Here is a 71757-nt window from a genome sequence, read left to right as displayed (position 1 = left end):
TGCTCTACGATCTCAGGCAGGGAAAATCACCAGTCCTTCCTGGGGATTGAACCTGGAAACTTCTCCATGCAAGGCAAAGGCTCTACCTCTGAGCTACAGCTCTCCTGCAAGGGGATCTTCCCTGTCAAAGTGCCCCCTCCAAAGTGCTAATGGCATCGTTGGTGGCAGTGGCAGGGGACATGAGACAGGCAGTTGTGAGTCATTATAATTTCTCACCCACAGCTTCTCTTTCTTCTTCTTTGGGGATCCCTTGTAGCCAAGTAAGATTGTCTTCCATAAACATGGTTTTAACAGTGAGTCCGTAAGTGACTGTGGAGGCCAATTCTGGATCCACACGTCCTTCCACAGTGGGGACATTGGTTTCCGGGTGGGAGTTGATCATGGTGTGGATTTGCTTCCTCTTAGCACCTTTCTCCCTTGCGCCCTGAGTTCAAGTGTCTTGAAAGCCCATGAAACCTTTGGTAAAGGCTCTTCTCCAATTGGAGCGCTCGCAGGCAGGCCAGTGTTTCCCAATTGTTGGTGTTTATACTACATATTTTTAGATTTGCCTTGAGAGAGTCTTTAAACCTCTTTTGTTGACCACCAGCATTACGCTTTCCATTTTTAAGTTCGGAATAGAGTAGTTGCTTTGGAAAATGATCATCAGGCATCTGCACAACATGACCAGTCCAACGAAGTTGATGTTGAAGAATCATTCCTTCAACACTGGTGATCTTTGCTTCATCCAGTACACTGGTATTAGTTCACCTGTCTTCCCAAGTGTAAAAAAATTCAGAGACACTGTTGATGGAATCTTTCAAGGTGTTGACTACTCACTCACAGCAGTGTTATGTTGGAGGAATTTCAGGTACAGCCATACCTTGAAAGTTGAATGGAATCTGTTCTGGAAGTCCGTTCGACTTCCAAAACCTTCAGAAACCAAAGCGCGGCTTCTGATTGGCTGCAGGAAGCTCCTTCAGCCAATTAGAAGCCGCACCGGACATTCGGCTTCAGGAAATAGTTCGAAAACCGGAACACTCACTTCCGGTTTTCAATTGTTTAGGAGCCGAAGCGTACAGATTCCAAGGCATTCGGCAACCAAGGTACGACTGTAATTAAACTGGTGGATGGCTTGCAAACAGTGCAAAGTACACTCTAACATTTCTCCAATGAAAATAGGGACATCCTGTTCTTCCATCGGGAAGCTTCTCCCGTGTTTGATCTCACATGGACGTCATATACACATTGACATCGGTCCCCTTGAGCCAACTGCAACCTCTCCACCGAACCTACCTCACAGGGTTGTTGTAAAGAAAAAATGTGTGAGGGAGGGGATCATGTACAATACCTTCAACAGTTATATGGAAGGGGGGGAATTGAGCAGTAAGATGCCTTGAGTCCCTATCAGGGGAAAAGTGGGATACAACAACAACAACAGAAACTGTGAGATCAGGAACATACCAGAGCAGGCATCCCCAAACTCAGCCCTCCAGCTGTTTTGGGACTACAACTCCCATCATCCCTAGCTAACAGGACCAGTGGTCAGGGATGATGGGAATTGTAGTCTCAAAACATCTGGAGGGCCAAGTTTGGGGGTGGCTGTACCAGAGAGTAAATCCTATTGAACTCAGTGGGACTCAGTTCCGAGTAAAGATGTTTAGGATTGCGGTGTAAGGCTGCTCATTCTTTACCCAGTTACCTGGGAGTAAGCTCCATTGAACTTCTCAGTAGTCAGTGTAAGGCTCCATTTACAAGAAAGGAATAGACACTCCACGCGTTTCCTAAAAACGACTGGCTGTTGAAGCATTGCAATTAAAGAATACAAAGTGGATTAGTGACAATGTCCTTCAAAATTATAGGAAGGGATTCATATTCCAGTTTCACTGTTTCCTTCATTTGGTGCAGGAATGTTATTTTTCAGGAGAAACAGGACTCTGTTTTTGCACCTACACCCACTCACCACTTTGAATTGTGCTCCAAGACGTGGAAGGGAGGAAAAAGGAAAACCGGGACATTCCAGGATCAAATCTGAAACCGGGACGGCTTCTATAATTCTGGGACTATCCCTGGAAAATAGTGACACTTGAAGGGTATGAATAGAGGGGAATCCAGGGCTGGCACCAGTCCTCTAAGAATTATAATATATAAAACTGGCTTTTATTTACTCCACAACCTTGTCTTGAGTACTTGCTCCAGATTTGAGGGGGGAAATAGGCAGTGTCTCTTGACATGGGGCTTTTCAGTCCCCAACCAGAAATGCCTGGACCTTTGATATTGTTGTTCATCTCCCAAGCTGAAAACAAGATCTGTACATTTCCGCTAAGCGCCAAGTCATCACTCCCAAGTATCATTAGGAATAACGAAATGATTCAAGCCATATTAGGATTTCCTGGAGCTAGCGTTAGCCTTTTGTTTTTCTCCTTCCTCTCTCCCCCATTTTTCTTTTCTTTTGAAAAACAGAAATGGAACTCGATGGTCAGCTGGAGATTTCATGCACCGAGTTTCCAACGTAGTTCGAGTCTGGTTAATTAAGGCTTAATGAAATAAATTGCCTGGCCACAGGCTTCTATTTTCTAGGAAGAGCAATATTCATGCTTCTCTAGTTAGGGACAAATTAGCCGGAACACCAAGCTGTACTTTCATAGCACAAACCAACAAGTAGGATATGAATGGAGTCAGCATTCCAGAAGCTTTCAAAAGCTTGTCTTGCAGAGTTCATAAAGGTAAAGGTAATAGGACCCCTGACCATCAGGTCCAGTCGTGACCGACTCTGGTGTTGTGGCGCTCATCTCGCTTTATTGGCCGAGGGAGCCGGCGTACAACTTCCGGGTCATGTGGCCAGCATGACTAAGCCGCTTTTGGCAAACCAGACCAGCACACGGAAACACCGTTTACCTTCCCACCAGAGTGGTACCTATTTATCTACTTGCACTGAAGAAGAAGAAGAAGAAGAAGAAGAAGAAGAAGAAGAAGAAGAAGAAGAAGAAGAAGAAGAAGAAGAAGAAGAAGAAGAGTAGTAGTGGTAGTAGTTTGGATTTGATATCCCGCCTTTCACTCCCTTTTAAGGAGTCTCAAAGCGGCTAACATTCTCCTTTCCCTTCCTCCCCCACAACAAACACTCTGTGAGGTGAGTGGGACTGAGAGACTTCAAAGAAGTGTGACTGGCCCAAGGTCACCCAGCAGCTGCATGTGGAGGAGCGGAGACACGAACCCGGTTCCCCAGATTACGAGACTACCGCTCTTAACCACTACACCACACTGGCTCTCGTGCTTTCGAACTGCTAGGTTGGCAGGAGCTGGGACCGAGCAACAAGAGCTCACCCCGTCGTGGGGATTTAAACCGCCAACCTTCTGATTGGCAAGTCCTAGGCTCTGTGGTTTAACCCAAAGCGCCACCCACATTCCACGCAGAGTTCATATTGAATGCAAAAGCAGGCTTCTCTCAGTGGTACAGGTCTGTGGCACGCCTCTCTGACAACTTATTTACACTTGTAATTTATTGAGCAATTCTTTAAATGTACACTTAGAAGGCAATACTGTCAGGAGCTCAGCCTACACTTGAGTAGGACCCTGGCAGAGACACATGCCCGACTGGCATGTTCTCTCCCTCCTGGTCGATCGTTCGGGAGCTTCAAAAGCTTTCTTCAGCCCGAACATCACAGCGATCAATGCCAACTGACAGCGGCACACTTAGGGATCCACAGAGTCTTTGCAGCTTGCGTAACAGACCTCAGCAACTCAGCATTTTGGCTAATCTACTTTATTTACATATAAACACACGCAGAGCACTGCAACATGGCTCCCTCTCTCTCTGGGATCAGACAGCAAAGAGAGAGAAAACAAAGGACAATAGTCCCACTTCATGGAACACAGTAACACAAACATCCTGTCTCCGTCACTTCCCACTCTCTGGAGTCAAAACATATAACATCATGTGAAAGACAACAATCCCATGACTGCAATCACAGAGCGGAAATTCTAACAAATACATGTGTTCGCATTTATGTGTACAGTGGTACCTTGTAAGTCGAACGGAATCCGTTCCAGAAGTCGGAGTCCGTTCCAGAATGTTCGAAAACCAAGGTGCAGCTTCCGATTGGCTGCAGGAAACTCCTGCAGCCAATCAGAAGCCACAGAAGCCACATCAGGATGTTTGGGTTCCAAAGAACATTCGCGAACTGGAACACTCACCTCTGGGTTTGCGGCGTTCGGGAGCCAAAATGTTTGACTCGCAAGGTGTTCGGGATCCAAGGTATGACTGTATTTGTATATATATTTTATTTACTGCATCTACATCACACCTTTTTTCCCCAAGGAGCTTTTTCTCTGTGAGCAGAAGGTCACAGGCTCCATCTTTGGCATCTCCTAAGCATAGCTGTCAACCTTCCCCTTTTTTGTGGGAAATTCCCTTATTCCAGCGCCATTTCCCGCTGCTTCCTGCTGCTATCCTGGATTGTTAGATATCCCGTAGACTGTCCCCGGGACAGGTGAGGCTGCAGATCCCTTATTTTCGAGGCTGCTGATCCCTTATTTTCAAATCTGAAAGTTGACAGCTGTGCTTCTAAGTAGGACTGAGAATCATCCCCTTCCTGATACTCTATCAGTCAGTGCCAGCAGTACTGAGCTAGCTAGATTAATGGCCTAATTCAGTGTAAGAAGACAGCAGCCTTTGGCCCATGAGCTAGCAGATGTTGACCCCCACTGAAAAGCACAAAAGATGAGACTCCTGAAAGTTACTTCTAGTAGACGACATGAGCTAAACTCTGGGGATGTGTGCTTTTGACAGAAGAAGAACCCTCTAATCATGTCAGCCAGACGAACAAATATCTGGATGAATTTGTGCCCTGCAAGCTCACGCTCCATCCATCCCCAGAATTGATCTACTGATTCCAGCTTTGCGCACCTGACAAAGTAAGTTGTGACCTACAAAAGTCTCTGTGCTAAGGGTATCAGACCTTAGTCTCTCAAATGAGCAGCCAGAAACATCATAACCAGACACTGGAGAAACCTGTCAGGAGTAAGCATGGGCCAATGGTACCAAATAGTATGGGAAACAGCCTTATTAGAAAAAATTAGCAATAAACTGAAACTGACATGGGGACAAATAGAAGACGCCTTCACCCTGGTATGGCTCCCTTTCACAGCCCAACAAGACAACAACAAGAATCCGCTAACAGCATATGAATCAATATGGTTAACCTTTCCGAGCACAATTCAAAGTGTTGGTGCTGACCTTTAAAGCCCTGAATGGCCTCAGTCCAGTATACCTGAAGGAGCATCTCCACATTTATACCCCGCCCATCTGGCTGAGTTTCCCCAGCCACTCTGGGCAGCTTCTAATCAAGCGTTAAAAACAATACAGCATCAAATATTTAAAACTTCCCTAAACAGGGCTGCCTTCAGATGTCTTTTAAAGAGAAGATAGCTGCTTATTTCCTTCACATCTGAAGGGAGAGCGTTCCACAGGGCAGGCGCCACTACCAAGAAGGCCATCTGTCTGGTTCCCTGTAACCTCACTTCTCGCAGAGAGGAAACCGCCAGAAGGCCCTCAGAGCGGGACCTGAATGTCTGAGCTGAACGATAGGCGTGGAGTTACAGATAGGTAGCCGTGTTGGTCTGCCATAGTCAAAACAAAAAAAATTCCTTCCAGTAGCACCTTAAAGACCAACTAAGTTAGTTCTTGGTATGAGCTTTCGTGTGCATGCACACTTCTTCAGATACACTGAAACAGAAGTTGCCAGATCCTTCTATATAGTGAGAAGGTGGGGAGGGGTATTACTCAGAAGGGTGGTGGGAATGGGTGATTGGCAGATAGCTGTGATGAGCCTGTTGATGACTCTTAACGACTGCAATAGGTCTTACAGGAAAAAGCAAGGGGTGAGAAGGTGAAAAATGGCTTTGTCATGTATAATGAGATAAGAATCCAATGTCTTTGTTCAGACCAGGTCTCTCCATGGTTTTAAGTTTGGTAATGAGTTGCAATTCAGCAGCTTCTCTTTCCAGTCTATTTCTTCCCCACCTTCTCACTATATAGAAGGATCTGGCAACTTCTGTTTCAGTGTATCTGGATAGGTGTGGAGATGCTCCTTTGGATATACAGGACCGAGGCCATTTAGGGCTTTCAAGGCCAGTACCAACACTTTGAATTGTGCTCGGAAACATACTGGGAGCCAGTGTAGGTCTTTGAGGAGCGGTGTTATATGGTCTCGGAGGCTGCTCCCAGTCACCAGTCTGGCTGCTGGTGTCCAGTCATGGTGTTTCTGCCACTCGAGGAGGCTGCCTAGAGTGTCTGTGCAGGGAACCAAGGCTGAAGAACACAGGCCTGTTGAGTTAAGCTGGTCTTATGAATCATAGAATTGTGGACTTTGAAGGGAACAATTACACAAATACCTGGAAAGAAATCAAAAAGGACTTGGATACCTGGAACAGGGTAAAATTATCATGGTCAGGAAGAATGGCGGCAATTAAGATGAATATACTTCCAAAATTGCTGTTTTTATTTCAAAATATTCCGGTGATTAGGGGAACCATAGTATTTAAGGATTGGCAAAAAAAAAAAATTATCAAAATTTATTTGGCAGGGGAAAAGACCAAGAATTAAATTTAAATTACTTACGGACCGAAGAGATAGAGGAGGATTTGCGGTACCAAATTTAAAATTATATTTTGAAGCCTTGTGCCTTTGTTGGATTAAAGAGTGGATTGTCATAAAGAATGCAGATTTATTGGATTTAGAGGGTTTTAACATCAGATTCGGATGGCACGCATATTTGTGGCACAATAAGGGGAAAGTGCACAAAGGATTCTCCAACCATATCATTAGAGGACCACTGCTTGAGGTATGGGAAAGACGTAAAAAACTGCTTGAAAGAAACACTCCCTGGTGGTTATCACCAATTGATATCTTAACAATATAAAAAAAAATATGGAAGGTGAAAGATGGACGTACGAAGATCTACTGGTCAGAATGGAAAAAGGATGGAAAATCAAAACATATGAAGAGTTAAGAAATAAATTAACGGGCTGGCTACAGTTTCATCAAGTCAGTGCTCTGTGGACTGAAGACAAAAAGATAGGGATGAATGAAAAAAATAATCTAGATTTCAGGTGGAAATATTAGAAGGAAAATCCAAACTCTTATCAAAAATGTATAACCAATTGTTAGAATGGGACACTAAAGATGAGGAGATAAAAAAAGTTATTGTAAAATAGGCCATAGATTTGGGATATAATTTGGAATATGACAGTTGGGTAAAGCTCTGGAATAAAGAAATGAAATTTACAGCTCGTGTTGCACTTAGAGAAAATATGGGAAAAATGATGTACCGATGGTACATCACACCTGTAAAATTAGAAAAAAATTACAAGACTGGAGATAAAGGGTGTTGGAAATGCAAAAATAAGGAAGGAAATTTCTACCATATGTGGTGGACTTGTGAAAAAACTAAAAAGTTTTGGAAACTTATTTACAACGAACTAAAAAAATATATTTAAATACACATTTGTTTAAAAACCTGAAGCTTTTCTTTTGGGGATGATTGGAGGTGAAATTAAGAAAGAGGATCAGATATTATTTCAATATGCAACAACAGCTGCCAGAATACTGATAGCACAAAACTGGAAGACAACAAACATACCAACTGTTAAAGAGTGGCAAAGTAAATTATTTGAATGCATAGAATTGGCAAAAATGACACAAAAAATTAGAGACCAGAAAGATACAGAGTTTATTAAGGAATGGAATAAATTTCTAACATATATTGAAGTAGAAGTAAGAAATTTAAATATCACAGTAGGTTCAATATAACCCTTCGACGCGCAGATGTTATAAATCGAAACTGCGGGGGAAAATTATTTGTTATATAATCCAAAACCGAGGTGGAGGGAAGTCAATTATTTGTTTGATGCTCTTTGTTGTTCGTTTTCTTTTTTGTGGTGATTTCGTTTTGTTTTGTTGTTGTTTGTGTTTGACTGGTTAACGGAAATTAATAAAAAGAATTTTTATTTTTTTTAAAAAAGAAGGGAACCCAAGGATCATCCAGCCCCCTGCGATGCCCATCTATCTGTCCAAGGTTTCTTGCAAATATGTCTTGGTACACACACATCCACGTGCCCAGGCACACAGATGGGCAGCGACTGCACACAAGCAGCTCTTCCCCACCCAAAACTCAGGAGCCTTGGTTTAATTGGATGGCAGATGAGAAAGCCCAGGCTTCGCTTTCAGAAAGATGTCGGAGCTTTTGATTGAAGTTTGCTCGTTGCAATGAATCTTAAGGAACTGTTTTGTATGCAGCAACAGAACTTGGGACAGATTTCGTCCCTGGCAGCCATGGAAATGTTTCAAATTACCTGGTTAGCTGCTATTTGCTTTTTTGCTTTTCTTTTTTTTAAGTCCCTTCATTCACAAACAGATTAATCTATGTACTTGGCTGGCTACACTGAGGTGCGTTGATTATGCTTGTTTTGGATACGTCCGAAGGCCAGAGGCTAAGTTGCTACAATGGGAGTGAGTCCTTCTGGTTACTTGTTTCTATGCAAAAATGTTCCTCCTGCGTGGAAGATATAAATAGGCCAGTTTAGTGTCAGTGCTGTTAATTTCCATATTGATGGGATCCATGAGCTACAGCTCCTGTAAACAATCCCATTTTCAGAGTCCATGTTCTATGCAAGCTATGCAGCTTAGTGTCAAAATCAGTTTCTTAAAAGTTTTCTTCCTCCAGGAGAGAGGCTTCAATTTTTCTGCCTAATTCTCGGGGCACTTGCAGAAATCATTTGGAACTTCAGCCAGTGAAGCGTTTCCAGCTTACCTTGTCATGGTGAAATAAGTGTTCATATTTTATTTTTTGTATTTATTGAAATTATATCTCACCTTTTCCTCCAAGGAGCTCAAGATGGCGGTTCACTCCCTCCTCGTTTAATCCCCACAACAACCCCTGTGAGGTAGACAGTGAGGCAGTGACTGTTAGAATTCCTTCTCCATGATTGCAGTCATGGGATTGTTGTCTTTCACAAGATGGTATATGTTTTGACTCCACAGAGTGGGAAGTGACGGAGACAGGATGCTTGTCTTACTGTGTTCCGTGAAGTGGGACTATTGTCCTTTGTTCTTTTTCTCTTTGCTGTCTGATGCTAGAGAGAGAGGGAGCCATGTTGCAGTGCTCCGTTTGTGTTTATATGTAAATAAAGTAAAGGTAAAGGGACCCCTGACCATTAGGATCAGTTGCAGACGACTCTGGGGTTGCGGCGCTCATCTCACTTTATTGGCCGAGAGAGCTGGCGTACAGCTTCTGGGTCATGTGGCCAGCATGACTAAGCCGCTTCTGGTGAACCAGAGCAGCGCACGGAAATGCCGTTTACCTTCCTGCTGGAGCGGTACCTATTTATCTACTTGCACTTTGATGTGCTTTCGAACTACTTGGGTTGGCAGGAGCAGGACCGAGCAATGGGAGCTCACCCCGTCGTGGGGTTTCAAACCACTGACTTTCTGATCGTCAAGTCCTAGGCTCTGTGGTTTAACCCACCGCGCCACCTGCATCCCATTCATAAATAAAGTAGATTAGCCAAAATGCTGAGTTGCTGAGGTCTGTCACGCGAACTGCAGGGACTCTGCGGATCCCTAAGTGTGCCGATGTCTGTTGGCATCGGTCGCTGTGATGTTTGGGCTGAAGAAAGTTTTTGAAGCTCCCAAACGATCGACCAGGAGGGAGAGAACATGCCAGTCGGGCATGTGTCTCTACCAGGGTCCTACTCGAGTATAGGATGAACTCCTAACCGTGACTGGCCCAAGGTCACCCCGCAAGCTTCATGGCCGAGTGGGGGATTCGAACCCGGGTCTTCAAGATCCTGCTTTGACACCCCAACCATCACACCACCACAGGCTCTCAAAAATAGGTTCTTGACCAGAAATGGAGTAGTGTGCAAAAGAAGACCCTCTGTTTTATATTGTTGTGGTTTATTTGGAAGGAAATTCCCCACTTGGCTGTTAAGTTCAAGAAGTGTTTCCTAGACTATGGAAAGCCAGTGCTGGCAACTGAGAATTCAGTTGGGACAAAGTCTTTCAGGGGAAGGGGGCAGAGTCCAGAGATGTGAGAGAAAGGAAGCAGGAAGCAGGCTCGCAGCTGGAGGCATTGAGACACGCTTGCTCTGGGCTGAATGAATGAAGAAGGAAGATCATTTGGGTGTGTTGAACTGCGACCTCCTCCATCTTATGCTCAGGTTGTTGTTGTTGTTGTTTAATCATTTAGTCATGTCCGACTTTTCATGACCCCATGGACCAGAGCACGCCAGGCACTCCTGTCTTCCACTGCCTCCCGCAGTTTGGTCAAACTCATTCTGGTAGCTTCGAGAACACTGTCCAGCCATCTTGTCCTCTGTCATCTCCTTCTCCTTGTGCCCTCCATCTTTCCCAACATCAGGGTCTTTTCCAGGGAGTCTTCTCTTCTCATGAGGTGGCCAAAGTCTTGGAGCCTCAGCTTCAGGATCTGTCCTCCCAGTGAGCACTCAGGGCTGATTTCCTTCAGAAAGGATAGCTTTGATCTTTTTGCAGTCCATGGGACTCTCAAGAGTCTCCTCCAGCACCATAATTCAAAAGCATCCATTCTTTGGCGATCAGCCTTCTTTATGGTCCAGCTCTCACTTCCATACATCACTACTGGGAAAACCATGGCTTTAACTATACGGACCTTTCTTGGCAAGGTGAGGTTGTATCTATGTGTAAATAACACCATACCGTATTGGCCTGAATATAAGTCACACTTCCACCACCACCCGAAATTCCAACCGTGAAAAGTTAAAGTGCGGCTTAAATTCGCAACCTTACAAAAATTGGCTATTTGTAATATCGCTGCTGAAACAGACATTATTGATCTCCCTCTTCATTCAATTCAGATGCATGGATTGGGGTGCGGGAAGAGGGGAAAGGATGCAATTAGGGAAATCCCCAAGGATGGAGCCCAGTTCTTCCCGTAAAATAACATGGGGGGTGGGAGGAGAGAAAACATTTCTAACTACGGCAGAAAAACAGCTCCTGTTAGCTCTATATCTCACTTACTCACCTGAACGTAGCTACCTCCTACTTAGCGCGATTTGAAGCTTCCTGTTCAACATTTCCTCGAATCAACTCCACTCCTCATCAAAACCCACCTGCCCATTTTATGTGTAATTAAAATTAATTCATTGCCTCCAATTACTCTTCCTGCACGCTCAGAGGTGGGAGGGCACTCCCCTCTCCCCATTGCAATCTGACTGTGCTTTGTGACCCAGAGAATCCATCATTGTAGGGTGTTGTCATTGCACTAAGGGCTATTGCACTTCCTAGTGTGCAGCTGCAGGCAGTGAATTGATCTTTATCTGGCTATTTCAGCCACAGTAAGCCAGGTCTTTCAGCTGACAGGTGAGTGATGAACTATGACTTCTCCCTGCCATAAAGATTCAGATGACTATATGAAACTGCCTTCATCCCCAGGCAGCATGGCCAAAAATTAGGACTGAAGGGATCTGCAGTCCAGCAACAGAACCTGTTGAATTACAGAAGTTGTTGGACTCCAACTTCCATCAGCCCCAGCCAGCATGGCCAATGGTCAAGGATAATAATAATAATAATAATAATAATAATATCCTGCCCATCCTGCTGGGTTTCTCCAGCTGCTCAGAGTAGCTTCCAGCACATATAAAAACATAATAAAACACCAGACATGAATAACTTCCTGATACAGAGGTGCTTTCAGATGTCTTCTTAAAGTTGCATTGTTATTTTGACATCATCTGATAGGAAGTGCCTACAAAGGGTGGTGAATACAGCACAAGGTATTATGGGCTGTCCCGTGAATCCGCTGGATGAAACAGTGGAAGAAAGTTGCCTCAGGAGAGTGAGAAAACAATAATTTGGAAAGTTGGTTTTTATGTATCTCTTTTTCTCTTTATCTTTATTCTTTATTCTTCATTCTGTAAATTTCTAACTGTTGGAAAGAAAACTTAATAAAATATTAAAAAAAAAAAGGAGAGTGAGAAAACTCTCAGGGATCATTCACACCCTGGCCGGCACTTTCTTGATCTCCTGCCCTCGGGCAGGAGATATAGAAGCATGATTAGGCTCACCAACAGGGTAAAGAACAGCTTCTATCCGTGGGCTGTTAGGCTGCTGAATGAAAAGATAACAACAGGGCAACTGGGTTTCAGGTTTGGTGGGTGTGCGTCAGTATACGTGGGGAATTAAGACTAAGAGAGCTGAGTGGGGGGTGCTCGTGTAATCTCACTGTATACAAGTTGTACAAGTGACAATAAAGTATTTCAATTTATTTATCTCCTTGACACCTGATGGGAGGGTGTTCCCCAGGGAAGGTGGCACCACCGAGAAGGCCCTCTGCCTGGTTCCTTGTAACCTCACTTCTCACAATGAGGGACCCACCTGAAGGCCCTCAGAGCTGGACCTCAGTGTCCAGGCTGAATGATGAGTGCAGAGATGCTCCTTAGGATGACAGGAGTTGTAGTCCTCAATGATGACAGGAGGGCGCCCAGGTTGGAAAGAGCCATGGCTCAATGACAGAGCACCAGCTTCGCCTGCAGAAGGTCCCAGGTTCAAACCACAGCATCTTCAGGTAGCCCTGGGAATATCCAATATCTGAAACCCTGGAGTGCTGCTGTTAGTCAGTGCAGACACTACTGGACTAGATGGGCCACTGTTGGCTTCCTATGTTCCAATGCTCAGGGATGGGAGACTGAGTCCAGAGACGCAACCTGATTGAGGTTGAATCCTGACAAGACAGAGGTACTGTTTTTGGGGGACAGGAGGCGGACAGGTGTGGAGGATTTCCTGGTCCTGAATGGGGTAACTGTGCCCCTGAAGGACCAGGTGTGCAGCCTGGGAGTCATTTTGGACTCAAGCTGTCCATGGAGGCGCAGGTCAATTCTGTGTCCAGGGCAGCTGTTTATCAGCTCCATCTGGTACACAGGCTGAGACCCTACATGCCTGCGGACTGCCTCACCAGAGTAGTGCATGCTCTGGTTATGTCCCGCTTGAACTACTGCAATGCGCTCTACGAGGGGCTACCTTTGAAGGTTACCTGGAAACCACAACTAATCCAGAACACGGCAGCCAGACTGGTGACTGGGAGTGGCCGCCGAGACCATATAGCACCAGTCCTGAAAGATCTTCATTGGCTCCCAGTACATTTCTGAGCACAAAGTGTTGGTGCTGACCTTTAAAGCCCTAAACGGCCTCAGTCCAGTATATCTGAAGGAGCATCTCCACCCCCATCGTTCTACCCGGACACTGAGGTCCAGCACCGAGGGCCTTCTGGCAGTTCCCTCACTGCGAGAAGCCAAGTTACAGGGAACCAGGCAGAGGGCCTTCTCGGTGGTGGCACCCACCCTGTGGAACGCCCTCCCACAAAATGTCAAAGAGAACAACAACTACCAGACTTTTGGAAGACATCTGAAGGCAGCCCTGTTTAGGGAAGCTTTTAATGTTCGATGTATTACAGTATTTTTATATTTTTTGGGGAAACCGCCCAGAGTGGCTGGGGAAGCCCAGCCAGATGGGCAGGGTATAAATAAATTATTATTATTATTATTATTATTATTATTATTATTATTATTATTATTATTATTATCTCCCAATGTTGTTGGACTCCAACTTCCATCAGGCCCATCCAACATAGCCGACGGTCATAGATGATGGGAGTTGTAGTCCACAGCATCAGCCCACAGTATCAGGGTTGGGGAAATTTGCTTTCCTTTTCCCTTCACCCATACCTCCAAACAATCCAGCTCCTTGCTTGGAACACCCACATTCCCAATTAATATGTTTCCTGCATCTGCAAGTTGCATTGATTTGCATGAAAGCAGTCAACTTGAGCAGGTCTGTGCACATCTTTTGTGTTGTCGCTCTTTGCGTTGCATTTTTGAGGGACCCGCCAGCTCCCGTTGGCAGTAATTGGCAGAGTTCTCCGAATGCACACAGGTGGAAGGCAAATCAATCGCAGCCAGGAGAGTTGCTAATAATATTGAGTCTCTCTCTCTCTCCACCACTCCCCCTCCTCACTTCCACTACACATATTCACCGGTTCTGTTGGTCATTTGTGTGCTTCAGATCAGTAACAGGCAATAGGGAGGAGAGAGGAGAGAGGGATGCTCAGAAGTGGGGGTGCCTCTCTAACTCCTGCAAGATGAACTCGGGGAATATATGGATCTTCTTCCTGTTGACTCTGCCGTCTCTTGTAAGTAAACAGTCCAAAAGTCTTGTTGTCGTTGTTCCCGTGCATCTGTCCACTTCGGCTCGGATCAGATCCCTGTTTGATATTGCATCAATCTTTCTTTCATTTGGCGTTGATTTGGCAGGAGGTGCTCAGAGAAGGGCAGAGAAAGGTGCCCTAATGGGATTTCTTTTGACTGTCAAATTGCAGCGCTTACCTGCGAATGTTTCCTGTGAACGCAAACTCTGATTTACAGAGCTCCAGTTCTGTTTCTCAGAAGCACTAAGGATAAGAGGAATAAATGAGGAAATTTAAGGGCTTGTTCTGATACAATGATGGGACAGAGCTTGGGAAACATTGCATGGGACGTAGTGGCAATTCTGTGTGATCTGTTGGTTTGTCACCTTGAGTATTGCTTAAAATGTCTTGCTGAGTGGTCCTGGCATCTACGGATAGGCATGGAGATGCCCAAAACCCAGCCAGTCAGTGTAGACAATTCAGAACTGGGTGGACTGATGGTTTGACTATATTCCAGGCTGCCCTTCCAACTACCTCACCCCTTCCGGTATTCTGCTAAAGGTCACTTGTACATGATTCGAAATATAAATCAAGTAATCGGGGAAATTGCCAATCTTGTCTACAAAATCCACCTACGCTTTCCACTTCGCCATCACCGTTTCCATCTGCGGCAATGCAAATCTGGGAGAAATAAATTCTCCAGTCAGTTAGCTTGCAAAAACTCCAGATGCAGGTTCTCCTAATTTCAGAGTGTCCCCAAGATTTGCAGCTGTGGATAAATTGAGGATTTAAGGGGAGGGTGTGTGTGATGGTTGTGGAAATATTCGCAGTGGCAAGTTGCCATTTAAAACCCACTGCCAAAGCCTGAGGTCTGACATCATTCAGAGTGAGCCTCAGAGCTTTATTTCGGAAGCAAAATCTGAAAGATGCCCAAGAGAGTCCCAAAGTTTCAGTTCAGCATCTAAACTAAATGCTTAATTCAAACAATGTTTTTCTCAAGTGCTGGGACGATCCATGTTTCCAAAAAAATTGGCTCCCAGTTTGAATCTAGTGATTTTGCCTGAAGCTAGACTGAACTGAGTCCTGATAACCCATCGCCTCCAAGCCCATCTGAAGTTGTCCCACCAACCCCACTGATGAGCAAATCCGTTAAAAGGGGTGTTAGCCATTGTTACCAAACACCTCCAAATCCAGGGAGGACTTTTTGAGGGTTCAAGCTCCCCACCCCCCCAGTTAGTCATAGTGTTGGAACCCTCTGCTCTGGCTATACAGTGCTACCTTGGTTTAAGAACAGCTTAGTTCATGAACAACTTGGATTAATAACACTGCAAACCCAGAAGTCGGTGTTTTGGTTTGTGAACTTTGACTTGGAAGCAGAACATGTTCTGCTTCCAAGGCAGAGTGTGTTCCATTTGTAAATTGAGTCCCCCGCTGCTATGGGAAAGCACGCCTTGGTTTAAGAACGCTTTGGTTTAAGAACGGACTTCCAGAACGGATTATGTTCGTAAACCAAGGTGAAGATAAAAGTACCCCTGACTGTTGGGTCCAGTCGTGGATGACTCTGGGGTTGTGGCGCTCATCTCACTCTATAGGCCAAGGGAGCTGGCGTTTGTCCACAGACAGCTTCCGGGTCATGACTAAGCCGCTTCTGGCAAACCAGAGCAGCACACAGAAACTCCGTTTACCTTCCCACTGGAGTGGTACCTATTTATCTGCTTGCACTTTGACGTGCTTTTGAACTGCTAGGTTGGCAGGAGCAGGGACAGAGCAATGGCAGCTCACCCCATCGCGGAGATTTGAACCGCCAACCTTCCGATCAGCAGGCTCTGGGCTCAGTGGTTTAGACCACAGCGCCACCCGCGTCCCTAAACCAAGGTACCACTGTATATTATTTAAACTTAACCATGCCAAGATTAAAGAAGGGAATGTTATGACATCTACTGTGTGGTTAAGTCATTCAGCGCCCCACGGCATTTCAATTAATGTGCACATTTCAATGATTGTGTACTGGCTAGAGCTTTTGGACCAGGAAGATTTAGATTCATAAATCTCACTAGCTCATCTGCACTACACTTTTAAAGCAGTATAATCCCACTTTAAATCATCACGGCTTCCCCCAAAGAATCCAGTAGTTTGTTAAAGGTGCTGGGAGTTGTTTAGAGACCCTTTCCCCTCTCACGGAACTACAGTTCCCAGAGTTCTCTGGGAAAATGGATCGGTTGTGAAATTCTCCCCATCCCTAATCTAGGGGCACCCAAAAGGTTTAGTATAGCACAGACTCCCCTCTTGGGACAGTGTGTAGAGAGGGGGAGAAACAGACTCTTTATATGTTCTTACAGAATTGAGCGGAGCGTGGCAAATAGAAGACTTGCAGTGGGTAAAGTATTTGCCATCTCCAGCCATGTATTTGGCTGGAGGCCTCTTCATTAATGAAGAAGGCTGTGAATATGAATAGCGCATGCATTAGGGAGTCATTGCCTTCTGCACTCTTTGTGACCCGAAAAAAATATATGATCCAGAGATCTGGAAACCTTGCTGAATATTTATCCCGCTGGTGTGGAAATGAGCCGAGCAGCATCAGCTAGGCCACCTGTCAAGTAGGTCGATTTCACCGTGTTTTGATTTTTCTGGGTCTCATTCTCTCCCGCCCCTTAACGAGAACAAATCAATGGGTTGTAGCATCCTGCCATGACTAGTCAAAAGAATCAGAGCAGAGGCCAAAAGGAAAGTTTGCAGCCATGTGCTGAATCCCAGAATGCAAGGGGGGAATAATAATAATAATAATAATAATAATAATAATAATAATAATAATGTATTTATACCCTACCCATCTGGCTGGGTTTCCCCAGCCACTCTGGGCGGCTTCCAACAAAATATTAAAAATACAATAAAGTATCAAACATTAACAACTTCCCTAAACAGGGCTGCCTTCAGATGTCTTCTAAAAGTCAGGTAGTTGTTTATTTCCTTGATGGGAGGGTGTTCCACAGGGCAGGCGCCACCACCGAGAAGGCCCTCTGCCTGGTTCCCTGTAACCTCATTTCTCACAGGGAGGGAACTGCCAGAAGGCCCTCGGAGCTGAACCTCAGTGTCCGGGCTGAATGATGGGGGTGGAGATGCTCCTTCAGGTATACTGGTCCAAGGCTGTTTAGGGCTTTAAGGGTCAGCACCAAAACTTTTAATTGTGATCAGAAACGTACTGGGAGCCAATGCAGATCTCTCAGGACTGGTCTTATATGGTCATCTGTAGATGGCTTGGTACATTTGGAGGAACAAATCTTTGCCCTTTTAAAAAGCAAATTAATATATAACATCCTCTGTATATGCCTGTCTAGGTTTTAAATTGGCTGTGATTCACAGAAAATCAGGTGGTCCAAAAGTGGATTAGCAGAGAGCCCCCGGTGGTGCTAATTTACTTGTTCGGTAAGGGATGGAGGGCCAGCCTTACAAAGCTTTCCCAAACTTGCAGGGGTAAAAAATGGCAAAAGCTGCATCAGGCTGACAATTGAGGAAAGATCATAGCTTAGTGGCAGAGCATCTAAGGTCCCAGGTCCAATCTCTTGCAATGCCAGGCAAAGCTGGGGAGCCTCTGCCAGGCACTGTAGATGTGCTGGGTCCGGGGGTAACCTGTGAAATGCGGTCCAGGACCAGTCCAGAATCCGAAGGTTCTGCTGCGAGTCAGTCTGACGGGGCCAAGGCAGGACACGAGGCAGGAAACCAGGCAAGGACAGGTACAGGATCTAGCATACAGCAGTGTTGCTCCTGCAACCTGGGGTGGGGTCCAACAGCCTTTTATCTTTGTCAGGGTAGCGGCCGGTCCTGATCCCCCATTGACTCACCTCCCTGTCTCACCTGAAGGCGAGCACTCCTCCTGCGAGTACCCAGGTCTCTCCTTCTCTCAGACCTGAGTCTCTGCAGCTCGGGAGATGTCAGTAGGTTACTAGACCCAGAGGCTGCCCCTCAGCCTCCCCTGACCCAACCGGTAGTGGAGCAGCTGTAAGTGATTGCCCAGCTGGAGGCAATGAGGTCATCCCCACATCTGGAGCCAGGGCAGGCTCAGGCCCCGGACTCGGCCCAGCTGGTGTTTGTTGCAGGGGAACCTGTGCAGACTGGGACTCTTCGGGATCAGGCCCCAGACTTGGTTCAGATGATGCCTGAGGCAAAGGATTCGGTGCAGACTGAGTCTCCTCTGGTTCCGAGTCTGAGCCCGAGTCCCAGGCCATCACAGTAGATAAAGCTGGACTTGATGGAGTACTGTTTTGATTCTGCATAAGGCAGCATCCTTTGTGTTCCTAAAAGGTGGTGGTCTCCAGGAAGGAGAGGTTGCATACCTCAATTCTTTAGAGCCTGGTGCTGATAACACCAAGGTTGCAGGTTCGATCCCTGTATGGGACAGCTGCATATTCCTGCACTGTAAGCAGTTGGAAGGGCTGTCTTTAGCATATGTGGTGCCGGGGTGCAAAAAACTGCCCAGAGCCCCCAACTGGGGGGGTGTGGGAATGTTTAGGGATGTGGGGAAAGATATCTTGTCTAAGATATCCTATCCCAACTTGTCTTTACAAGTTCAAAAAAATCAGCAGAGTTAACATTCCCCCTTTTTTAAACACAGGCACAGCAGATAGCTTGCTCAGACTCGCTAGAGTCTCTGTAAATATTTCCTGGTATTTTCCCCATTTGATTCCTCCTGAAATAAGACGCTACACAGTCTTCTGTAAAGTATAAAACATTTACTCGCGGGTGGCGCTGTGGGTAAAAGCCTCAGCGCCTAGGGCTTGCCGATCGAAAGGTCGGCGGTTCGAATCCCCGCGGCGGGGTGCGTTCCCGTTGCTTGGTCCCAGCGCCTGCCAACCTAGCAGTTCGAAAGCACCCCCAGGTGCAAGTAGATAAATAGGGACCGCTTACTAGCGGGAAGGTAAACGGCGTTTCCGTGTGCGGCTCTGGCTCGCCAGAGCAGCGATGTCACGCTGGCCACGTGACCCGGAAGTGTCTCCGGACAGCGCAGGGGTAAAAAATGGCAAAAGCTGCATCAGACTGACAATTGAGGAAAGGTCATAAGCAGAGTATGTAAGGTCCCAGGTCCAATCTCTTGCAATGCCAGGCAAAGCTGGGGAGCCTTTGCCAGTCACTGTAGATGTGCTGGGTCCAGGGGTAACCCGTGAAATGCGGTCCAGGACCAGTCCAGAATCCGAAGGTTCTGCTGCGAGTCAGTCTGACGGGGCCAAGGCAGGACACGAGGCAGGAAACCAGGCAAGGACAGGTACAGGATCTAGCATCTTAGTAGTGCTGTTGTTAAGATGGCATCGATAGAGACAAGAAGAGACAAGATGGTCGCCAGCCTGTGGTTCTGGTTCTTCCTACTTCAGGAGAGGCCACACCCATCTCAAGTTACATATAGGAAGTTTCGTCTCAGTCCTGGAAAGCAGGAAGTTCCGGCTGGAGGACTGAGATAACCTTCATGTCTACTCAAGCCATGTTGTGTTTGACTGCACCTGCTTCTTACATCCCACAGGGGGCAGGCCAAAGTTTCTGAGCTTTTTTAGGGGGGCAGCTTGGAGTTGTTCAGTTTTTTTGGGGGGGACTGCAACTCTCTCCCATACTGCTGTGGGTGGAGGGAGGAGAGCAATCCCCACAGAGGCTTGGGACAGAAGCTGCGCGCCTCATGTGAGCAGTGTGCGTGTGCCTCTCGACGGCCCACCAATCCCAGGCACGCAGGAGGGCAAAGCTGGCCTGCCACCTTAGTGCCCGCAGCAGAAAAACCTGTGGCGCTCCAATGAGCTCTGCTCCTCTCGGCAGTGGCTGTCGGCTGGCCTGGCTCTTCAATCCCCGGACTCCAAATCTCTGCCCCAGACTCTCGGCCTGGCGCCCGAGGGGTATTTTTCAGTAGGAGGGGTATTTGAGTAGACATGGACACTATACATGTAAAGCACTATTGTACCACTTTAAACAGCCATAGGTCCCCTCCCAAAGAATCATGGGAAGTGTAGTTTCCTAAGGATGCTGAGAGTTGTTAGGGGACTGCTATTTGCCTCACAGGGCTACAATTTCCAGAGTTACCAGGGAAGAGGGATTAACCAATAGAACACTTTGGGAATTGTAGGTTTAGGAGGCGAATAGGATCTCCTAACAACTCTCACTGTCCTCTTTAACAAACTACAGTTCCCAGGTTTCTTTGCTGGGGGCAGCCGAGATTGTTTAAAGTGGTATCATAATACTTTAGATGTATGGTGCAGATGGGACCGTGTTTAGGATTGTACTATAAGGAGGGGTTTTTTTGTGGGGGTGCAGAGAGGGAAAGAAGGTGGGGTTGTATCAATGTGCCTCTTATTTTCCCCCTATTTCCAGGGTCTTGGAATGTCTCAAGCAGAATGCGACGCTTTAACAGAATGGAAGAAAAACGAGAGTGAATGCCTCAAGGAGATTCAGCAGCACATGAATGAAACAGCAGGTACCTTAGAAGAAGAAGTGTTTGGATCTCTGGAGAGGCATTGGATATCTCAAGGTTGGGAAATTTCATGCCTTGGGACCTCCATTCTAGCTCTTGAGGCTCACCCCAAGCCATGCCCCTCACCACTTCTGCTTCACACCCTCCTTAAGTGTCCTTTGTTTGGCTGAAACAACATGTCCTCAAACTCTGATCATGCCTTTCACTTGCAGGGATGGAGGGCAGAGAGGGGTGTGCAAGTAGCCCGCATGTATCTATTTTAGAGAGACATGGGTGGTGCTGTGGGTTAAACCACAGAGCCTAGGGCTTGCCGATCAGAAGGTCAGCGGTTTGAATCCCTGCGATGGGGTGAGCTCCCGTTGCTTGGTCCCTGCAGCTGCCAACCTAGCAGTTCGAAAGCACAGAGTGCAAGTAGATGAATAGGTACCACTCCAGCAGGAAGGTAAACGGCGTTTCCGTGTGCTGCTCTGGTTCGCCAGAAGCAGCTTAGTCATGCTGGCCACATGGCCCGGAAGCTGTACGCCAGCTCCCTCGGCCAATAAAGTGAGATGAGCGCCGCAACCCCAGAGTTGTCCACAACTGGATGTAATGGTCAGGGGTCCCTTTACCTAGTCAGCATTAAGGTGTTGGGTCACAGTTGTGTAGCCTGTGTTTTGCTTAAGTCCTGGAGCCTGGTGTTACCTTCATTCACTTTGCAGTTTGATTACTAACTTTCATTCAGTGTGGGAACACCCTTTAATATAGTTTGGGTGTTTCAAAGGGTCCAGAAAGAGGGTGCCTGGTTACTGGTTGGGGTGAGCTTTACACCAGTACATTACATCGGTCACACAAAATGTAAAGGTAGAGCCAGGATTTCATAAGGGAAATCCCAATGTCCATATTAGAGCAAACCCTTGATTTTAGGCCAGCCAAAATGCCACAAAATAGTGCACAAGCTTCCTAGTTCTGCAGAGTTCTCCATCAGGCTAGGTATTTAAAAACCCAAACATAAGGGGAAAAAGGGGGGGGGAGAAGAATCTAAGGGATCAGGCCAGTATCCTGTTCTCACAGTGGCCAAATAGATGCTTGCAGGACTTGAGCACTCTCTCCTTATGAAGTTTCTAGCAGTATTCCAGTTGGTATTCAGAAGCAGAGCTGCCTCCAATCATGGAGACAAAGCAAAGCCGTCCTGGCTAGTAGACATTGATCAGCTTATCCTCTGTGAATTTGTCTAAACATCATCAAAAGCCATCCATCTTGGTAGCCATCACTGCCTCCCGAGAGAGCAAGTTCCATAGTTTAACTATTTCTATAGTTTAACTTAAACAGGGGAAATGGAAGAAAAGGCAGCTGGAGTCACTCCATCCGATGACGTCTGCATTTGACAAGTTCTAAGAAGGAATGCAGGAATGGCTAGTAGACATTCAAACAGAGCATTTCATGTGTTTACAGGTTTCACCAAACCTCCCTGGGAAGAATTTCCGTAAACCTAAAGCATCTGAAAGTGTCTCTTAGCTCCTCCCACATTCCCTCTTAAAGTCATACCTTGTGTTGCGCTTGCTTCAGGTTGAGTGTTTTCAGGTTGCATCCCGTGGTGACCTGGAAGTACCGGAAAGGGTTACTTCCGGGCTTCGTTGCTCACGCATGCACAGATGCTCAAAATGACCTCATGCGCATGCACAGAAGCAGTGAATTGCGACCTGCGCATGCGCAGATGCGGGGTGCGTTCTGCTCAGATTGCGAACGGGGCTCTGGAACAGATCCTGTTCGCAACCAGAGGTACCACTGTATATGGACGGCTTAACTAATACCAAGAGCTTTTTCTCTCCCCTCATCCCTTGTGGTCTTGTCCCCATTGCCAACATCTAGCCTGATAAAAACTTCTGGGTCCTTGAAAGCATGCTATTTTTAGACATTTTGGTTGAGATGCCCTCCAATGGATTTAGGAATATTATAGCCATGATATTGAAGGAGCTCCAGAGGTTACAAATCAGCCTCTAGGCTCAGTTCAGGGCAGTGGGAAAGTCCTGTTTGCTTTTGTATTCCCATTTCCAAGCATGGCGAAGAGATGTGAGATTTCAAAGTGCCTTTTCCCCTCCCTTTGCAAGGTTGCAAGAGAATATGGGACCAACTCCTGTGCTGGCCGGATACAAATGCTGGACAAACGCTCACCTTTACCTGCCCGGGCATCCTTCTCCACTTCACAAAGCATCCAGGTGAGGGGGCTGTAGCTTGCCATGACCCTCGTTGTGTTGATTTGTTTGTAGGCATTGTTTACAACTGCGCTTTTTTATATATATAAAATTTTTATTAAGATTTTTACATTACAAAATAGAAAAAGAAAAAAGAAAAGATAAAAAATAAAAATATTTAAAAACAATCAATCTTTTCATCACATTATTTTCCATTTACTTGTTTCTTGGACCTCCTCGGACCTCCCTTTTTTGTATTCCAGTTCAATTTATTAGCTCAGCAGTTTCTTTCCCTCTTTCTTCTACCCAAATCTTTAATCTTAAATTATTATAACCTTAAATTTTTACTTATAAAAAACCATTTTTTCATATTCTTTTATACCATTACAGCTAGAAACCACTTAATTTCAATCCAACATCATTCTAACATTCATTAATTTTACAATGTCTCAGTAGATAGTCTTTAAATTTCTTCCAGTCTTCTTCCACTGACTCTTCTCCCTGGTCTCGGATCCTACCAGTCATTTCCGCCAATTCCATGTAATCCATCACCTTCATCTGCCATTCCTCCAGAGTGGGTAAATCCTGTGTCTTCCAATACTTTGCGATAAGTATTCTTGCTGCTGTTGTAGCGTACATAAAGAAAGTTCTATCCTTCTTTAACACCGATTGGTCATGTTTACAACTGCGCTTAACCCTTTGCATATTGTTACCTGAGGTATCTTTTTCAGTAATTCCCCCCAATGTTTCGAAGAGCACAGTTTCCTGTGAAACTTCTGGTTTTTCGCAGAAGTGACATACCGTATTTTCCGCTCCATAAGACACACTTTTTTTCCTCCTAAGGGGAAATGTCTGCGCATCTTATGGGGCAAATGTGTGGTTAATCGCTGGCTCCCTTTCCGGCCCCTTGCCCCCTTGCACAGGCCTCCATTGTTGAATGTTCTGCAGATGGAGGCTGTTTGTTCCCCCAGCGACTTGTGACTGGCTGATTAGATTATCTGTCTGGAAACTGTAGAAACGGCTCCCTTTGCTTTCCTAAAGAAGCTGCGGAACTGTGAGTTGAACCCCATAAAAACAGGACTTTTCCCCTTTGCAAAGTAAGCTCAACAACTTTGAGCTGATCCTCAAAAAAGGGGCTTTCCCCCCTTTTCTCCTCTAAAAACTAGGTGTGTCTTATGGTCAGGTGCATCTTATGGAGCAAAAAATATGGTAAATGGTAGGGGTGTCTCAAGTGTTGTAATGAGCAGCAGAGACCCACAGTTTGCAAGAGAACAGGACTCAGAAGAGGCAGTTTAGAACTGAGAGAATCCCATCTTACATTTTCCCCTGTCGGGTTGGTTCCCATAACCCTACTGGATTCCTACCAATCCAAATGGAAAGCTACACTGTGCAAAAAGCTAAGAGGCTTGGGGTTTTCCCCACAGGCTCTGATAGCTGTTGGTTATGAGAAAGCTAGAGCTATAATCTTCCAACGAATTTGGGGTGTTGAACTGCAATGTCACGTGAGTGAGATGAACAAACACCCAGCAATGAAAGATAATGGGAGAGGGTTCACCTCAGCAATATATTTGTCAAAATTACAAATAGCTAAATACAGACGGTCGTTTACCCTCACTAGATTCAACGTGCTGCCATCTGCCTTATTGCAGGGCAGATTCGAGGGTAAACCATACGCGGAATGAGTCTGCCCCTGCGGCTTGATGGAGGTAGAAACTGTCTCTCATGTCTTGTTACACTGTCATTTCTATGGGCGTATACGCTTGCAGTGGCGTAGCATGGGGGTGCAGGGGGGGCCAGCCGCACCGGGCGCAACATCTGGGGGTTAGGGTTAGGGGGCGCAAATCCACGGGTTAGGGGGTGCAAATTACTTGCCTTGCCCCGGGTGCTGACAACCCACGCTACGCCACTGTACGCTTGACACTTATCATCCCTGCTATACAAAAATCCCCAAACAGGTCCGAACTTAAATGTCTAAAATCCCTGGTAGAGGACAAGGATTCAGAAATCACACTAAGGATGGTCGAATTCTGTGCGACAGCCATAAAACTTAGGGAACAAGCTGTGCTACCATAATGACCAAGGCCTTAAATGACAATTTTAGGTTATATTTTAGTGATTAAGATTTAACTTATATATTTTAGTGATTAAGATTTAACTTATATATTTTCTTCTTTTTAAAAAAAAATAATTTTTATTCATTTTCCAAACAAGTTTTATACAGTCAACAAATTATTTTACACTCATGCTTTAATTTTTGACTTCCCTCAGTTTCTCTGTCAATCTTTTGAAAAAATTCTATTTATTGACGCATTTCTAAACATGATATTGCCTTTCCCCACTCCTTTTCCTCTTACTCTCTTTTTTTGCAGTATTTCTTACTATTTCACAGAGTCTCTTCAAAACCAACAAGTGTTGTCTGTGCATCACATATATTTTTCAGATATTCTGTAAATTTCCCCCAGTCCTCGATAAACTTTTGATCTTTCTGGTATCGAATCTTCCCAGTCAATTTGTCCAATTCTGCATATTCAGTCAATTTCCTTCTCCATTCTTCGTCTTAACTTATATATTTTCAACCGCTGCTATATCTGTCTTGTCCCTGTTATACCCAATTGCAAATTCGAATGTATCCCTATCATGTTTTATGATTTCCTTGATATTGTGTGTGAGCTGGAACTGGTCTGTGTCCGAAATAATAAATTCATCTTACATTTCTGACCTCTTTCCCCCTTGTTGTTCACAGGCTCAGTGAAAAGAAGCTGCACAGCTCAGGGCTGGTCTGAACCATTTCCACCCTATTCCACAGCATGTCCAGTGGAAGATGAGGTTACACTTTATGAGGTGGGTAGATCTGAATAAGTACCTCAGAATGATACTCCCTGGTATTTTGGAGGCAGGGGGAAGGCAAGGTAGAAGGGGGCAACTTCTTCAGGAGATCAATGCTTCCTGCGATTAGGCAGAGCATGATGGATGGCAAGGAATGATGCCTCAAAAAGTTGGCATTGAATTAACTCTGCAGTTCGAGTTTCTTTGCAGATAGGGGATCTCTGTGCTGGCCCTGGGGGTAACCCATGAAACGCGGTCCAGGACCGGACCAGAATCCAGAGGTTCCGCTAGGAGTCAGTCCGACAGGGCCAAGGCAGGACACGAGGCAGGAAACCAGGCAAGGACAGGTACAGGATCTCAGGCAGGATCTGGCATACAGCAATGTTGCTCCTGCAATCTGGGGCAGGGGCAGGCAGCCTTTTATCTTTGTCGGGGTAGCGGTAGGTCCTGATCCCCTGGTGACTCACTTCCCTGTTTCGCCCGAAGACGAGCACTCCTCCTGCGAGTACTCAGGTCTCTCCTTCTCTCAGACCTTAGTCTCTGCAGCTCGGGAGACGTCCATGGGTTACTAGACCCAGAGGCCGCCTCAGCCTCCCCTGACCAAACCGGCAGTGGAGCAGCTGTAAGTGATGGCCCAGCTGAAGGCAGCGAGGTCATTCCTGCATCTGGAGCCAGGGCAGGCTCAGGCCCCTGACTCAGCCCAGCTGGTGCTTGTTGCAGGGGAACCTGTGCAGACTGGGACTCTTCAGAATCAGGCCCCAGACTTTGTTCAGGTGCCACCTGAGGTAGAGGATCCGGTGTGGACCGAGACTCCTCTGGTTCTGAGTCTGAGCCCAAGTCCCAGGCCACCACAATCTCTTGGACTGGCACACTTTTCAAGTCAGGGAAGGACTCTGCCTCCTACTATTCTGGTACCACACTTAACGTGTTTCTTTGTTGTTGTTTAGTTGTCTTAGTCGTGTTCAACTCTCTGTGACCCCATGGATCAGTGCATCCCTTGGAAACTCTCACTTTCTTCTCAAAGCTTCTCCTTATTTATGTCCATGGAGTTTTCTTGGCAAAATACTGGAGTGGTTTGCCAGTTCCTTCTCCAGGTGGATCACATTTAGTATAAACTCTCAGCTATGACCTGTCCATCTTGGGTGGCCCTGCACAGCATAGCTCATAGCGTCTTGGAGTTATCCAAGCCCTTTCGCCGTTACAAGACAGTGATCCATGAAGGGGAACGTATTTCTTACATCCCCCCATTTCGTCCAAGAAATTCAGAATAGGGGACTTCCGGGTTGACGCGATCGGTTTAATGGCGGATTCCCTCCGAGCTCCGGAGGGAATCGGCTCCATCGAGGACGGGTCTTGCCGCGCCGGCGACGCGGGGGCCCTTAGAAACCACAGGTGCGGATACCTGTGGACCTGGTGACTCGGTGGGCACCTTAAGCGCCCTCCTTGACAGTCGAAGAGCCTTTTTAAAGGCTGCGGAGAAGGTCTGAGGAGCGGAGTGGTGCTGAGAGTCGATCGCTACCTCGGTGGAGCGAAGCCGCAAGCCATTGCCGGAGAGCGTCAACTTTCTTCCTGACATTTGGACTGAAACAAACACCCTCGTGAGTAAAACGAAATTTGGTTTTTAAAAGGAATCAACTTTTTTAATTTGGCGAACGGGGGGGCTGTGTCAAAAGGAAGTCCGCACCCCCCCCCCTTGCATGCACGATCTGAAGCAAGGAGTGAAAGCCTAAGATCGGACTAAAAAGATCTTTTTTTTTTTTTGTCTTTTGGGACTGATAGAAGATTCCATCGATTTGTGAAAATAAGCTTTTTTTCTTTTTTTCTTTTTTCTTTTTTTTTTTTTTTTTTTTTGGTCTTTTCAAGTTGTGCTGGAGGAAGAGGTGTATTTGAGAAAATTTTTGGGAACCCCCACCCGGGATCCGGGAGTGTTCCGCATTAGCCTAGCCTGAAAGAAAGGGAGTTTGACAGCTGTCATCTGAGTTGTCAAACAGCGGAATCAAGACAAGAACTGTATCTTTATATCTCTCTGATCCAAAGGTGTTACATTTAACTAGAAGTGGCTGGAAAATAAGTAACAACAAGTAATAACAAAGTAATAGACTGTTGGTAAAGGGGAAAAAAAATGGCAATCCCCCTAGGGGAGACCAGAGACATTACAATGGCTGCAGAAGGAAAATTACAAGCAGAAATAGAAAGAGCTCTTTTTCTCGTGGGAATTCTACAAGAGCAAGAGATAGTTATGGATAAACAGCTCACGGCTTTGATTTCAAAAACAAGCAACTCTACTGATGGAACTGAGGATTTGACCTTGAAAGATTCTGCAGCTGAACTGGAAAAAGTTTATTTGAAGTTGGAGGACAAGGAGTCTGGAGGGCAAAAAGTACAGGAACAGGACTTTATGCAGCAAGGGGACAGAGAAGTTTATTGGATTATGGATTTTGAAAAGAGGAAAGTAAAGGAGGAAGATTTTGGACACTACAGATGGGAAGCTGAAATAATGAAGAAATATAACTGGGACTTCCTCCTCTTTTCTGGCATTGGTGAACGTGATTTAAAGGAATATCTGGCAGAACCCCTGCAGCAAGTCCTTTCAACTAGAATTGACTGGAGAGAAGGTGAAGAGACTGTATTGGACATCCCTCGAGACTGGAAGATCAATAAGAAGGATTATCAACAAAACAGGCAGAGAGAGACTCAAATGGTGTTAGAGGCCTCAGATGTGAGGAATCCGGGCTAGGAGTCTTATAAGAGGGCAGATATCTAGGAAGGGACAGATATCCGGACAAGGAGGGAGGGGGAAAATAGAAAGTTTTAAAACTTGTTTATGACTTTTGAGTTTTATAATTTTGACTTATATTTTAATATGAAAATGGGGAAATCTATGGTATAAGAACCTCGATCGATCTTAGAAAAAGAATTTAAGGTATATAAGAAAATGGGATAAATAAGTTGGGCCTAATAAAGGGAATTAAGTTTAAATATAATAAGAAGAGGTTTAAGGAATGAAACAAGAACTTGCTGAATTAAGTTTGAAAATTGGGATGCATGGGCGGGGGTGGGGGGAAGTCAATGAAAGAGGGTTATGAAAGAATCTATTTGTGATTATTTCTCTTTCTTTTTTCTCTCTTTTTCTCCTTTCTTTCTTCTTTCTTTTTTGCTTTGTATTAAAATTTGAAAATCCAATAAAAATTATATTAAAAAAAAAAAAAAGAAATTCAGAATAGGGTTCGGTGAGTGTGATAATTTCCTGTTTCTCTTCTTTCAAATCTCAGGTTCTGTTCTCTACATTTCCACACCTGTATGCAATTTATTTTCATCAAAACCCGTCAGATTTTACTGTCACTTTCTAATATACACTTCTGTTTTTCAAAACAATTTTCCATAACGTGATGTTTTTGTGTGAGTTGTATTCGTTCTTGTACACAGTACTTGGCAGGAGAATGACATTCCAAAATTCCAAGAAAAGTAAATTTTGAAGGATGGCTGGATTTTGGTCCACATATTCCTTTTGGAAAGTGTGGATTTGGTCAGTTCTGAGTTAAATGTGAACTGAATCAAATTTATCCCCCTAGTTCAGGGTGGTGTACATGGTTTGACAGAGGGAGGGAGGGAGGGAAGGGGAGAGAGAGAGAGAGATTGCCTTAGGTTCACAGTTGAGTGTGACTTTGGCTTAAATAGTATTTATTAAGGTTTAAAGTTTACAAAAAAGCAAAGAAAAAACACCAAATTAAACAATAGCAAAACAACACATCACACTAAAAACCAGAAAAATAGAGACAATTAAAAAAGGGGGGGGGGGAAACAAATCGAACCTTCCCATAACTTATCTTTCATTTGCTTGTTTCCCTGACCTCCTCGCACCTCCCTTTTTTGTATTCTAACTATCCATTTCAGCAAATCCTTTCCCTCTCTTCAAAATTTTTATCCTGAAAATTTATCTTGATCTTAATATAAGTTAACTTTCCCTCTTTTCACCAATTAACAGTCTATTTTTCTTAAATCTTTGTTACATTTTTGCTAAAATCACATAGATTCATTCCAACATCTTAACCTTATTTCCCATTAAAAGTAAATTACTTATATACACCCAACTATAGCATTTCTGCTAAATCCATAAAATATCATTCCACCATTTTTCTAACAGTCATTACTTTAACAATACTTCTAAATAAACACTTTAAATTTCCCAGTAATCTTCCACTATCTCCTCTCCCTGGCTTCGGATTCTGCCAGTCCTTTCTATCAATTCCATATAGTCCATCAACCTGGCACAGTTGAGTGTGACTTTGAAGCTCTCCCAATGCTGTTGGACTTTAACGCCCATCATCCCTGACTACTGGGCATGCCAGCTAGGCCTGTTGAGAGCCAAAGTACAAGTACATATGGAGATCCATAAGTCCCCCTCTCCTGATCTAGCCACTACACTGCTTTGGCATTAAATTGCTACCATTCAAAAAGGGGGCTCAGTTTGGTTTCTGACCCAAGAGTCTAGAAAGGCACCATTCTCCCTAACCCAGGCCTCTGGTCTAAGTCCCCAACACATTCTGAGTAGCCCTACAAGGGCTACTACTCAGCTTCAGCACCACTGGTGTCAGGGAACCAGCGGACAGCTCCCTGTTCTGCTCTGTTGTAAACATCAAAGCCTTGCTGGTGTGAACCATTCCCAGCTCTACCAGCCTCAAGTCTGTGGGAATGTTGTTTATAGTAGGAGAGGATATATTGATTAAATATTATCCTTCCTCACTCACACTAGTGAGCTAGTAGCAGAGCACATTCCCTGTACATTGCAGAAAGCTAGTTGGTAGATTCATTAACATCTCTTGAGTTAAGCAATCCAGTCTGGCTTGTCCAGATTGGATTTCTTCCTGGTAAATTCCCCTTTAAGGCTCCGGGTGACCCTGGGGTTGTGGCGCTCATCTCGCTTTATTGGCTGAGGGAGCCAGCGCACAGCTTCCAGGTCATGTGGCCAGCATTATTAAGCTGCTTCTGGCGAACCAGAGCAGCACATGGAAACGCCATTTACCTTCCCTCCGGAGCGGTATACTTGCACTTGACGTGTTTTCGAACTGCTAGGTTGGCAGGAGCAGGGACCGAGCAACGGGAGCTCACCCTGTCATGAGGATTCGAACCGCCGACCTTCTGATCGGCAAGCCCTAGGCTATGTGGTTTAACCCACAGCGCCACCCACGTCCCTTAAACTTTCCCTTTAACTTTAACTCCTTTAACTCCCTTTAACTCCTTTAACTCCCTCTTTAAAACAATAATGATACAATAGTCTTCTTTTAAAAGTAATAAGAAGTTTACTTACATTCAGTTCACAGTATGACCCCTGAAGGCAGGCTTTAGCTTGTAGTTACAGAAGAGAGTGTGGGTTCATCCCATGTGGTGAATGAGCCCATGTGCTGCTAGCTGAGAGCCAGCAGACAGCATAAGAGCAACAGGGAGAGTCAAGGGAGAGAAGGGAGAAGGGAAGATGGCTGTGTGACTGGCCCTTTTGTAGGGGCTGCCAGGGTCACGCCCACCTACCTGGTCACACACAGGGGGAGGATGCTCCAGACCAGGTGAGACAGGAAGTCCTCCTGGCTGGAGCAACACTCCCCTGTGTGTCCACTCTGGGCAAACAGGAAATGTTGTATTTGACTGCTCCAGAGATGATACATTCCACAAAGTCTGGGCCACTTCCTTGGTTTTGTACCAGGGCTGGGAAGCTGTTGCCATCCAGATATTGCAGGTTTTCTCATCCTTGCCCGTCATCCACATGAGCTGGGGTTGGTGTGACACCTGGAGGGCCACAGGTTTCGCCAGCCATGTTTTATATTTTTGTTGAACAAAGCACCATACCTTTCCTGTCCTGTGGAAGACTGGTCTTCATGCTTTTTTTATATCTTATATCTTTAATCTCCTGCTTCTCTTCAGAGGTTTGGGCCACTCCTACACATTTGCTCCAAACTAATAGTGGCAGAGCTCTGTTTGGGAAGCTTAGCAACCCTCTTGGGGACCCCCTGGCGCTTGCTGATGCTGAGACGGTTGGCTCCAAGGCTTCTAGGTTATGAGCTCAGTGGTGTTCCTGCCTCCTCTGAGGTTTCGAAGACTAAAAAACTATCTCTAATAACTGCTGTTTTTGAAGCAGGCTGCAGGGAGGAATGCTGAGGTTCAAAACCGTTTGGTTGTTCAGTGTAGAGCACACAATATTTCTGAAGATTTGTTGGAATCTATACCTGAAGAATTTCAGGAGTTTATGCTTGCTTGGCCCAGATTGTTCATCTGTTTATAGCATGAGAATTGTGGGTTCAAGCCCCACGTGGGGCAAAAGATTCCTGCATTGCAGGGAGTTTGATTTGATGACCCTCATGGTCCCTTCCCATTCTTTTTTGTTTGTTTGTTTAGTCGTTTAGTCGTGTCCGACTCTTCGTGACCCCATGGACCAGAGCACGCCAGGCACTCCTGTCCTCCACTGCCTCCCACAGTTTGGTCAGGCTCATGTTTGTAGCTTCGAGAACACTATCCAACCATCTCATCCTCTGTCGTCCCCTTCTCCTTGTGCCCTCCATCTTTCCCAACATCAGGGTCTTTTCCAAGGAGTCTTCTCTTCTCATGAGGTGGCCAAAGTATTGGAGCCTCAACTTCACGATCTGTCCTTCCAGTGAGCACTCAGGTCTGATTTCCTTAAGAATGGATGTGTTTGATCTTCTTGCAGTCCATGGGACTCTCAAGAGTCTCCTCCAGCAATTCCTTCCAATTCTACAATTCTACAATTCTGTGATTCTATGGTATTTGTTTTTACCGTTCCACTATTTCATAATTATATGCTCTGTTCATGTGGGTTGTTGTTTTTGCTTTTTTTTTTAACCTAGTAGTTTCAATATTTAATTGTTTGCTGGAAACCCTCCGGGGCCAAAGAGTGGGATGGCGGCAGTAAACAAACAAACAACCACAAAGGAAAGATTATCCACAGTGGTCTGAAAGGCACACTGTGTTCCCTGTTCAAAAGTGCACATCTTTTTCCAAGCAGTAGAATGGAAATCTGAATCATTGTTGTGGCTCACACGTGTTATTGTTGTCTGCCGTTTGCTTATAATTGACCATTAAGCCTCAAATCTGCTTTCTATTTGCAATATTTCATTGCAACGGGAAGCGGGTAGTGTTTTGGAACAGTAGCTAAAGCCCACAGAGAATCGTTAGTTATTTAAAAGCATCTATTTTCTTTCTTAAAAAGAAAATACTTACAAAGTTAGCAAAAAGAAAGAGAAGGGGAAAGAAGTGTGTGTGTGTGTGTGTGTGTGTGTGTGTGTGTGTGTTAGAGAGAGAGAGAGAGAGAGAGAGAGAGAGAGAGAGAGAGAGAGAGAGAAATAATTTACAAATAGTACTAATAATAACTGTTTAAGAATTGGTGCCTGAGTTTTCATTCTCCACCTCTCCTGTTCCCCTTTACCTTGTGTTGTTGTGTTTCTTTGGCAATTAGATTTTTATTAAAGTTTTCCATAATACATTAAAATAGCGGTTACAAAAATTCAAACAAAATAAGTGCAAGATGGAGTCCTCTCTTAAAAGTAATTCTGAGCCCTTACAACCACCTGCAGAAGATAGTCGCTCCTCCCAGCTCTCACCTGGTATTTTTCCTTTCTCCTCCCAGCCTCTTACCCGGGGAGACCAGTGTGTCGTGTTTCTTCTGATTGTAAACCTGTGAGCAGGGACAATCCTGCTTTAATTGGATGTATGTAGTCACTGTGGGAACCTTCCTGGCTTAAGAGTTGAATAGAAATGCATTAAACAAATAAGAAATAACAAAACCCCACCATCAGTGGGCACAGAAGCCAGCAATACTTGTAAGTAAAGGTAAAGGACCCCTGGACGATTAAGTCCAGTCAAAGGCAACTATGGGGTGTGGCGCTCATCTCGCTTTTCAGGCCGAGGGAGCTGGTGTTTGTCCACAGACACCTTTCCAGGTCATGTGGCCAGCATGACTAAACCGCTTCTGGCACAACGGGACACCGTGACAGAATCCAGAGCACACGGAAATGCCGTTTACCTTCCCACCACAGCGGTATCTATTTATCTACTTGCACTGCTGTGCTTTCGAACTGCTAGGTTGGCAGGAGCTGGGACAGAGCAATGGGAGCTCACCCTGCTGCATGGATTCGAACCACCGACCTTCCGATCAGCAAGCCCAAGAGGCTCAGTGGTTTAAACCACAGTGCCATCCACACACTACCAAAACATATACCTTAAGTCAAACATATAAATTAATGTATGGCCTCCAGATGTCCAAACAGATATCCACATGAAATTGATGTTCAAATGCAGCCAGGCCAGTGAGGTTCTCAGACCATTGCATAACAGACCACAGGGCATTTATCCTCCCAGATCATAACCGATGGTGCCCCTCTTTGCAAGAATCTCTTTGTTTGTACATTCGTCGCTCTATTGTAGGACATGTATTCAATCGACTTTACAATATCCCATATTCTTTCAAACCATTCTGAGGCTGCTGCTGGTGGCTCCCCCCCCCCCCATGATTTAGCCATTTTTATTTTGCAGGAGATAGTTCAACGTTACCGCCAAATCCTCCTCTAGTACGGCATCTTTCAAATGGTTCAATATTTTGGGTTCGTCTGGTAACGGCTATCCAATACTTTTCTGTAATAAGATTCATCCTGTCGATGCCCTTGTTCTCCTTCCATTTCAGCACGCCTACCTGACAACCGTCAAAACCATCTACACTGTGGGCTACAGCATCTCCACCACCTCCCTTGCTATGGCCATCATGGTCCTCATCGCATTCAGGTATGTTCATGGGAACCTGACAGGTAGCATGCTGACAGGGAGGGGTGAATCACGAGAGGTATATGACTTTAGGAGAATCCCTTCTTCCAAAGGGATTCCATTTCTGCCTGAACACTGAGCTATCTTTTATCACATCAACTAGAATGGTGACAGCAAGTGGCTGTCAGAACCATATAACACCAGTCCTAAAGGATCTACATTGGCTCCCAGTATGCTTCCGAGCAAAGTGTTGATGCTGACCTTTAAAACCCTGAATGGCCTCTGTCCCAGTATACTTGAAGGACCGTCCCCACCCCCTTGTCCAGCCTGGACACTGAGGTCCAGCTCCGAGGGCCTTCTGGTGGTTCCCTCACTGTGAGAAGTGAAGTTACAGGGAACCAGGCAGACAACCTTCTCGGTGGTGGTGCCCGCCCTGTGGAACACCCTCTCATCAGATGTCAAGGAGCTACACACATTTTAGAAGAGATCTGAAGGGAGCCCTGTATCAAGAAGTTTTTTAATGTTTGGTGTTTTTATATGCATTGGAAGCCGGCAAGAATGTCTGGGTATAAATAATAAAATTTTGATGATGACGACTATTACTACTACTTAAGTTTACTAGGTAGACAAGCATAGGATTGACACTGACGGTCTCTTAGCTTCTGCTCTCAGCCTCTTATGGTTCCATGTTCTGCTCCTGCAGGAGGCTCCGTTGCCCCAGAAACTACATCCATGTCCATCTCTTTTTCACCTTCATCCTGAAGACCATTGCCGTCTTCGTCAAGGATGAGGTTCTTTTCAAAACAGAAGATGTTGATTATTGTAGCTTTTCCACGGTAAGGTGACTTGCTTGTATCTCTGGTTTTCATCTGTGTGTGTCATGGCCACAAGGGTACCAGGGCTGCTTTCTTCTGCTTGCTCCTTCTCCTAAAGCACAAACTATAGCCTGGGAACCTTCTGAAGAACCTAAAGGGAGGGGGGGGGACACACCAACTGCCTGGTTCTAGCAGAACAAAGCTTCATGTAATCTGGCATTCTGCTTTCAGCTGGAGACAGAGTCTGTCACAAAGTGAGCCAGCAGTAAATCACACCATTCAAAGTCGGAGTTAACTTTTTATTAACAAGAATACACTCTTCACAGCCTTGGCCGGGTGTCAGGCCTTAGGAACACAGCAGCTCAATTTCATGAATTGGTTGCCGAGTCTGAATGTCCCTGACTCACCACCACTTCTCTGGGTATAACAAGTCCCTGAGAGGGATGGGAGGAAAAGAGCAACTCAACACTCATTTAATGCCGAATCTATCAAATCAGCATTTTCCCAAACATTTTGTTTTTAGCTGTTTTCATTTTTTAATCTGTAAACTAACTTGAATCCCTGTCAGGGAAAAAGTTGGAGTATAAATTTAATAATAACGATAATGATGATAAAATGCAGACCAAAACACAGCTAGTTTTCAAAATTCACACTTATCTGAATTTTGTGATGTAGTTCTGCAAACATAACAACATAAGAGCCTGCAGGATCAGGCCAGTTTGCCCATCTAGTCCAGCATCCTGTGCTCACCAGATGCCTGTGGAAACCCACAAATAGCCCTCACCTCTTTTGGTTTCCAGCAAATTCGGAAGCTTTCTTGCCTCCAACTGCAAACAAGGTTTACAAAAATGCACATATCAGGGGTTTCATCTAGAACTCACCAGAACTCTGTTCCAGCACCTCTCAGGTTGGGCACCATTGCCGTTCTAAGAGAACAAGGGAGGCGTTCATGGTGAGTTCTGGCACTTCTTTATCTAGGAAAATAGCACTGGGAGGAAGCAAACATAAAAAAGGAACTCATTAGTAAAAATAGCATACGAAATGCATTATATTAGGGGAAACTGCTTGTGGAAACGTGTACATTGGTGAAAGAAAATTGCACTCTTCTTCTTCTTCTTCTTCTTCTTCTTCTTCTTCTTCTTCTTCTTCTTCTTCTTCTTCTTCTGCGATTCCTCATAGCCAATTAAGATTGTCTTCCATGAATATAGTCTTAACAATGAGTCTGTAAGTGACTGTGGAGGCCAGTTCTGGATCCACACGTCCTTCCACAGTGGTGACATTGGTTTCCAGGTGGGAGTTGATCATGGTGAGGGTTTGCCAAGCGTGCCTCCCTCTTAGCACGTTTCTCCCTTGTGCCCTGAGTTCAAGTGTCTTCAAAACGTGTGACACCTTTGGTAAAGGCTGTTCGCCAATTGGAGCGTTCACAGGCAAGTGTTTCCTAGTTGTCGGTGTTTATTCTACATTTTTAAAGATTTGCCTTGATAGAGTCTCTAAACCTCTTTTGTTGACCACCAGCATTACGCTTTCCATTTTTAAGTTCAGAATAGAGTTGTTGCTTTGGAAGATGATAACCAGGCATCCACAAAGCATGACCAGTCCAACGAAGTTGATGTTGAAGAATCATTGCTTCAACACGGGTGATTTTTGCCTCTTCCAGTACACTGGCATTAGTTTGCCTGTCTTCCCAAGTGATGTGTAAAAATTCTGGAGACATCATTGATGGAATCTTTTGAGGAGTTGGAGATGGCATTTATAAGTGGCCCGTGTTTCACAAGCATACAGTAAGGTTAGGCTGACAAATCTTTTAAAAATAAAATTCACAAATTGCTGCAAAATGTAGAGAATTTGAAAACTGATAAGCCCCAAATCTACAAATCCTACACATGGATGCTGTTAGAATCTGTGTCCAAACGTTGTACTCCAACTGCCATCAGCCCCAGCAAGCACGGACAATGGCCATGGATTATGGGAGCTGTACTGCACAACACCTGGAGGTTTTTTCCTTTGCTTTCAGATTCGAATGAATGTTTCTACCCTCTCCATAACTTCCTTCTGAAGCTCCCCTGAGTTTCAGAGGTAGTTTGTGCAATATGGGAGCCTATCGTTTGTGCCGTCGGGGCACCTATAGAAGGGTTCTGGGTTTGTTTGGTTCTTGTTCATATTATGTCTTTTGTGTTTCTGTTTTGTATTTCTATGCTGTGAACTGCCATGAGATCTTTGATGAAGGGCAGTATGCAAATTGAAGAAATAATAGTAAGAATAATAACACACACACACACACACAAACAAAAAACAAAAAAAAGCAATGCCCTACAAATGAAGGTGTTCATTGAAATTTCACTTTCTGTGTTCTTTAGACCGAATGCAAGATCTCGGTGGTTTTCTGTCAATATTTCACAATGGCTAACTTCATGTGGCTGCTGGTGGAAGCTCTCTACCTCAACTGCCTGCTGCTGTCCTCCTTTCCCCATGGAAGAAAATATTACTGGTGGCTTATGCTGTTTGGCTGGGGTAAGTGAGGAGGACTTGCAGCAGTGGTGGACCTCAGGCTGGCAAGCCAAATGCTGCTCTCCAAGCCACCCCAAGTCTGCCCCTAGATGTTTATCCAGGCCACTCCCCTCATTAACTCTGCTTCACCCGCAAGTGCTTTTGCCTGGCTGGAATTTGCCCTTGAACTCTGATCCTGTGCATGCTGCACATTACCTCATAAATCCCCGGAATGCTGCAGCAGCCAACAGCAGTCCTACTCCAGTCTGGGCCCTACTCAGATCTGGGCCTATAACCTCGATGTCGGAATGGGGGGTCAAAAAGGCCAGCTGGCTTGGCCCCAACTGGAGCGTCTCCCCTCAGCCTTACCGCTGCAGAGACCCATCAACCTCTGCTCCAACGTGCATCAGTGACTCAAGCTTGCAGACTCAGCAGTGTAAACTGAGCAACAGAAGAGGCTTGAGGCTGTAGACACATACTAAACTACACATTTATTATACATAAATCAGGACAAAGGAAACATGGCATCTCTCCTTGCCGTCTTCTCAGAGAGAGACAGAAAACAAAAGCCATACAAAGCGGAAGTTATGCTCACGCCAGCAATCTGTGCTGGAATGTAAACAGACATGTAACAATCCCATGTCTGCGGCAAAGGATGGAATGGAATCCCAACACTGGGCACCCGAGCGGCTATGCCGTGCCTGGGAGGGCACCCTCTGTGCCACACTCCCCCTCGGGAGCATGTCATGCCCCCCCCCTCAGGAGCGTGCCCGCCCTGGACAGCGCAGGCATATGCACCACCGCTGTCTGGATGCTGCTGGACTACAACTCTCATCAGCCCCCAACAAGCATGGCCAGAGATGATGGGAGCTGTAGTACAGCAACATTTGGAGAGCCATAGGTTCATCACACCTGCTCTAGAGACACAGATCAAGGATCTGTTGCCTTAATAAGTAGGTGGTCAGTTTTGGAAATTGATGTGGATTGATTGCATCTATAAAAATCACCATGTCCTCTGTTTTTGATCCTACAGGTGTTCCAACGTTTTTTACCATACTGTGGATATTAGTCAAGGTGCATTTCGAAGACATTTCGTGAGTCATGTCCTATGTTCAGATTCATAAAAATGGGGGGGGGGGAGGGGCACAGGAGACAAGAACGTAATCCAGGCTTCCAGAAATACCGGCCCACCAAGCTATGGATCTATGAGCCATGCATGGTTACTCACCCTGGAGGTGCTCATCTCCTTTTTGGTGGTCAACCTGCTTTAGCAAACGTGGCAAGTGGTGGCTGTTGGCCTGTGTTTGGATTGTAGTGTGTGTGTATCACAAGTTGTGCAGGCTTAAAGTGGTCAAATTAGTGTTGGGCTGATGCTTAACACACACAAAAATTAAACAAAATTGCCTGGAAGATCATTATTGCTCAGGTAAAGAAGAAGAGCTTGGATTTGATATCCCGCATTATCACTACCCGAAGGAGTCTCAAAGCGGCTAACATTCTCCTTTCCCTTCCTCCCCCACAACAAACACTTTGTGAGGTGAGTGGGGCTGAGAGACTTCAGAGAAGTGTGACTGGCCCAAGGTCACCCAGCAGCTGCATGTGGAGGAGTGGGGAATCGAACCCGGTTCACCAGATTACAAGTCTACCGCTCCTAACCACTACACCACACCGGAAGTCCCTTATGGCATTTCTCGTCTCAGACCCTCCTGTTTTCCAGGGACATCCCTGATTTGGGCAAAACAGTGTGTAAAAATACACAATAAAATGCTGGCAAATTTTGGGGGAGGACGTTTTAAACAAAAGAGATTGTAAAGTGATGCAAAAATGAGACAAAATGAGACAAAGCAAATTTAAGACTGCCTTGATTAGAGGGTGCCACAAGTCGGCTGTGTTGCACATACAAGCACTGTCTTCCCACATTTGACTGCTGCCTTCTTTGTCACCTGAGGCAGTTGTCTCTGTAAAATAGTAGGGCCGGCCCTGTTAAGAACGGACCACCCCCACTCCACCAATACCAATGGAGAGGGAGATACAAGAGGAAGGATAAATACCGTATTTTTCGCTCTATAACACGCATCTGACCATAACACGCACGTAGTTTTTAGAGGAGGAAAACAAGGAAAAAATATTCTAAATGAAACAGTGGATGTATGATTTTTATGGTTCATGCTGTGGCCACAGACATGTGATCTGACAGTGAGTTTGGGGTAGCCCAATGCAAAAATCCTGAGGATCCATGTGGATCCATGGTTTGTAACCACGTTTTTACGCCATTGCGGCCCCATGAAACAGTGGGTGTGTGTGTTTTTTGGTGCAGGCTGTAGCCATGGAAATGCTATGTGATCTGATGGTGAATTTGGGGTGACCCAGTGCAAAAATCCTGAGGATCCATGTGGATCCGTGCTTTGTAACCACGTTTTAAGTGGGGAGGGAAGGAAAAGAACTCAAGGGACAAGGAGCACGCGTGGGGTGTGTGGAGAAGGAGCTTTTCCGTGGGGAGGAGGGAGGGAAAGAGCGCTGTTGCTTTAAAGGTATACTTAAGGTATTTGCCCTGTGCCTGGGTTTTTTCCATTTAACAGTTTGCAGCCTTTTCCTTCCGCTCCTTGTTTTGAGGCAGAATAGATTTGAGCAAGTGAGGAGGACTTGGATTGCAGGGGATTCGCCATTAGCTGTGTAAAAGTGCTCCTCCTTGCAGCCTGAACGATAAGCAGCCACCAGCAGCAATAGAATGGAGCACAAAAAAGCGGTAGGGGCACTAGGACCCAGACAATGCTCAAATCTATCCTGCCTGAAAACTAGCTGCTCCATCCCAGCCGATCAGCTGAGACGCGGGGATTTGCGAAGTTTTCCCCTCTCCCTCCTGCCCTCCCCAGCCTTTTTTTTTTTTACTTCCTGGTTTTCACTGCGCTGGCTCAGAGCTCGAGGTTGGTTTTATTTTGCTGCAGGTTGCTTAAATTTTATCTTTCCTGCCGTCCCTCTGCAGCCTCATTGCTCTGTTTAGAGAGTGCGCAGACCTTTGCTAGCGTCTGTCCCTCCTCCCGTGTAAGCGGCTGCTGCCGGCTTTGCTGCCATGGCTCTCCTTCCCTCCCTCCTCCCCGGCTCCAGGTCGCTTTAAAGAAAGCAAAGTGAGAGCCTCGTAGAGCGTGTAAGCGGCTCCCGCTTTGCTTGACTGACGGCAGCCATGGCTCCGATCCGTGCATTCGCTCCGTAACACGCACAGGCATTTTCCCTTACTTTCTCAGAGCAAAAAAGTGCGTGTTTTGGAGCGAAATTTACGGTAATTCAGTCATACAATATTCAGAAAAGATCACACATTCATTTGCATTAACCATTGCATGTTCTTTCCAGTTGCTGGGATGCAAACCAAGGCTCTCCTTACTGGTGGCTAATCAAAGGACCCATTATCTTTTCTGTCGGGGTATGTATCCTATTTGCATTTTTGTACACTTGAATGGGGACGCGGGTGGCGCTGTGGGTTAAACCACAGAGCCTAGGACTTGCCGATCAGAAGGTCGGCGGTTCAAATCCCTGCAACGGGGTGAACTCCTGTTGCTCGGTCCCAGCTCCTGTCCACCTAGCAGTTTGAAAGCACATCAAAGTGCAAGTAGATAAATAGGTAATACCTTCTCTGGCGGGAAGGTAAACGGCGTTTCCGTGCGCTGCTCTGGTTCGCCAGAAGCGGCTTAGTCATGCTGGCCACATGACCCAGAAGCTGTTCACTGTACGCTGGCTCCCTCGGTCAGCCAATAAAGTGAGATGAGCGCCACAACCCCAGAGGCAGCCACGACTGGACCTAAGGATCAGGGGTCCCTTTACCTTTTACCTTTACACTTGAATGGTGGGAAGTTCTGGCTTTCATAACTCATGTGTGTGTGTGTGTGTGTGCGTGTGTGTGTGTGTGTGTTAAGGGGAGAGAGAGAGAGAGAGAGAGAATGTCAAAGATTGCTAACGCTTCATCCCAGTCTCTGCTGATCAAGGCCTTTTTAAATCTTGCCTACTGCTTAGTTTTATCCAGTGGTTCTAGTGGTTATTTGGCTGTTGTTGTTGTTAATGTCGTGGTTTATTGCAGAGTAAGCCAAACCTTCTCGGAAGCGGGTTTTCTGAGATTTTTTTCTTTTATTTTTAACCCCCTAGAAAAAGAGTGTGCTTGTATTGGGTATGAACTTTTGTATATCTTTGGGCAAATATCAATACAGTCATACCTCAGGATGAATACGCTTCAGGTTGAGTGCTTTCAGGTTGCGCTCCGTGGCAACCTGGAAGTAATGGAACACGTTACTTCCGGGTTTCGCCGCTCGCACATGTGCAGATGCTCAAAATGATGTCACGCGCATGCGCGGAAGTGGCGAAATGCGACCCGCACAGGCGCAGCCGCGCAGTCGCGTCATACGTTCCTTTCAGGATGCGAATGGGGCTCTGGAACAGATCCCGTTCACCTCCAGAGCTACCGCTGTAAATATATCTGAAAAGAAAAGAAAGAAAACGAGTGTGTTTTCCAGAATATGATTTGAATATTTCCCCCCATTCCCGCAAAGCAGACCCTCAGCCGTCAAGATCATTTCTCCATCCAGAACATTTCGGAGGCTATATTTTAAATCTGGTGAAGGGCGGCCAATCAATCCATCAATCAATAAAAAAAATATTGTCTTAACATTAACTGTGCTCTCTTCTTCCCTCTTCCCCTCTCTCCTCCCTACATCTGGGACAGGTCAACTTCATTCTTTTTATCAACATCATCAGAATCCTGCTGAAAAAACTGGACCCGGGACAAATCAGTTTCAACAACTCATCTCAGTACAGGTGAATTGAGTGGAACCAGCCAGCATGAAGTGCTGGCAGGCTGCATACTGTGAACACATTTTTGAGCAGAGGGCTTAGAGAAAGACCTGAGGTTCCTATGAATTTGGAATGGGGTGAAGGTAGTGGAATGTTTCTTTTTCATTCCTTAATTCTAGAACATCTGGGGTGGGGTGTGGCACGATGGGAATGATTGTTTTATGTACTATTTTATTTATTTCAGGCATTAAAAAAAACAAACAAACCCTACTCTTTGGCTAAAAAGTCTCCCGGAATGGCTTGTACATTTCAGTAATGAGGCAGTGTCTGCTCCCAGGCTTGCGATCTAAGAGGCACAGCACAAAAGGAAAAAAGGGAGGAGGAGGGAGGAGGAAAAACAAGCAAACCCAGGCACTTAGTTCTTAGTTATAAAACTGGAGCATAAACAGTTCGAGGAGAGGAGAAACCAAATGTTTCTAGTCTCTCGGCCAGTAGTGTGGTCCCGCTCCAGACCTCTCTCTCTGCCTGAATGAAAGCTTAGGATGGAAGGGAGTTCCTTTAGCAAATGTACAGGATTCATGGCCACAGAGTATGAGGGAATGGGGCACTGATCCACCAATCTCAGCCAGTCCCCACTGTGGCAATCACACAGGGTCCCCAGATGTTTCACCGTCTATTGATCCCTGTGCCACCACTTTATCTCTCGCTGCCACCACCCAGGCCCTACCTGGGACAATACTGAGTCCAGTCAGGGTTAAACTGGAACATAAACTTCTGTTTATTTATTGCAGTTTAACAAGTGTGTGGTTTCATAAACGGTATCGGTCAATTACAATCATGGGGTGCCTATCCAGACCTATAACTTCCGCTACCTGCTCTCCCTCACTAAACAACCTCTCAGATATTTACTTGTCTTCCTAGCTCCTAAGTGATCCTGACTCAATTTATTTCGCTACGCTAACTCAACCTACCCACAAACTCTATCCCAATTCACTCCCACTCCAACCAACCTCCCAACGAACTCTCCGCTTCACTTCTCCCAGAGCCGGTTTTATAGTCCCTCTGACTCCACCCCCTGGGTTCTGATTGGGTAACCTGTTTAACTATTTCACCTCCAGCACTCTCATATGTTAACGTCACACCCACCTGCCTCTTTACTTACAACCAGTGCAGGAGGTGCCAAGGGCTGCACCTCCTTGTTAGCTGTTATGTACTGAGTTGAATAGGATCCAAAAGGCAGCAGTCTGATTGGTCCTGGAACAATAGGGTTCAGAATGCAGCAGTCTGATTGGTCCTAGAACAATGCAGCAGTATGATTGGTCCACAGGAGCCACCCAATCCAGCTCCAGGTGGAAGTGAATCCGCAACCTGATTGGCCTACAGGAGAATCCCGGAATTAGCCAATCACTTGGGGCCCATTGTGTAAATAATGTATATAAAGCAGACATTCTGGGGGAACTTCCATTCCTCCTCACCACTATGAGCTGAATAAAGAGCATGAAATCCACTCTCAACTCCGAGTATATTTCATTAGCGCTGCCTCCCATCAACAGATAGGCGGTGGGGACAAAGCTAGGATCCATTTGCTCTCTTCCTTTGGCTCAAATTCCACCATTTGGCGGCTCCCCTCATTTCCTGCCTTGCTAGTTCCAATGGGCCCTGACAGTCACTTTAGATCAATTTAGATGCTGGGAGCGCCATCTTGTGCCCATTTTCTGTAAGCCAGGGTGTCATGACCGTGTTTTTCTCCCGATTTCTCCTCCCAAACCCAGACGCCTCTGTAAGTCGACTCTGCTCCTCATCCCTCTGTTCGGGACGCATTACATCATCTTCAATTTTCTTCCCGATTACACCAATGTGGGGGTTCGCCTCTCCCTGGAGCTCTGCATCGGATCATTCCAGGTGAAGTATGGACTTAAGGGATCAATCAGATTTTACAAGTGTGCTTTGCCACTGCTGAGTTGTTTTTATTATCATTTATTTATTCACTTTTTCCAGTCAGTACAAACACCAAACTAAAAAGACATGTACAACAAGAAAACCATAATAACAATAATAACACAAATTGACAATGCAAATTTAGATACAGTAATATCCCTATGCCTTGTTGTTGTTGTTGTTTAGTCGTTTAGTCGTGTGCGACTCTTCGTGACCCCATGGACCAGAGCACGCCAGGCACTTCTGTCTTCCACTGCCTCCCGCAGTTTGGTCAAACTCATGCTGGTAGCTTCGAGAACACTGTCCAGCCATCTTGACCTCTGTCGTCCCCTTCTCCTTGTGCCCTCCATCTTTCCCAACATCAGGGTCTTTTCCAGGGAGTCTTCTCTTCTCATGAGGTGGCCAAAGTACTGGAGCCTCAGCTTCAGGATCTGTCCTTCCAGTGAGCACTCGGGGCTGATTTCCTTCAGAATGGATAGGTTTGATCTTCTTGCATTCCATGGGACTCTCAAGAGTCTCCTCCAGCACCATAATTCAAAAGCATCCATTCTTTGGCAATCAGCCTTCTTTATGGTCTAGCACTCACTTCCATACATCACTACTGGGAAAACCATAGCTTTAACTACAGTGGTGCCACGCAAGACGAAATTAATTCGTTCCGCGAGTTTTGCTGTCTTGCGATTTTTTTCGTCTTGCGAAGCACGGTGTCGGGAAAGTTTTTGAAAAGCTTCAAAAATCACCAAAGTCTTTAAAAACCTCAAAAAAGGCTACCACACCGCGTTCTATGAGTTGCTCCCTGAAGTCAAGTCACAACTGTATTAACGGTGTTAAGAAAAAGGAAACAAACTTGCAAGACGTTTCCGTCTTGCGAAGCAAGCCCATAGGGAAAATCGTCTTGCGAAGCAGCTCAAAAAACAAAAAACCCTTTCGTCTTGCGAGTTTTCTGTCTTGCGAGGCATTCGTCTTGCGAAGTACCACTGTATACGGACCTTTGTTGGCAAGGTGATGTCTCTATACCTACTCCTTGTTTATCACCATTCTCTCCCCCCTCTATTTCCCACTGTTATCTGCCTTGTCACTTAGATATTCGTTCCAAATTTCTTTGTATTTATCCATTCTTATTTTGCATCAACAAGCAATTCTTTTGTACGTAGCTAATCTGTCCATATTATCAGTCCATATGCTCAGTGGAATCTTTTTGCGACTCTTCCAATTCATCAAAACAAGTTTTTTTTTTCTTCTTCTAATATACAACCACCTTTTTGGGCCCCTCAAGACCTTCCAAGTTTCCGGAATATAATTTAGAATTAAATTCAGTTCCCCTAAATAACTTCATTACTTTTGTTATAAATACCCTCACCGTGCTCCAGAATGGTCTGATTGTCAGACAGTTAATCAACATATGTATTAAGTTCTCATTTTTATTCCCACATCTCCAGCAATTATCTGCACTTGTTATTTTCTTCTAATACAATCTTGCTGGAGTCCAGTTGTCTCTAAATACTATCTTCTGTTGAATAAGTCTAAGCCTTAAATCCATAGAGGTTTTTTCTATTGATTTTATACTTGTCTCCCATATATCATTTGTTATCTGTACTCCTAGCTCTTTACTCCATTTTTGTCTTTCATATTCTAAATCGTATTTCTTCCTGTTAAGTAAAGTTTTACATAGTGCAAGTGTAGGATTTTTTGTTTTTGTTGCAGAGGTTAAATCTTGTAACAGCATGGGTGTTTCCAATGCTGCTATAGCATCAGAGCCTGCTAATCTTAGAGGCTCATCTTGGTTTGTAATCACAAGTTAGCTCACTGCTGCTGCTCTCAGATTGAATTGCTCTCACAATTCAGCGTATCATCTAAATCAGGGTTGAAGTACCTTTGTCTCTTCAACTGCCATCAGCCCCAGCCATATTTTGCGTGGTGAGTTCCCACTTCCCACCAGTAGGAATAAAGACACATGCCACGTTATTTTAGGTTAATGGGCTAAAATTGGCCACAACTTTATTGGTTACAGGTGATGAGCGGTATTGGCTTAGGCATTGGTCCTATCCGACTATCCAGCTTCAGCCTGTTTGCTTGAAGACCGGGAAGGGTTAACACCAGCGGGGGGAGCCCTGCTGGTGCACATCAACTAGGCACTCCCCCGGGGTCACCACTCGGGGGTGTGCCTTAAGCCCTCACCTCCATAGGCTTTGGACGAGGCCACACACCCCGGAATCCTTTACCGGACTACCCTTCAATATCCGGGGGAGGTGATGGTGCTCCTCCCCCCCAACACATCTACATAACAATACCCCTACCAATGCCTAACCGCCAATACCGAGAAGTTGTGATGATTTACTACGAGGTAGGCGAAAATCCAAATGACTGGTGCCAATTTGCCAAGTGGAAAAAATTCCTACCAGGCCCCTTAACAGCGACCAACCGAGGTCCATAGCAAGGTCAGAAGGGGAACCTTGACAGCCGGGGTGGGGGTGGGAAACCAAAGCAGCTGAGCGGCCAAAGAGGGAGATCCCCGGCCACGCTTGCCTTAAATGAGGCAAACCACACCCCCTGGGCCAGCCAGTGACGCAGCCGAGGATTCCCCAAATCGCGCCGGAGCTGGGAGCCAGCCTCCGCGTGCGTGTTGGGGTTGTGAAGCCCGCAACACCACCTCCTCCCAAGGTCGGAAGTGGCTTTCTGGTACAATCATACCTCATGTTATGTTTGCTTCATGTTACGTTTTTTCAGGTTGCGTCCCGCAGCGACCCAGAAGTACCAGAAAGGGTTACTTCCGGGTTTCATTGCTCATGCATGCACACAAGCTCCAAATCGCGCTGCACACCTGCGCATATACGGTGCTTCAGGTTGCATACTTTTCATGTTACGAACTGGCCTCTGGAATGGATCCCATTCGCAATCATAGGTACCACTGCATAGTCTAGCAGTGACAAGACAAAAGTTCTGATCGTGGATGAAGTTGCCTTCATAAGAGTTGGACCATTGCTGAGTAGCCTGCTTCAGCCTGGGGGGGGGGGTCTCATTCCCTAGTGGTTCAAACATCCAGGGATCACATACCTCTGTCAGTAAATGTCCCTGGCCCAGCTGCCCAAAACTCAGGGTGACGAGCGAAAGGGGCGACTTCCCGCCTCCTTCCCAAAGCCTAGTAAGTTATTGCTTCAGGAAGGAGGAGTGAGGGCTCTGACAGGGACCTAGAGTCCTCCTTCTCAAAGCCTAGTTGGCACCATATAACACTGGTCCTGAAAGACCTACATTGGCTCCCAGGACATTTCTGAGCACAATTCAAAGTGTTGGTGCTGATCTTTAAAGCCCTAAACGGCCTCAGCCCAGTAGACCTGAAGGAGCATCTCCACCCCCATCGTTCAGCCCGGACACTGAGGTCCAGCGCCGAGGGCCTTCTGGCGGTTCCCTCCCTGAGAGAAGCGAAGCTACAGGGAACCAGGCTGTTATGTACTGAGCTTGGATCCTAGAACAATAGGCAGGTAGGATCCTAGAAGGCAGCAACCTGATTGGTCTGCAGGAGCCGCCTAATCCGGCTCCAGGGGGAAGTGAGCATATTACATCTTAATGGAGGGGGAGCGGAGAAGGGTGTGGGAGAGGGACTGTGGTGTGGTTTTGAGGAGGAGGCATGGCCAATGGAGAATCCCAGGGACCAGGTAGAGAGGTCCAGAGGAATCCATTTGACCCGCAGACCTGAGTTCCCCCAGCTGCCGGTTTAGTTATTTAACTTCTGTGCTTTTCCTCCTTGTTATACAGGGCTTCATTGTTGCTGTTCTGTACTGCTTCCTAAATCAAGAGGTAAGGAGGGCTGGGGTCAGGGACTTTGCATTATTTTTCCCTTGGCTGCGTTTTCAGGGAAGCAAAGGCTTGCGATTCCCACGACCACAGCAGAAAACGAAATTGAGCGATTCAAAATCCGGCCAGGGAATCCTAAGCGCAACAAGACACAGAAGCAGAGAGTATAAACCAGGCTTCCTCAAACTCAGCCCTCCAGATGTTTTTGGCCTACAACTCCCATGATCCCTAGCTAGCAGGACCAATGATCAGGGGTGATGGGAATTGCAGTCTCAAAACATCTGGAGGACCAAGTTTGAAGAAGCCTGGTATAAACCTTTCCCTGTTCTCATCTTCGTGAGGATGTGGCCCTCTTGTGGTTACACAAATTATTGCTTCCCTCAGCCTCCAACATCAGCAGGGCCATAGAATCATGGAATTGTAGAATTGAAAGGGACCCCTGGGGTCATCTAGTCCAGCCCCCTGCAATGCAGGAATCTCAGCTAAAGCATCCATGGCAGATGGCTACCCAACCTCTGCTTAAAAACCTCCAAGGAAGGAGAGTCTACCACCTTCTGAAGGAGTCCCTCCCACTGTTTAATAGCTCTTTACTGTCAGAAAGTTCTTCCTAACGTTTAGTCGGAATCTCCTTTCTTGTAACTTGAAGCCATTGCTTTGGGTCCTGCCCTCCAGAGCAGGAGAAAACAGGATTGCTCCATCTTCCAAGTGACGGTTCCAACTCTATGATTTTGTGATTCAATCAATCAATCAATCAATCAATCAAATGACCTGATGCTATGGAAGCTTCTGCTTATTTCCTTCTATATATTTATATGCTGCTTAATATCACAACAGTCTCTAAGGTAAAGGTAAAGGGACCGCTGACTGTCAGGTCCAGTCGTGACCGACTCTGGGGTTGCGGCACTCATCTCGCTTTATTGGCTGAGGGAGCCGGCATACAGCTTCTGGGTCATGTGGCCAGCATGACTAAGCCGCTTCTGGCGAACCAGAGCAGCACAAGGAAACGCAGTTTACCTTCCTGCCAGAGCGGTACCTATTTATCTACTTGCACATGATGTGCTTTCGACCTGCTAGGTTGGCAGAAGCTTTGACTGAACAACAGGAGCTCACCCTGTTGCAGGGATTCGAACAGCCAACCTTCTGATCGGCAAGCCCTAGGCTTTGTGGTTTAGACCACAGCGCCACCCGCGTCCCTGTCTCTATGGTAGGTAGACGTTAAACAGTGAAACGAAGAAAATAATAATGATGCAACACTAGAAAAACGATAAAGTCCCCCCCCCAAAGTGTCCAGTGTGTTTTCTGATGCCAACAGTTGACACCTAAACTTTTGCATTTGTCGACATTGACAAATTTCAGTCGAAGTGCAAAATAGCTAAGAATAATCCAAAGGTTTTAGGTTTATTCCATCTGTGCTTGACATATAACAAATGTCACCATCAGAGCTTTGCACTTTTACTCTGACTGTGTCTGAGAACTGAAATGGCAGCTTTCTGGTAATGGCAGCTCTTTGATTTTCAAGGTTCAGGCGGAAATTTGTCGGAAATGGCGTGGCAGCAGCTATGGATTTATGCCGATTTGGAGGAAGAGGACAAGGTGGACCATGCCATCGAGTTCTGGCATCAAGATGACAACCTCGGTGTGTTAGGGATGACTGATAAGGCGAAAGGAAACAGGAAGGACCAGAAGAAAGGAATGTGGAGTTTGGGAAGAAGCTGTCACCCAGATTTATCACTAAGCTGAGAGTTAGTTCTCCAAATCAAGCACCTCTATGACCTTCTCATTTCTCAGATTTTGGATCTCTTGCACCTGCCTCTGAAGTGGAAATGATGGTTAAGAAATCTCCATTGTTCCTCCCCCCCTCCTCAAATTGTGGTATACAGAGCGCGGCATCTTGCTTATTTTAGCTCCTTTGTTTTGCTTTGTGGAATAGACTATGGCTCAAGCCCCTGCTTTGCAAGCAAAATTGGCGAGATCAGGGAGCAGATTATTGACTTGGATTTGATTTAATATTTGTATTCTGCTTTGCCAGCGACAAATGTTGAGCTCAGGGAGGCTCCCAATAATCACAAAAACATTGAAAATACACAAACGTCCCAAACATTGCAATTGCTATACAGTGGTACCTCTGGATGCGAACGGGATCTGTTCCAGAACCCCATTCGCATCCTGAAGCGAATGTAAGACACGACTAGGGGTCTGTGGGTGTGTGGGTTGCATTTCGCCGCTTCCGTGCATGCGCGTGACATCATTTTGAGCATCTGCCCATGCGCAAGCGGCGAAACCCAGAAGTAACATGCTCCGTTACTTCCGGGTCGCCGCAGAGAGCAACCCGAAAATATTTAAGCTGAAGTGTATTCATCCTGAGGTATGACTGTAATATCAAACACAGGTAAAGGTACCTCTGACCGTTAGGTCCAGTTGCGGACGACTCTGGGGTTAAGCGCTCATCTCGCTCTATAGGCCGAGGGAGCTGACGTTTGTTCACAGACAGCTTCTGGGTCACATGGCCAACATGACTAAGCCGCTTCTGGTGAAACCAGAGCAGCGCACGGAAACGCCATTTACCTTCCCGCTGGAGTGGTACCTATTTATCTACATCACCAGATTCATCCAAACAATTAATACAATTCGATAAAGCCATAGTAACTCATGGTGTTGCCAGGATATTTCCTAATCACAATATGGAAACTTACTCCAGAACAAAAAATTAAATAAAAATAGATTAGCTGTGCCCTACTGCGATGTGAAAGGGGTAGTCAAGATGGGCATCTAGAGATGAACTACAACTCCCATCACCCCCAACTATTGGCCCTGCTGTTTGTGGCTGATGGGAGTTGGAGTGCGCCAATTGGACACCATGTTGACTATTCCCCAACCCTCAAATGTATGTCCTGATTCTCCTTTATATAGGGGAAGAGGTTGCTCATCTTGTCACATGGTCACGCCAGTCCATTTGTGGGCTGGTAGAGTTACCGCCAGCCAGGACTCTAACACAGGGATGAGGGACATGGGACCCGCTAGGCCAGCATTTCCCAAACTTTGGTCTGCAGTTGCTTTGGGACTACAATTCCCATCATCCCTGACTACTCGTCTTGCTCAGAGGTGAAGCAACCTGCTCAGGTACCCGGAGCGGTGCTTGTCCCAGGGGGTGTGGCGCATGTCCCGGTGATGTGTGGTGAGCGGCACATGCCCCAGGGGGTGTCACCAATCGGGGGTCGGCATTTTGTCACCCCCCCCTTTGGAATGGTACCTGGAGCGGACCGTCCCCATCCCCTGGAATGCCCCTGGTCTTTCTAGCTAGGAATGATGGGAGTTGTAGTCCAAAACCAGATGGAGACTCAAGTTTGGGAAGCACGTTTCTAGATGTTGAGGGACTACAAAACCCCTCGCCCCTGACCATTGGGAATGCTGCCTGGGGCTGATGGGAATTGGAGTCCGAGAACATCTAATGTCCTGTCCTGTGGACATTCCGGCAACTGGAATTCAGAGTCATTCTGGCTCCAGCCGTGGAAATAGAACATAGCCACTAGGGTTGGGGGCTCTTGCTGGTTTCCACCTCCACGAATTTGTTTATCACCCACAAATGGTGCATTGAATTCTGGGAGGCCATTTTGGCTCAGCGTGGATTTTCGGCTCATTCCTACAAATGCTTTACTATCGGAATTGCAACAAGATTCCAGAAGCTAAATTGTGGAAATAACTGCATGGCAACAGGCCACCGCATCCAGTTTGGACGGGACATTTCAAGGACATTTCTCACAGCTTTCCATTTACCCAGTTTCAGCCTGGGTCAACATAGGCTGTTTCGCCCTCTGTGAAGTGCGGAATAAGCTGTAATCCTCAGGAGAGGACTGCTCTGTGGAATGGACTCCATGGGAATGGACTCGATGTTGCCATAGCAACGCCGCCCCTTACAGTTCCCTCCAGACATCTGGAGGAGGGAACATGATCGTTAATCATAATTAGGAGGGCGTTTTGGGTTAATATGCGCAGGGAAGGTTGAGGATTTTCAGCCGAGAGCACCTGGGGGGAAAATATACCGCACATATAAGTGGCGGGGAGCATTAGATTCATCATGTAAATGTAAATGTCTCCAGAGGAGGGAGTTCCCCCTAGCCGAGGGCCTTATGTAATGTGCGATCTGTAAGGAACAGAATTAATTCAGAGGGCTTGTCATATGAAAACCCCCAGGCAATTAATTGAGTTTTTAAACCCAGACAACAGAAATTATCCAGCTTCAATATGATTACTTCTCTCCCCATGATGCGATAAGGCTAACAGCCTGACATTGTCTGCATTGTTTAAAACAATCCAGATTTGGAAATGTGTCGCTGAGGCTCCCGGAACACAAATTTGATGTGAATATTTGAATCGCCGCAGATATATCATCGCGGACAATTTCTGCTTCTGTTTCGCCCCGCTAAATTCGTTTTGACTTCAGTGTGGTGTGGCCTCTGAGTAAGCTAGCATATGATTCAGCAGCCATGGAACCCAATCCTCTGGGTGCTACTTACCCATGAGTAAGCCCACCTCTGCTCAATGGAGCCTACTCCTGAATAAATGTGTTTAAGATTGTAGTCTAGGGTCTGTCGAACTCAGGGGGTCCTGTGAGTAAACGTGGACAGGGTTGGATAAGTTTGCATCAAGAATTGATTGGAAATTGTGGAAAAGTACTCATCCTTACTTGTTAAAATATATGTCTGCCATGAAACAAAAGAACCATACCAAATGAATTTGCTTTCACAATTTCGTGTGTGTTTGTTGTTACAAGGTGCATGTCTGAACCTGCGTACATGTTCACCACTCGTGTAGACCTGGCGTCCGCTCTTGAGAGGAATGCAACATTTTGACATGTGCCCATTAAAAATATGTGTGTATACCTTTAAAACTTGTGCCTAATAAAGAACTTGTCACACCAGGAAGTAGAAAAGAAGTGGCTTTATTACTCAGGAATGAAAGAGCCAGAGCATATCGGTGCTGCTTTAGTTACTGGCATTGCAAATTATGGGCAGAAAATGATCATTCGAGACATCCAACTACCAGAACACCAAAAACAACTACCAGACTTTTAGAAGACATCTGAAGGCAGCCCTCTTTAGGGAAGTGTTTAATGTTTAATTGTTGTTGTTGTTGTTTAGTTGTTTAGTGGTGTCCGACTCTTCGTGACCCCATGGACCAGAGCACGCCAGGCACTCCTGTCTTCCACTGCCTCCCACAGTTTGGTCAAACTCATGCTGGTAGCTTCGACAACACTGTCCAACCATCCCGTCCTCTGTCGTCCCCTTCTCCTTGTGCCCTCCATCTTTCCCAACATCAGGGTCTTTTCCAGGGAGTCTTCTCTTCTCATGAGGTGGCCACACTATTGGAGCCTCAGCTTCAGGATCTGTCCTTCCAGGGCTGATTTCCTTAAGAATGGATGCGTTTGATCTTCTTGCAGTCCATGGGACTCTCCAGAGTCTCCTCCAGCACCATAATTCAAAAGCATCCATTCTTCGGCAATCAGCCTTCTTTATGGTCCAGCTCTCACTTCCATACATCACTGCTGGGAAAACCAGAGCTTTTACTATACGGACCTTTGTTGACAAGGTGATGTCTCTGCTTTTTAAGATGCTGTCTAGGTTTGTCATTGCTTTTCTCCCAAGAAGCAGGCGTCTTTTAATTGCGTGACTGCTGTCACTATCTGCAGTGATCATGGAATCCAAGAAAGTAAAATCTCTCACTACCTCCATTTCTTCCCCTTCTATTTGCCAGAAGGTGATGGGCCCAGTGGCCATGATCTTCGTTTTTTTGATGTTGAGCTTCAGACCATATTTTGCACTCTCCTCTTTCACCCTCATTAAAAGGTTCTTTAATTCCTCCTCACTTTCTGCCATCAAGGTTGTGTCATCTGCATTAAGGTTTAATAGACTACTGTATTTTAATATTCTGTTGGAAGCCGCCCAGAGTGGCTGGGGAAACCCAGCCAGATGGGTGGGGCATAAATAATAATAATAATAATAATAATAATAATAATAATTATTATTATTATTATTATTATTATTATTATTATTATTATTATTATTATCCACACACCTTATTATTATTATTATTATTATTATTATTATTATTATTATCATCCACACACCTACACCTAGAGGAAGTAGTGTAGGGATGTGCCTCAACACTCACACTAAGGGGAAAAATAGGGGAAAGGTATAGCCAATGTGGAATTTTTGTCTCGTTTGTTTGAAGTCATTGTCACTGTGGCCAATGTCACAAGCGAGAACATACTATGAAACTGGTAAAACTGCAAAAGCGCATTGCAGTAGTTCAAGCAGGAAATAACCAGAACGTGTGCCACTCTATTGAGACAGTGTGCAGGCAGGTAGGGTCTCAGCCGGCGTACCAGTTGGAGCTGGCAGACAGCCGCTCTGGACACGAAATTAACCTGCATTTCCATGGATAGCTGTGAGTCCAAAATGACTCCCAGGCTGCACACCTGGTCCTTCAGGGGCACAGTTACCCCATTCAGGACCAGGGAGTCCCCCACACCTGCCTGTTTGGTTAAGAACACCAGAGAAGCCTTCTTAGGTAAAGGTAAAGGGACCCCTGACCATTAGGTCCAGTCGTTACCGACTCTGGGGTTGTGGTGCTCATTTCGCTTTACTGGCCGAGGGAGCCGGCGTACAGCTTCTGGGTCATGTGGCCAGCATGACTAAGCCGCTTCTGGCAAACCAGAGCAGTGCACGGAAATGCCGTTTACCTTCCAGCCGGAGCGGTACCTATTTATCTACTTGCACTTTGATGTGCTTTTGAACTGCTAGGTTGGCAGGAGCAAGGACTGTGCAACGGGAGCTCACCCCGTCGCAGGGATTCGAACTGCTGACCTTCTGATCGGCAAGCCCTAGGCTCTGTGGTTTAACCCACAGCGGCACCCGCATCAGGCCAATGGTCCATTTAGTCCAACATCATATTCCCACAGTGGCCAACAAGATGCTTATTGGAAGCCCATAGCCAGGAGCCGGAGTAGAAGAGCACTGTATCCTTCTGCGATTCCCAGTGACCGATTGACAGAAGCATGTTGCTTGTGACAGGATAGGTAGAATGTAGCCTTTGAGGCTACATGAAACCTAAGCTGACACTCCCAAATTATTTTAAAATGATAATAATTCAATATTTGTTGAAAAATATTTCCAGCCCATTTTTCATTACAAAAAGAACTGCAAAGTGGGCCCCAAGCACAAAAAGTTCAAATCTTTATCTACAAACTGTAGATTAAGACAAACCTTAAATCAATAGTGATGTGGAAGTTAGATACAGCTGCCAGCAATTACATCAGTGAACATATAACAAATTAAGCTGAACTAAACACCAGCCACAGTTAGGAAAGGTGAAACTGCAGAATCTGCCGACATGTTCTGCTGAGTTAAGAGAATTCAAGGCAGAAAGCAAAAAATATGGCCTATGGATGTTTGCATGTCATTGGATAATCTGATCTAAAGTTGCAGTAAAGAAAAACAAACAGTAATTGCGGCATTTCAGCGGAGGCAAATAATTGTATTTATATATGAATGTATTTTTAGGCTGCCTTTCAAGGTGGCTTATAATAGATAAAAGACAAAAACAACCATGCAAGAAATAAGCGAAATGAAAGCACGGCAACTATTTAAAACCCAGCAAATTGACAGGAGATGAGACATTATCATTATAGCTTATTATGCCATTATAGTGAAAAGATTCAGGATGATGGCATCACCAGCCAGTAGCAGAGTGGCACTGCTCTCCCAATACAAGATTCCTGTGCTGGCCTGTGTAAGAGGCTCACTTCACAGCATTCCTTTGAGGCAGAAATTCTGGAGACATATGAAGATGAAGTGTGGAGATGGAGAGAAGCTGGAGAATCGGAAGACCACTAGAGATCTTGACTTGGAGATCTGTGTGCTGCAGGACTTTGGCAAGTGGCCTTTATACTTGCTTGTGAGCTTTGCCTAAGCAATGGCTTTGAAAGCGAAAGCCCTCTCTGGGCTCAGAGAGAGAGGGACGACTTCCTCAAGCAACTGTTTGTATATAGTGTGTTTTGTGTTTGTTGTTGTTGTTTAGTCATTTAGTTGTGTCCAACTCTTCGTGACCCCATGGACCTGAGCACGCCAGGCACTCCTGTCTTCTACTGCCTCCCGCAGTTTGGTCAGACTCATGCTGGTAGCTTCAAGAACACTATCCAACCATCTCGTCCTCTGTCGTCCCCTTCTCCTAGTGCCCTCCATCTTTCCCAACATCAGGGTCTTTTCCAGGGAGTCTTCTCTTCTCATGAGGTGGCCAAAGTATTGGAGCCTCAGCTTCAGGATCTGTCCTTCCAGTGAGCACTCAGGGCTGATTTCCTTCAGAATGGAGAGGTTTGATCTTCTTGCAGTCCATGGGACTCTCAAGAGTCTCCTCCAGCACCAGAATTCAAAAGCATCCATTCTTCGGCGATCAACCTTCTTTATGGTCCAGCTCTCACTTCCATACATCACTACTGGGAATGTTTAGAAACTTAGAAAACTGTTTGGTCACATCTGTATTGTGCATGATGGCATTTACTAAGTCAAACAATCTCTACTGCACTTTCTTTTGCTGTGGTAAACTGAATCCCATACCCAGCAGGGACCATTCCAGACAACTCTTTCCTTCCACTGGTCCACACACATGGCTCTGTCCGTGGCCTGCTGGAGACCATCGACCAGCACAACCAAGGTGGTTTCAGCCCCATAATGGGGCCTGAATCCCAACTGGAAGGGATCCAAATGGTCTTCATTCTCCAGGTGTGCATGGAGTTGTTCAGAGACCACCTGCTCAATCACCTTGCCCAGGAATGGAAGATTTGAGTCTGGGCGATAATTAGCCATAACGGCCAGATCCAAAGAGGGTGGTTTTTTAAAATATATATATATATATATATATATATATATATATATTTAAAGCAGCTTAATAACCACTTGTTCAAGCGGGTCTGGGAAGACTCCCTCACAGAGGGAAGCATTCACCAGCCCATGGAGCCCATTGCTTAGCCCTGCCCGGTTCACTTTTATGAGCGATGGGCAAGGATCAAGGAAACAGGTGGTCACTTTCACTTGTCCAAGCAGTCTGTCCACATCCTCAGAGCTAACACGTTGAAACTGATCCCATACAACTTGACTAGACAGAGCTCTGCAACTCTCCCACCCTGGCCCAACTGCCACAGTGGAATCTACATTATCTGCAAAATTTATTTGTCTAAATTTATACATAAAAGTGGAGGACAGATGCAGTTGTATAATTCTATATTTGTGTGGTGTGTGTCGGTGAATCTTGACCGCACTAAGAAAAAGACACTTGTTAAGTGTTGTCATTTAAGGCTATGTTCACACCATATGTTTAAAATATTATACTGTCATAGAATCATAGAATTGTAGAGTTGGAAAAGACAGTAGGTATCATCTGGTCCAATTTCCTGCAATGCATAATGCTAATTTATACAGTCATAGCTTCCTCAGAAGAAATCTGGGAGCTGTGGTTTGTTATGGATTCTGAGAGCGGTTAGGCAATAATCATAATCATAATTTATTATTTATACTCCGCCCATCTGGCTGGGTTTCCCCAGCAACTCTGGGCAACTCCCAATCGAATATTAAAAACACAATACATGATTAAACATTAAAAACTTCCGTAAACAGGGCTGCCTTCAGATGTCTTCTAAAAGTCAGATAGTTGTCTATTTCCTTGGCATCTGATGGGAGGGCGTTCCACAGGGCAGGCACCACTACAGAGAAGGCCCTCTGCCTGATTCCCTGTAGCTTCACTTCTCGCAGTGAGGGAACCTTTCCCCTTCCCAGAGCTACAATTCCCAGAGTTCCCTGGAAAGAGAGACTGATTGTTAAGCCACTCTGGGAATTGTAGCTCCAGGAAGGAAATAGGGTTCTCCTAACAATACTCAGCACTCTTAACAAATTACAACTTCCAGAATTCTGGATGGGTCATGTTCCAGCAGCCTCACCTTACATTCTTAACCTGGTGCCCTCCAAATGTTTCAGACTTACAACTCCCATCATCTCTAGATAGTAGAACCAGTGGTCAGGGATGATGGGAGTTGTAGTCCAACAACAGCTGAAGACCCAAGTTTGGGAAACACTGGTCTAGGGCAGGCATCCCCAAACTCGGACCTCCAGCTGTTTTGGGACTACAATTCCCACCATCCCTTCTTTTCCCCTCCAGGGTAGGTTGAAGATAGCATGCATGGTGTTTGCCTAACATCTTAGACTCAAGGAAATGCTAGGCTTTGCTGATGGAATTGCAACAACTGACTCCTGGCCATGTCCTAGACCAGGAATCCCTAAACTCAGCCCTCCAGCTGTTTTGGGACTACAATTCCCATCATCCCTGACTACTGGTCCTGTTAGCTAGGGATGATGGGAATTGTAGTTAGGCAGACACCATGCATGCTATCTTCAACCTACCCTGGAGGGGAAAAGAATGGAATGCAAATGTAATAAAATTAAGAAATAAATAACCCCAAGGACCATAAGCCCCTCTGGCCATCCCGAGAAATAGCGTTTAATGAACTTTGCTTTGACACGGAATAGAAATCTCTACCCTACTGCCACTTCTCCTCTGGCAAAGTATCTGTAATTGGTCTCAGACCTTTAAATTATGTGACAATTTTCATCAAATAGCCCATCTTCTCCCCCCACAAACGACTCCAGATCAAGCTTTCAAGGGCTGTGTGATTTGGATTGGAGAATAGCTCTTGATTAAATGTGTTATGCTCCCCGGAATAATTGGATGGTAATTTCATTCTTGAGTGCCTCATAATAGGAACCTCAGGCACGTGAGCGCTGGACTTGGGACATGCCCTCCACCCAACAATGTAATTGTACCTCTTCAATCAAGTGGAACGGTGGACTTCAGATGACATCCAGCTTGCAGTTCTTGGAAATGTCTCCAGTAGGTGGGAGGCAAATTCATCACAGGCAATGTTCCTTGTTGACTGTTGCATCATGCAGTTGTAGAGCAGGCAGAAAGTCACAGGTCCGATACCCAGTATTTTCAGATAAATGTAGGGAAAACTCCTGGGCTGAAATGCTGGAGATCTGCTCCCAGTCAGATAGATAATAATGAGGTAGGTGGACCAATGGTCAGATGATGAGAGGCAGTTTCCTATGCTTCCCATCTCTCCTGGACTCAGATACCTCCTTCTCGACCTATGCCTGTGGGGTCAGAGCCAGTGTGATATAGTGGAATAGGACCTGGAAGACCAGGCTTATATAATAATCATATAATTTATTATTTATACCCCGCCCATCTGGTTGGGTTTCTCCAGCCACTCTGGGTGGCTTCCAACCGAATATTAAAAACAATACAGCATCAAACATTAAAAACTTCCCTAAACAGGGCCACCTTCACTTGTCTTTTAAAAGTCAGATAGTGGTTTATTTCCTTGACATCTGATGGGAGGGCGTTCCACAAGGCAGGCGCCACTAGTGAGAAGGTGCTCTGCCTGGTTCCCTGTAACCTCACTTCTTGCAGCGAGGGAACTGCTAGAAGGCCCTCAGCACTGGAACTCAGTACCCGGGCTGGATGATGGGGGTTGAGATGCTCCTTCCGGTATACTGGACCGAGGCTGTTTAGGGCTTGAAAGGTCAGACCAACACTTTGAATTAATAATAATAATAATAATAATAATAATAATAATAATAATAATAATAATAATAATTTATTTGTACCCCGCCCATCTGGCTGGGTTTCCCCAGCCACTCTGGGCGGCTTCCAACAAAGATAAAAAATACACTAAAATGTCACATATTAAAAACTTCCCTGAACAGGGCTGCCTTCAGATGTCTTCTGAATGTCAGGTAGTTGTTTATCGCTTTGACATCTGATGGGAGGGCGTTCCACAGGACGGGCGCCACTACCGAGAAGGCCCTCTGCCTGGTTCCCTGTAACTTGGCCTCTCGCAGTGAGGGAACCGCCAGAAGGCCCTCAGAGCTGGACCTCAGTGTACGGGCAGAACGATGGGGGTACGGAAACGTACTGGGAGCCAATGTAGGTCTTTCAAGACCGGTGTTATATGGTCTCGGTGGCCACTCCCAGTCACCAGACTAGCTGCCACATTCTGGATTAGTTGTAGTTTCCGGGTCACCTTCAAAGGTAGCCCCGCGTAGATCGCATTGCAGTAGTCCAAGTGGAAGATAATCAGAGCATGCACCACTCTGGCAAGATGGTCCGCGGGCAGCGCCACCCGTGTCCCTAAAACCTGTTAATAGATCAGTCTATAGTGCTGTTTACCTGTGCTTACAAACTCACAATACAGAGCTCATATTCGTTGAATTGAATCCTGTCGTGAACATGGATTGAACAAGCGAACAGCAGCAAACTTTGTTCCTCTTTCTGCTTTTGTCAGAATTATCCAGCATTCCTTGTTGCCTTGTGAGCATCTATTACCACACCAACGTGCAGCAGGCGCGCTTAGGGGAAGCTGCTGGAGATGTGGCACACCACCTACGATGCTCTCCAACACCTCACCCCGCTGCCTGTGCCCTCCTCTCCAGCATCTGCCACCCGAGGCAGCTTTTCCACATAGCCTAACAGAAGGGCCAGCCCTGCTGGAGATTTCATGCTACTGAATCTGGTCCAACTGAAAACGTTCTTCCTTCAGAAGCCATTTGTTGGTTTGGAAACAAAACCATCTGAGATCAGAGCAGCTATCCAGTCTCTCAGCCACAAGGTGGCAGGCAGTCTCTGGAAGCCAGACTGCTGGGTTTTTTCCGCTGAGATGTTTTGACTGCCTCTGCGGCTCAGTCTCCCAGCGTGAGGGCAGCTGGCTGGTGAAGAGCTTCTGCGGGGAGAAATTTAAACAGAAAACGGCACGAGTCAGACTCATCATTTGCTGCACGGATGGATCGAACAATAGTCCACTGGGAATCCCAGGGACATATGAATATCAAGCTTGGGGTGTAATCTTCCTTCTGCATCTCCTCCTTTTATTTCTTTTTTGAAATTGAAAAAACCTCAAATGCTTTACTGCTGGCAGTATACAGTGGTGCCTCTCAAGACGAAATTAATTTGTTCCGCGAGTTTTTTCGTCTTGCGAAGCACGGTTTCGGAAAAGTTTTGGAAAAGCTTCAAAAATCACCAAAGTCTTCAAAAACCTCAAAAAAGGCTACCACAGGCTATGAGTTGCTCCTCGAAGTCAAGTCGCAACTGTATTAACGGTGTTAAGAAAAAGGAAACAAACTTGCAAGACGTTTCCGTCTTGCGAAGCAAACCCATAGGGAAATTCGTCTTGCGAAGCAACTCAAAAAACCAAAAACCCTTTCGTCTTGCAAGTTTTTCGTCTTGCGAGGCATTCGTCTTGCGAGGTACCACTGTACCATCTCCTGTATTGTTTAAAGTCCTATTTGGCCATCCAGATGTTACTGAACTACAACTCCCATGATTCCTGGCCATTGTCCATGCTTCTTGGGGCTTATGGGAGCTGTAGTTCAGCAATTTCTGGAGGGTCTCTCTGCATCTGCCTTTAGATCTGAGCTTATCCACACTTATCCTTTGCTTCACCCTTTCCAGTCACAGATTTAAAGCTCCGTGTCCGAAAGCTCTTTCCCCCCGCCCAAGTTTCCCAGTGAAAACTTGCTCTTTAAAACCAAAGCACAACAAATAATAATAATATAATTTATTATTTATACCCCGCCCATCTGACTGGGTTTCCACAGCCACCCTGGGTGGCTCCCAACAGCATATTAAAAACATGATAATACATCAAACATTTAAAGCTTCCCTAAGCAGGGCTGCCTTCAGATGTCTTCTAAAATTCTGATAGTTGTTTATTTCTTTGACATCTGAGGGCGTTCCACAGGGCAGGCACCACTACCGAGAAGGCCCTCTGCCTGGTTCTTCTCGCAATGAGGGAACTGCCAGAAGGCCCTCGGAGCTGGACCTCAGTGTCTGGGCTGAACGATGGGGGTGGAGACACTCCTTCAGGTATACTGGACCGAGGCCATTTAGGGCTTGAAAGGTCAGCACCAACACTTTGAATTGTGCTCAGAAATGTACTGGGAGCCAATGTAGGTCTTTCAGGACCAGTGTTATGTGGTCCCGGCGGCCACTCCCAGTCACCAGTCTAGCTGCCGCATTCTGGATTAGCTGTAGTTTCCTGGTCACCTTCAAAGGTAGTCCCATGTAGAGTGCATTGCAGTAGTCCAAGCGGGAGAGAACCAGAGCATGCAGCACTCTGGCAAGACAGTCCGTGGGCAAGGAGGGTCTCAGCCTGCATATCAGATGGATCCGGGTTTGCTCCAATTCAGCAGTAAAGAGACGGTTTTCGCTGAGAAAGCTCTGTGGTGATGAAAAGAATGTGGACCATGCCTGGAAATTGTGGAGGAAACACAAGTGTCGATAAGCCCCATTTCATATGGGGATGAGGATGGTGAACTTAAAAAGTTAGCTGTGATTCCTGCCTTGCAGGGGTGTTGAATTAGATGACCCTCTGGGCTCCTTCCAATTCTACAGTTGCCAGACCCTCCAAGTGCCCCTATTTACAGAAGCCATCCTGGTTTCAGATTCAGATGTTTTAATGTGCTTTTAATCTTTTGTTGGAAGCTGCACAGAGTGGTTGGGGAATCCCAGCAAGATGGACGGGGTATAAATAACAAATTGTGTGGCGAGTTCCTGCCCCCCTCCCATGGAAATAAAGACACATGACACAATTATTAAGGTTAATGGGCTAAATAAGGCCACAACTTTATTGGTTACAGGTGATGAGCGGTATTGGCTTAGGCATTGGTCCTAACCAACTATATCCGACTCCAGCCCGTCTTCATGAAGTCCGGGAAGGGTTAACCACCAGTAGGGGGAGTCCTGCTGATGCACATCAAGTAGGAACTCCCCCGGGGTCACCACTCGGGGGGGGGTGGTGCCTTAGGCCCTCACCTCCCCAGGCTGCAGACAGGGCCATGCCTCCTGGAATCCTTTACTGGACTACCCTTCAATATGCGGGGCAGGTGATGGCGCTTCCTCCCCCCTTCCATCTACAGAACTACACCTATGCCTAACCGCCAATACCAAGAAAGTTGTGACGATTTGCTACAAGGCAGGCAAAAACCAAGTGGCTGGTGCCAATTTGCCAAGTGGAAACATTCCTACCAGGCCCCTCAACGGCAATCAACCAAGGTCCATAGCAAAGTCAAAAACGAAAACCTTAAAGGGCGGGAGGGTGTGAAAAACAGGAACAGCTGGCAGGTGGGAAAAGAGGGAGATCCCCGGCCACGCCTGCATTAAATAGGGCAGGCCACACCCCCAGAGCCAGGGTGTTACGCGGCTGGGGATTCCCCCAGTCTTGCGGGGGCTGGGCTCCAGCCACCGCGCACATCGTGGGGCCGTGACGCCTGCAATCCCACCTCCTCTGCAGGGCGGAAGTGGCATTATTATTATTATTATTATTATTATTATTATTATTATTATTATAATATACCGGAATGTCCGCTTTTCATTAGGAAGTCCCTATTTTTGCTGGAGAAATGTTGGAGGGGGGGGGGGAATCTCTATTTGAATCAGAGAAATGTTAAAGGGTATGGAATGAGATGTCTCTATTTTGATCAGAGAAATGTTGGAGGGTGTGCAGCTGTGCGGCTGAAAGGCTTGGCGGATAGGGTGCGGCTTTTGACCCCACATATCTAGAAGGAATTCTGGGTGAGAGATGCAAAGCTGGAATCTCTTCCACGAGATATTTATCGCCTTCCTGGAAGCAAGGGAGAGGGGAGTTCTTAATGAGGGCACACCATCTAAAATCTGGAGTCTGAGCTCTCTCTCTCCAGCATGTTCTAGAATCCAGCTGAGGAAAAGAGCCAGGGCAAAGAAATCCTTTGCTTTCAGCCCATAAAATAAGGATGGCCAAGCTTGGAGTGCCGTTGTCATGGCAATCTCAATAAAAGATCTGAGATGCTTCCTACATTAAAAAGTTTTCTGCGAAAGGGGGTTCTTCTTTTTCACACGGAGAGGATTCCTTCTCTCTCTCGCAGGCAGCTTCTGGATATTAAGGAGTTGTTGAGCCACTCTGCCCATACCACCAGCTCCAAACTGTGTGGTGTGTGGTAGCCAGTGTGGTAGCCAGACTGTGTGGTAGCCAGTGTGGTGTAGTGGTTAAGAGCGGTGGATTCGTAATCTGGTGAACCGGGTTCGATTCCCTGCTCCTCTACATGCAGCTGCTGGGTGACCTTAGGCCAGTCACACTTCTTTGAAGTCTCTCAGCCCCACTCACCTCACAGAGTGTTTGTTGTGGGGGAGGAAGGGAAAGGAGAACGTTAGCCGCTTTGAGACTCCTTCGGGTAGTGATAAAGCGGGATATCAAATTCAAACTCTTCTTCTTCAAACTTGCCACGCCACGCCACCCCTGGCCCACTACAGCTCCATCCAGGTAAACTACGGCTGTGCTGGAGATGGGTTGTGCTGGCTTTGTGGTTGTGCTGCAGTACATCAGCTGCAGATGACTGTACCACTTGAGACTGTGAGAGGATTCGAGCAACTACCAGCTGTCTACCCAGTCATTAGTCAAAATGACAGCAATATTAGTATCAGAGAGAGGCATTTCACATTTCAGAAGGCTAAGATATGCCACCATGTGTGCATAGCTTAGGTTCCACTTTTCATCTTACAGTCATACCTTGGGTTACAGACGCTTCAGGTTGCGTTACTTCCGGGTTTCGGTGGTTGCGCATGTGGAGAAGCTCTAAATCGCGCTTTGCACATGCGCAGAAGCACCGAATCACAACCTGCGCGTGCACAGATGTGCAGCTGCAGGTTGCGAACACTGCAGGTTGTGAACGTGCATCCCTCACGGATCACGTTCGCAACCTGAGCGTCCACTGCATTTTATAATCTTTGTTTATTTAGCCTTGTATATCTCAAAGAACCCGATACGCAACAACTCCTAAAGCAATAGATACACAGGTCAAAACAGTCGCCTCAGTATGGATATGTGTGTGTTTAAGTATCAGAATCATTTATACTATAAGTTCCAGATTTCTTTTGTGGCTGATAAAAGTCCCACCATGCAGCGCAGAAATGTTAAGGCATTTCTTTTCCTCGAAATAGTCTAAATTTGAGAGTTATCGTTTCTGAAAGGGCTAATGTCTGCATAACATCAGAGGAGCATATTATAGTGGGGGGAAGATATATGCACCAAGTATGTATCAGAGGATTACCAAAGGATGTGCCATCAGGACGCAACAAGTCAGGTCATTTGTTATTCAGATCTAGAAATCCCAGCCCTCCCCCCATTACTTTCTCAGGCATGCACTCTTGGGCTGGGGCAACTGGCTAAAATGGTTTGAAATGTTTTAAATGGTTCTAATTTTGGTTCCTCTGTTTTGTTTTTGTCAGGCTGATGTTGGTTAAATGTTGAGTTGGGGTTGGAGGTTATTTTATTTTGGGTATAACTGCAAACTGCTTATTATTACTGTTATTGTTGTTGTTATTATTGGTTTCGATTGATTTATTGGTTTTGTTTGTTGCTCGTATAGGACATTTTGTTTTTTAATGTTTGGTGCTTCTTATACATGCTGTAAGTCGCCCAGAGTGGCAGGGGAAACCCAGCAAGATGGGTGGGATATAAAATTACTATTATTATTATTATTATTATTATTATTATTACTACTACTACTACTACTACTACTACTACTACTGAGATTAAATTGAGCCAGGGTTATGCTCTGAAGGCACAAAATGCAGTGATCTGCCTCAAGCTAAGCAGGACTATGTTTGCAAATGGTTGCGTCTATATTATTGGTGTGGGTGTGTGGGTGTGTTTGTGTGTAAAATTGAGCTCGATAAGGCAAAATGGACAAGAGAGGTTTTCTTCCCTTTCTCCTGAACATTGGAACATTAGAAGACAAAAGGAAGGACAGTGCAGGAGGCAGAGGTGGACATGGAGATTTTTAAAGGAGGAGATTTTTAAAGGAGGATTAGACAATTTCATGGAGGAGAACACTATCAGTGGCAACTAGCCACAAGGTTAAAAAAAAGGTAAAGAATGTCTGGACAGTTAAGTCCAGTCAAAGGTGACTATGGGCTTGTGGCGCTCATCTCCCTTTCAGGCCGAGGGAGCCGGCATTTGTCCAAAGACAGCTTTCCCGGTCATGTGGCCAGCAGGACTAAACCGCTTCTGGAGCAATGGAACACTGTGACAGAAACCAGAGTGCATGGAAACGCCGTTTACCTTCCCACCGGAGCGGTACCTATTTATCTACTTCCACTGGTGCGCTTTCGAACTGCTAGGTAGGCAGGAGCTGGGACCAAGCAACGGGAGCTCACCCTGTCACTGGGATTCAGACCACTGACCTTCTGATCGGCAAGCCCAAGAGGCTCAGTGGTTTAGACCACAGCACCACCCGAGTCCCTGTGCCAGGAGCAGTGCACCCCCCCTAAAAACATAGCCTGGCCTAGATCTACCTTATGATCCCACTGCCTCCTGTGGTGTCCAAGTGTCCTACTTTACAGAGGATGTCCTCTGCTCACAAAGGCATCGTTTGTTTGAAAGGCTGTCTGGTATGAGTCCAGTTTGTAGGTCAATAATTCTAAGTCGGGGGAGCAGGAGGGGCCCTGAAGTTACGCATCTACAGTGAGCACCTAGATTGCAGACTGTGCAGGGACTTGCGAGATCATCTCCACTATTGTGTGCTGCACGGTGTTTAAATCATAGCTGTCAAGCGTCCCTTATTTGAAGGGACAGTCCCTTATTCCAGCGCCATGTCCCGCTGCTGTCCCTTATTGATGGATGTCCCTTAAATGTCCCTTAAATGATGTCCCTTAAATTTCAAAGGAAGCAGCTCCTCTCCCTCCCTCCCTGCCAGCCAGGGAGGAGGGAGGCTCCAACTGTGTTGCTTGGCTGTGTTGCTCACCCAATAAGAAGTCTAAGAACGACTGGGGGGTGGAGCTTGCATGCCTGGGGACTCGCCTTTGCTCAGCGCTTCCCAGCGGAGAGGTGACAGTGGTTTTCCTTGAGGCTTTGTTCGGCTGCTGGCTGGGCTTTCTGCCTTTGGCTCAGAGGGGCTCAGAAGTTGAACATACCTGTGCTGAGTGCTCAGATCGGAATCGGATGGATACGTTATCAACGGCCCACTCACCCTTGCCAGCGAAAAGGTCTGTCTGGAGCAGGGGCACATGGTGGGGGGAAAGGAAAGGAGATCTCGTGGGAGGGGGGGCTTTTGAATTTGTTTTGGAGGCTCCTTCGATTGACTTATGGGGGGAAAGACAGAAGCTGGTTGACTAAAATGGTGGGTGACTGGTGATCTCGTGGCGAGGGGGGAGGCTTTGTGTGTGTAGCTAGTTAATGCAAGCTGAGGGGTTTTTTGAATGCTGGACGCCATTTTGTTGCACGTGCTGCTGCAAACTTTGCAGTACAAAGCCAGGCCGGGGAGCCAACTTAAGCTGAGGCTGCATAGGCCTTGTGGTGTATGTGATTCAGATTCTATTCAGTTGAACCTCTGGTTACAAAGTTGGTTGGACAGTGTTCTCGAAGCTACCAGCATGAGTTTGACCAGACTGCAGGAGGACAGGAAGACTGGAGTGCCTGGAACAGGTGAGGCTGCAGGTCCCTTATTTTGGCTGCTGATCCCTTATTTTCAAGGCTGCTGGTCCCTTATTTTTAAATCTGTAAGTTGACAGCTATGGTTTAAATTATCGTGATTGTGTCTGCATTTGCACCCACCCATCCATTAGCGTGTTCCATTTTCGTGTGCGCATCTCCATCCTCTTTGCATGAATGTGATCCATTTCCTCTCTTTCGGAGTAATTGGGCATGTAGCTCTGTCCTCGTCGGCCGGCTGCCTTGTTACCGAAAGAGTAAATGAGGGTACTTGTTGCTCGCAGGCAGCTCTTGAGCAAAGGTGGCTGAATACCTTTCAGATGGTTTGAGAGGTTGGAAAAATAGGAAGGGGAGAAAAGCTTTCTGCATATGAGTTGTGAATTAATTTAATTAAATAGCGCTCTCTGCAGCCGCTGAAGAGGTAGGGAGAAAAGTGAAATGATTGCCATTCCAATGCTTTTCCTTTTATTAAAAGCTACTCTCCCATCCTCCTCCCAAACCGACCCCACACTCCCCAAAGCTCTTAAAGCTCAGAGAGGTAAAATTAATATCCAGTCAGCAGTTAAAAGCTACTTAGTTTGCTACTGAACAACAAGGCTGGGGGTGTGGAGTGCATTCAGGAAATTAGGACTATTAAGAGAGGCAAGAAGCGATGGGGAGAGAGAATTGGGGAAAGGAACATCAAGCCCTTCACCCCAAAATGCTTAGAGATGTGATGCTCTGTAACATCAGGATGGAATGTTGTTTAGTCGTGTCCGACTCTTCATGACCCCATGGACCAGAGCACGCCAGGCACTTCTGTCTTCCACTGCCTCCCGCAGTTTGGTCAAACTCATGCTGGTAGCTTAGAGAACACTGTCCAACCATCTCGTCCTCTGTCGTCCCCTTCTCCTTGTGCCCTCCATCTTTCCCAACGTCAGGGTCTTTTCCAGGGTGTCTTCTCTTCTCATGAGGTGACCAAGTCTTGGAGCCTCAGCTTCAGGATCTGTCCTTCCAGTGAGCACTCAGGGCTGATTTCCTTAAGAATGGAGAGGTTTGATCTTCTTGCAGTCCATGGGACTCTCAAGAGTCTCCTCCAGCACCATAATTCAAAAGCATCCATTCTTCGGCGATCAGCCTTCTTTATGGTCCAGCTCTCACTTCCATACATCACTACTGGGGAAACCATAGCTTTAACTATATGGACCTTTGTTGGCAAGGTGATGTCTCTGCTTTTTAAGATGCTGTCTAGGTTTGTCATTGCTTTTCTCCCAAGAAGCAGGCATCTTTTAATTTCGTGGCTGCTGTCACCATCTGCAGTGATCATGGAGCCCAAGAAAGTAAAATCTCTCATTGCCTCCATTTCTTCCCCTTCTATTTGCCAGGAGGTGATGGGACCAGTGGCCATGATCTTCGTTTTTTTTGATGTTGAGCTTCAAACTATATTTTGCACTCTCCTCTTTCACCCTCATTAAAAGGTTCTTTAATTCCTCCTCACTTTCTGCCATCAATGTTGTGTCATCTGCATATCTGAGGTTGTTGATATTTCTTCCGGCAATCTTAATTCTGGAATAGAGGATGGATGGAACAGAGCACATCAAAAAAAAACACAGGGCTTGTACAGTTATAACCTCTCCTCTCCTCACATCATGTGCTGGAAAGGGAGTCAGTGTTAACTAGGGCTATGCCCAAACACATGCACACCTTGATCTGCCCCATGGCTCTGACCTGTGGGGAGGGAACAGCTGACCCACTCCGGCTGTACCTCGGGAACACTACCTGCCCTGAACCCAGAACCGAATAAGTATGGGGACATGGCTAATGCGGAAATAGAGTTTTGCGCAGCATATGTATATAACTCTAGATAACCACGAGGAAGCAGGGGTAGAAGACATTGTGTCTCCTCTGGCCCTCCCGACTGAGACAAGGGGTGCCTTTCCTCCCCATATATTTCCTTCTACAGTGGTACCTCGGGTTAAGAACTTAATTCATTCCAGAGGTCCGTTCTTAACCTGAATCTGTTCTTAACCTGAGGTACCACTTTAGCTAATGGGGCCTCCTGCTGCCGCTGCGCTGCTGGCAAGCGATTTTCTGGTCTTCTGGCGGTTCCCTCACTGCGAGAAGCGAGGTTACAGGGAACCAGGCAGAGGGCCTTCTCGGTAGTGGCGCCCGCCCTGTGGAACACCCTCCCACCAGATGTCAAAGGAAAAAAACAACTACCAGACTTTTAGGAGACATCTGAAGGCAGCCCTGTTTAGGGAAGCTTTTAATATCTGAAGGACTATTGTATTTGAATATTTTGTTGGAAGCCGCCAGAGTGGCTGGGGAAACCAGCCAGATGGGCAGGGTATAAATAAATTCTTGTTGTTGTTGTTGCCCCAGGCACTGGCAACCCATGCTACGCTACTGGGCAGCATGCCTCTGAAAGAGGCGCAGGAGAATGCTGTTGTTTAGGTCCTGCTTGAAGACTTTCCATAGATGTGTAGTCGGCAGTTGTGGTAACAGAATGCTGACCTGGGCCAGCAGAACTCTTTGTATGTTCTTAGAAGGTAGACAGAAGGTGTTTTGTCCATTCACAAGGACTGTGATTCCCCCTCCATCCACATCACCCAATTACATTGCTAGTTATAGCATTGCTAGAATCATCTCCTGATGTCAGGTCATGGAGTGAGTTGTTCCAGACATTGAACGTAGGAGAACATTTCACATGCCTTTTGTTTTTAGCTGCCCTGAGTTCCTTGCAATGCTTTATTCCACCCTGAGAGTTCGAGATTGACAACCTCTTCACTTAATTCTTCTCACCTTCCTGAACGTCATCCTGTTCCGCGAGAACTTGAATATTCAATGATTCTTCAGTTGGCAAAGCAAGACGCATGCAGAGAGCAGCATTGCTCTCATATTGATGAGATCTCTTGAGCTCATACTGAGCTTCTCAACACACCTGCAATGATTCACTCTGTACCTTAGTGTATGGGATGCAGATGCAAAAGAGAAACTGTGTGTTTTCATGACCAGAACACTCACTGGAAGTGAGCAGAAACATCAGCCGATGAAGAAACCAGATTGCAGTCAAGTTACAGGGACTGTCAAATTGTGGGACTGTCTCTCCAGTCAGAGAGCCAGTGTGGTGTAGTGGTTAAGAGCGGTAGTCTCATAATCTGGGGAACCGGGTTCGCGTCTCCGCTCCTCCACATGTAGCTGCTGGGTGACCTTGGGCTAGTCACACTTCTTTGAAGTCTCTCAACCCCACTCTCCTCACAGAGTGTTTGTTGTGGGGGAGGAAGGGAAAGGAGAATGTTAGCTGCTTTGAGACTCCTTAAAGGGAGTGAAAGGCAGGGTATCAAATCCAAACTACTACTACTACTACTACTACTACTACTACTCTTCTTCTTCTTCTTCTTCTTCTTCTTCTTCTTCTTCTTCTTCTTCTTCTTCTTCTTCTTCTTCTTCTTCTTCTCCAGAGTATCTAGCATGTTATTTGCAATACTTATTTAGATACATCATTTCTTCCAGTGTGCACATGTATTACAACTGATACTGAAAGTGGCCGCAAAGAGATTTCTCCCCTTCAGGCAAGACATCTGAGGAATTTTGAAGGAAGTCAAAAAGAGTTTAGATGAAACTAGAGAGATTTCGGAGGACAAGTGAAACTTTGATGCAGGTGTAAAAGCTATGTGTTCAGAAACAGACACATGCATGAAGGACAGGTCTAGGAATGGTTGTTATCCAATGGAAGCCCAACGGAGGACCAAAATCAGGAAGAGCTTTATGAAGGTAAGAGCTGTTGGACAGTGGAACAAACTCCTTCAGGAGGTGATGGGCTCACCTTCCTTGGAGATTTTTAAGCAGAGGCTGGATGGCCATTTGTCATGGATGCTTTAGTTGAGATTCCTGTACTGCAGGGGGTTGGACTTGGTGACCCTCAGGTTCCATTCCAGCTCTACAATTCTATGATTCGAATCTGGCCACCTGTCTCTCCACAATTGCCAACCAGAGTGCCTCTGGGAAG

At 46.0% G+C, this 71757-nt stretch overlaps 1 protein-coding gene across 1 annotated transcript; it reads left to right on the top strand.

The window, feature by feature from the left end:
• The first annotated feature begins 13960 nt into the window (after positions 1 to 13960).
• GHRHR (growth hormone releasing hormone receptor) lies at positions 13961 to 49963 on the top strand. The gene is made up of 13 exons (XM_028750803.2): positions 13961 to 14195; positions 20532 to 20634; positions 22719 to 22826; positions 25546 to 25643; positions 34315 to 34412; positions 35095 to 35227; positions 37564 to 37717; positions 38727 to 38787; positions 41042 to 41111; positions 42402 to 42493; positions 44242 to 44371; positions 48161 to 48202; positions 49719 to 49963. Exons 1-13 carry the CDS (start codon positions 14145 to 14147, stop codon positions 49842 to 49844), a joined length of 1266 nt encoding a protein of 421 aa, XP_028606636.2. The 5' UTR covers positions 13961 to 14144; the 3' UTR covers positions 49845 to 49963.
• Positions 49964 to 71757: the final 21794 nt, after the last annotated feature.

This window comes from Podarcis muralis, chromosome 12 (genome assembly GCF_964188315.1).
Source record: "Podarcis muralis chromosome 12, rPodMur119.hap1.1, whole genome shotgun sequence".
NCBI lineage: Eukaryota > Metazoa > Chordata > Lepidosauria > Squamata > Lacertidae > Podarcis > Podarcis muralis.
The sequence above is the reverse complement of the archived record's forward strand: the minus strand, read 5'-3'. Positions and strand labels throughout refer to the sequence as shown.

What these genes read in the sequence shown, in the direction of transcription:
- GHRHR (XM_028750803.2), top strand. Translation starts at nt 14,145, where the DNA reads ATGAACTCGGGGAATATATGGATCTTCTTCCTGTTGACTCTGCCGTCT. An exon ending in GCACATGAATGAAACAGCAG is followed by an intron (nt 20,635 to 22,718) that starts GTACCTTAGAAG and finishes TCCCTTTGCAAG; the next exon opens with GTTGCAAGAGAATATGGGAC. An exon ending in ACTGCTTCCTAAATCAAGAG is followed by an intron (nt 48,203 to 49,718) that starts GTAAGGAGGGCT and finishes TTGATTTTCAAG; the next exon opens with GTTCAGGCGGAAATTTGTCG.